Source organism: Oncorhynchus clarkii, chromosome 2 (genome assembly GCF_045791955.1).
Source record: "Oncorhynchus clarkii lewisi isolate Uvic-CL-2024 chromosome 2, UVic_Ocla_1.0, whole genome shotgun sequence".
NCBI lineage: Eukaryota > Metazoa > Chordata > Actinopteri > Salmoniformes > Salmonidae > Oncorhynchus > Oncorhynchus clarkii.
Window position 1 is genome coordinate 46,326,807 of NC_092148.1, and position 61,872 is coordinate 46,388,678.

At 42.5% G+C, this 61,872-nt stretch overlaps 1 protein-coding gene across 1 annotated transcript; it reads left to right on the top strand.

Annotated features, from left to right (window-relative positions):
• Positions 1-8,576: 8,576 nt before the first annotated feature.
• Positions 8,577-31,151, top strand: LOC139368385 (snurportin 1). Its single transcript, XM_071107188.1, has 9 exons — positions 8,577-8,687; positions 18,219-18,389; positions 23,708-23,885; positions 24,194-24,298; positions 28,481-28,577; positions 28,983-29,080; positions 29,253-29,330; positions 29,633-29,713; positions 30,105-31,151. The coding sequence occupies exons 2-9, from the start codon at positions 18,232-18,234 to the stop codon at positions 30,447-30,449; spliced, it is 1,140 nt and encodes a 379-aa protein (XP_070963289.1). The 5' UTR covers positions 8,577-8,687; positions 18,219-18,231; the 3' UTR covers positions 30,450-31,151.
• Positions 31,152-61,872: the final 30,721 nt, after the last annotated feature.

Sequence of the window (61,872 nt, forward strand, 5' to 3'; positions counted from 1 at the left end):
TATTAAAAGTCTCCCTATAAGTAAATTCAGTCATATCAGAAGAATATGCAGATCTGATGCTTCTTATCAGAAACAGACCACGGGCCTCACACAAAGATTTAAGGAAAGGGGGTACAAAGACAATTTGGTAAAACATGCCAATGATCGTTTTGAAGGACTAACACAGTTGGAAAGCCTTCAACCAAAATTCCAAGAAAAAGCAGAACATGTCCCATTATGCTTTACCCACTACTCACCATTGGGGAAGGCATTTAAGGACATTATCAGGAAGCACTGGTACATTATTGATACTGACCCACAATTGAAACCCATTTTTAAATATCCCCCGCATATGATTTTTAAAAGACCCCCAAACGTGTGTGATATTGTGGTTAAATCTGATTACCCACCAGAGAAAAGGGAAACTTTTTGGGACAAGGTTCCGGAGGGTAATTACAAATGTGGCCAATGTGCTCAATGCAGCTTTACGTACAAATGCAACTCATTTACCCAACCCCGTACATGACAAAGATTTAAGATCAAGGGCCTGATTACCTGCATGTCCACCAATGTTATTTGCATGTTAAAATGTCCTTGTGGTCTGTCTTACATAGGGAAAACCCGTAGAAGCCTTATGACATGGATCAGTGAGCACCGCAGCAATATACGGACAGGTGAGGCAAAAAATATAGTTGCTGCTCATTTTGTACAAGCTGGACATCCTATTAGTTCTCAGAGATACATTGGAATAGAAATGGTCAAGAGGTCATGCAGGGGAGGGGACATTGAGATGAAACTTCTTCAAAGGGAATCTTTCTAGATCCACAGTGTAACGTCTGCTTCCAGCTCACACTCTCAAACACGTAGATCCCCTGAACGCAGCTCACTTTCCAGCCCACACTCTCAAACACATAGATCCCCTGAATGCAGCTCACTCTCCAGATCCCAATCACCTGAATTCTGTTCACCTGTTCACACACCTGTACATCATTATCACACACTATTTAGTTCAGTTCTTTGCACCCATCATTATGAGGTATTTTTTTTGTGTGACATACTTCTATTCAGCGCGCTGGGTTTCCCTGCAATTTACATCTCCTGTGTATGAAAGTTTTTTTCTGCCTCACTAATGATGCATTTTGCCTATTCCTTGACTGTACTTTATCGGATTTCCTGTTGTCAACCTATTTCCTGATCTCCCGGATGATGTTACTAGCCTTTTCCCTGCCTGTATTGTTGCCTTTTTGGGCCCCCTGTGTATGACCTTCTGCCTGCCCCTGGACCCAGCTACCTGCCTCCTCCTGTTGTCCTTTACAATAAACACCTGCCGCTCCCTGCGCTTGAAACCAGCTCTCTGTCTCCCATTGTGTTCATTACACACACGCTCAAAACACTTTCTCCTCTTGGCCTTAAATGAGGAGTTTGGCTGGAAACTGTTTTTATAGTCTAAATGTCTAAATTGTTTTTTTTTCATCCTAATTGAATATTGTATGTGTATGTATATTACTGTAAATATTGATCACATTCCCTGTGTATAATCACGTATTTTGATACATTGAATGTTAATATTGGGAAATAATGTTATACATTTTTTACCTCCTGTTTCAGGAAGTGATGTCACTGAGTACTGCCCCTATATATAGGACCTTCCACCCCCACCTTGAATATGGATGCCTGATGAAGACCTAAGGGTTGAAACGTTGTTGTAAATAAATATAGCCTGGGAGCATGAGCAGCTGTGTGCAGCGGTTTCTTTTCTGTTTTCCTTGAGTTTGCCTACAACTCTAGCACCTGTGGAAAATACCTGGATGTGCGTATGTTCTTCAGCTTTTGAAAATGTACAGGATGATAATCATTCCAGCCAGGAATCATGTATTGGTTAATTTTGATTATGGTGTTAATCCTACACTGGAATGCCAGAAGTGTGATGGCTAATGGGCAAGAGCTCAAACAGTTTATTTAGGAGGTACCTCAATAAACCTGATGTTTTATGTCTCCAGGAGACATGGCTATAACCTAATCTAGATTTTGTATTACAAGTTTATGTTGCAGTCCGTAGAGATAGGGTGGCAGGGGGAGGAGGATAGCGTGCTACCTTTATATTGTGGGGGATCCCATATAGGTGTGTGGGAGAGGGAGTGGAACAGGAGTATGTAGTGGTAGAGGTGTGGTTGGGAGGGAAGGGGGAATATAGTATTAGTGAACTTTTACAACCCGTGTAAAAGACTGGAGTATCTGACCCTTGGGAATGTAGAAGATCAAGATAGGAGACGGGTAATGTGGTGTGGGGATTTTAATGCTCATAGTGCACTCAAGGGAGGGTTACGGACTGACGTAAACAGACAAGTGTTGGAGAAACTCCTGGATGAGAAATGATTTGCTCTGGATCTTACTTTGTTTTCAAATTCAATGGCAGGCAGATGTAGTTGGGATGTTTTGGAAGAATCTACAGTGGGTAGTGATCACTATCATGTCCTGTGTACTATAGGATTGAGGGAGGAAGAAGAATCAGTAGGAAATGGATTGAGCAGATGGATATTTGGGAAAGCGGAGTGGGGTCAGTTTCAGGAGTTGAGTGAACAGGAGCTGTCTCAGGTAGATCTTAATTCAGATATAGAAACAGTCAATGAGGGAATAAGAGGAGCAATAGTAGGGGCTACAAGGCAGATGATTCCCATGAGTACAGGGGGGAGAAAGAGTAACGCAGTCCCCAGGTGGAGTGAAGAGTGTAGAGAAGCAGCAAAGGAAAGAAAGTAGGGAAAAGCGCTTTCAGAATGTTGAAAAAGTCCCATAATTACCAGCACCTGATTCAGTATAAACAAGCACAAGCAGTAGTAAGGAGGATCATTAGGATAGCTAAGAGGGAGTATTGGCGCCGGTTTTGTGAAAACATCGGCAGGACCACTCCTGTGGGAGAGGTATGGGGGATGATTAAGAGGATGAGTGGGGTCAGAAGAGATTGGGATCTCCCTGTGCTGATAAGTGGGGAGATTGCTGCGGTGAGAGATATGGAGAAGGCAGAGAGATGTTAGCCCAGGCATTTGTGAAGGTGCACAGCTCCAATAATCTGACAGAAGAGGGGCAGCGTGGGAGAGTGAGGGTCAGAGGAGAACATCCAGGGGTTCTGGATCAGAGAGAGATGTTGGGGGATACAATGAATGGCCCTTTTACTTTGGCTGAGATGAAGAGAGCATTAGCTAAAGCTGGGGTAACATCTCCTGGGAAGGTATTTTGCTAATACACAGATCTCAGTGACACTGCAATGGGGAAAGTATTGGGCTTTTACAATAAGGTGTGGTAGGAAGGGAAACTGCCTGGAACCTGGAAGTAGGCGGTAGTGGTGCCAATAAGGACACCTGGGAAAGACACAACAAGTCCTTCAAGCTATAGGCCGATAGCGTTGGCATCTCATGTACCTAAACTTATGGAAAGGATGATAACGGAAAGGCTGACTTACTTTCTGGAGATTAAGGACTAATGTAACCAGATCAAAGTGGGTTCAGGAAAGGCAGGGGAACGACGGATCCTGTACTGTGCCTTGAGTCATTCATACGGAAGGGACAGACAAATAAGGAGGTGATGGTAGCCGTTTTCTTTGATGTAGAGAAGGCTTATGATATGATGTGGAAGGAAGGAAGCCCTACTTATCAAGCTGGATAACATGGGGGTTTGATGAAGGGTTTTTAACTGGATAAAGGATTTTCTTTTTGGGCAATCAATACAAGTGAGGGTGGGGAGCTCTATGTCAGAAAGCTATGAGGTGGATAATGGTACCCCCCAGGAAAGTGTCATTAGTTCTTTGTCGTTCTCCATTATGATTTGATGATGTATTCTCTAAGGTAAGACCTGATATTGGGAGGTTACTGTTTTCAGATGATGGAGCGCTATGGAAGAGAGGGAGAAATACTACCCATACAACCAGAAGAGTTCAAGAAGAGATTAGCAGTGGTCCCTGAGGTGGGGCTTCAAGTTTTCAGTTGAGAAAACACAGACTGTGTTTTTATGTAGAAGGAAGGATAGGGAGGAAATATACTTGAAGTTGGATGGAAGGAATCTGGAGAGGGTGGGGGTCTAGTTTGACACTCAAATGACATGGGTAGAGCATATTAACAGAGTAGTTGTCAAAGGAAAGAAAATAGTGGGGGGCAGATAGAATTATGTTGAAAATTATATAGATAAAATTGAAGACAGAAGTTTTTTTATATATTTTTTTTTACCCCTTTTTCTCCCTAATTTCGTGAACGTGATGCGTTGCTTTTCAGGCATTGAGTGGATAGAATAATATGATAGAATAGATAGAATGATGTTGAAAATTATATAGATAAAATTGAAGACAGAAGTGTTTTTTTACCACTTTTTCTCCCCAATTTCGTGGTATCCAATTGTTGTAGTAGCTACTATCTTGTCTCATCGCTACAACTCCCGTACGGGCTCGGGAGAGACGAAGGTTGGAAGTCATGCGTCCTCCGATACACAACCCAACCACCGCACTGCTTCTTAACACAGCGTGCATCCAACCCAGAAGCCAGCCGCAGCAATGTGTCGGAGGCTACACCGTGCACCCTTGGTTAGCGCGCACTGCGCCCGGCCCGCCACAGGCGTCGCTGGTGCGCGATGAGACAAGGACATCCCTACCGACCAAGCCATCCCTAACCCGGACAACGCTAGGCCAATTGTGCGTTGCCCCACGGACCGACCGGTCGCGGCCGGTTACGACAGAGCCTGGGCGCAAACCCAGGGACTCTGATGGCACAGCTGGCGCTGCAGCGCCCTTAACCACTGCGCCACCCGGGAGGCCGAAGACAGAAGTTTACATACACTTAGGTTGGAGTCATTAAAACTCGTTTTTCAACAACTCCACAAATGTATTGTTAAGAAACTATAGTTTTGGCAAGTTGGATAGGACATCAACTTTGTGCATGACACAAGAAGTAATTTTTCAAACAATTGTTTACAGATAGATTATTTCACTGATCACAATTCCAGTGGGTCAGAAGTTTACATACGTTATGTTGACTGTGCCTTTAAACAGCTTGGAAAATTCCATAAAATGATGTCATGGCTTTAGAAGCTTCTGATAGGCTACTTGACATAATTTGAGACAAATGGAGGTGTACCTGTGAATGTATTTCAAGGTCTACCTTCAAACTCAGTGCCTCTTTGCTTGACACCATGGGAAAATAAATAGAAATCAGCCAAGACCTCAGAATAAATATGTAGACCTCAACAAGTCTAGTTCATCCTTGGGAGCAATTTCCAAACACCTGAATGTACCATGTTCATCTGTACAAACAATAGTATGCAAGTTAAACACCACGGGACCACGCAGCAGTCATACCGCTCAGGAAGGAAACGCGTTCTGTCTCCTACAGATCAAATCAAATCAAATGTATTTATATAGCCCTTTGTACATCAGCTGATATCTCAAAGTGCTGTACAGAAACCCAGCCTAAAACCCCAAACAGCAAGCAATGCAGGTGTAGAAGCACGGTGGCTAGGAAAAACTCCCTAGAAAGGCCAAAACCTAGGAAGAAACCTAGAGAGGAACCAGGCTATGTGGGGTGGCCAGTCCTCTTCTTGCTGTGCCGGGTGGAGATTATAACAGAACATGGCCAAGATGTTCAAATGTTCATAAATGACCAGCATGGTCAAATAATAATAATCACAGGCAGAACAGTTGAAACTGGAGCAGCAGCACGGCCAGGTGGACTGGGGACAGCAAGGAGTCATCATGTCAGGTAGTCCTGAGGCATGGTCCTAGGGCTCAGGTCCTCCGAGAGAGAGAAAGAAAGAAAGAAAGAGGGAATTAGAGAGAGCATACTTAAATTCACACAGGACACCGGATAGGACAGGAGAAGTACTCCAGATATAACAAACTGACCCTAGCCCCCCGACACAAACTACTGCAGCATAAATACTGGAGGCTGAGACAGGAGGGGTCAGGAGACACTGTGGCCCCATCCGATGACACCCCCGGACAGGGCCAAACAGGAAGTATATAACCCCACCTACTTTGCCAAAGCACAGCCCCCACACCACTAGAGGGATATCTTCAACCACCAACTTACCATCCTGAGACAAGGCCGAGTAAAGCCCACAAAGATCTTCGCCACGGCACAACCCAAGGGGGGCGCCAACCCAGATGAACGTACTTTGGTGCGAAAAGGGAAAATCAATCCCAGAACAACAGCAAATTACCTTGTGAAGATGCTGGAGGAAACAGGTACAAAAGTATCTATATCCACAGTAAAACGAGTCCTATATCGACATAACCTGAAAGGTCGCTTAGCAAGGAAGAAGCCACTGCTCCAAAACCGCCATAAGCCATACTACGGTTTGCAACTGCACATGGGGACAAAGATCGTACTTTTTGGAGAAATGTCCTCTGGTCTGATGAAACATAAATAGAACTGTTTGGCCATAATGACCATCGTTATGTTTGGAGGAAAAAGGGTGAGGCTTGCAAGCCAAAGAACACCATCCCAACCGTGAAGCACGGGGGTGGCAGCATCATGTTGTAGGGGTGCTTTACTGCTGGAGGGACTGGTGCACTTCACAAAATAGATAGCTTCATGAGGTAGGAAAATGATGTGGATATATTGAAGCAAACTCTCTAGACATCAGTCAGGAAGTTAAAGCTTGGTCGCAAATGGGTCTTCCAAATGGACAATGACCCAAAGCATACTTCCAAAGTTGTGGCAAAATTGCTTAATAAGGACAACAAAGTCAAAGGTATAGGAGTGGCCATCACAAAGCCCTGACCTCAATCCTATAGAAAATGCATTGGCAGAACTGAAAAAGCGTGTGTGAGCAAGGAGGCCTACAAACCTGACTCAGTTACACCAGCTCTGTCAGGAGGAATGGGCCAAAATTCTCCCAACTTATATGGTGAAGCTTGTGGAAGGCTACCTGAAACGTTTGACCCAAGTTAAACTATTTAAAGGCAATGCTACCAAATACTAATTGAGTGTATGTAAACTTCTGACCCACTGGGAATGTGATGAAAGAAATAAAAGCTGAAATAAATCATTCTCTCTACTATTATTCTGACATTTCACATTCTTAAAATAACATAGTGATCCTAACTGGCCTAAAACAGGGAATTTTTACTAGGATTAAATGTCAGGAATTGTGAAAATTTTAGTTTAAATGTATATGGCTAATGTGCATGTAATCTTCTGACTTCAACTGTATATTTATAGAGCTGTTTAAGGTCAATGGATTATGGAAGTATAGCATATGGATCAGCAGCTCTTTAAAAAAGTTAGATGTAATCCAGGCCCAAGCCCTAAGAATATGTTGTGGAGCACTCAGGACCTCCGTGGTGGCAGCAATGCAGGTATTGGGAGAGTTGGGAGAGATGCCGCTAAATTTAAGAAGACAACAGCTATTCATGACATATTGGGTAAATCTACAAGGACATAAGTTTACACATCCTACAAAAATGGTGCTCCTAAAGTGCTGGGAACATGAACAAAATCTGAGTACAAGCTTTGGGTGGATAGACAATTGCATGGTGAGAGAGACAGGGTTGTTTGGGAGGGAGTTTATCCCCTCTGTGGTTCTTCCTGATATCCCACCTTGGTGTCTTCCTCAATTAGTGTTAGATCTAGGGTTGCTTGAGAGGTTAAGAGATGTTGAGGAAGTAGTAGATTCAGTTGTAAGTTAACATTTAAGGACACAATACTATGCTTTCTTGAATATATTCACAGATTGATCTAAGGACCCTAAAACTGTGAGGACAGGAGCAGCTTTTAGTGTTCCTGAGTTTAGGGTGGCAGTGACGAAAGGAGCAACGGATCATTTATCTGTTCACACAATGGAGTTGTTGGTCATACTATTGGCTCCAGAGTGGGTGGAGGAGGTTGAGGCCAGACAGGGTAGTCATCTGCTCAGACTCCTATGCAGCACTGATGAGCTTAAATTCATGTGTGTCTCAGAGCAGACAGGATGTTTTGTACAAGGTTTCGCAGTGTTTGTATATGGTGAAACAGATGGAGAATTTGTGATGTTCCCTCGGGATACCAGCTCATGTGGGAGTAGAGGGGAATGAGGAAATGGATATTACCAAGCAGGCTCTTAAACATCCTTATGTTGAGATGGATTGGTCGATCAGTAAAGCATAAACCAAGGGATTAATAAGAACAGTGGTTAAAAATAAGTGGCAAGAGTTGTGGAACAGGGAGCGTAGGTGGAAAAGGTGGGGACAGGAAGGTCCTCAGCCCGAGAGAGACGGGAGGAAAGTGGAGTCACAAGGCTGAGACTGGGACACACAAGGCTAAATAGTACATTGAAAGTGGTGGGGAAACATCCGACTGGGAGTTGTAATCATTGTCAGGAGAAGTTGGAGGCAATGTTCTATTTCAGTGCCAGAAATATGTGAGAGAAGGGGAGCAATTGTTATTAGATTTGAGGAGTAATGGGGTTGAAGAGACAGGATTAAGTGAACTGCAAGGGAAATCTTCAGGGGATGTTGCATTTATTATTGGGTAGGATTTAGACCTTCAATGTCTCTGGTCTACACTCCAGTCCAGTTGGTGGCGGTAATACACCTTAAAGTTGGTTGCCAACCGCTATATAAATCTCCCAGTAGAAGAAAGGACCTGGAACAATACCCGACTCCGGGAAGTATTTTGCTTGGCCAACAAAACAAGCTGCTGGCAGGAGAAACGTGACATCTCAGCCCGCCTGCCTCGTTCTTCGTCAAGGTAGTTTACAATCTGGCTAGCTAGCTAACCACTTAGCTAGTCGGTTTATTTATTTTAACAACAGATCGCACAAATGTGAAGAATTTAAATGCAAGGCAACCAGCCAGCTAAAAGTATTTGAATGAATGCTGCGGTGGATGTAGCTAGCTACAACAGCTAACGTTAGCTGCTAATGCGTATCCATTTGGTCCAGCTCGCTGTTTCTTGTCAAGTTGATACAATGTGACACTGACTGACACCCTCTCAGTTGTTACAATTTACATCACCCAGTCGTCGCGCACGAAATTATGACATGCAGTGAGCAACGTTACAGAACATAGAAGTAACGTTGGAAACAAACGTATCCAGGACATGAATTATTCCCATGGCAGCCCCAGGTCTGCAACCCGGGTCCTACGTCTAGCTATTTTATTTATTTTTTTATTTCACCTTTATTTAACTAGGTAGGCTAGTTGAGAACAAGTTCTCATTTGCAACTGCGACCTGGCCAAGATAAAGCATAGCAGTGTGAACAGACAACACAGAGTTGAGCTAGCTCAGCCACAAAGTCAAAATTGGCTATATCGTAATGGAAACAAATTACTTTTGGGCCTTTAATGAAAGTTTAGGGTTAGTCATAAAGTTAACGTTGTGGTTTGGTTTAACATGAGATTTTAAGATAAATTGTAGAAATAGGCAGGGTTTATTAATGGTTGAGCGCAGTGGCGTCAGTTCCGCTAAACCAGGAGAGCTAAGGCCCCTTTACATGTCACCTTGTCAACCCTGTTTTACGGGTAGTCAAATTCTCAAAAACCTCAATGCAGAGCAATGTGTGTTCTTAGCTTATTTTTGCATTTGCTTGTCTGCATTATTCTCCAGGGAAGGAACAGTGGTTAAAAATAAGTGTCAAGAGTTGTGGAACAGGGAGAGTAAGGGAAGACATCTGTATAACATCCAGGATAAGGTGGGGGCAGGAAGGTCCTCAGGCCGAGAGAGACGGGAGGAAAGTGTAGTCACACAAGGCTAAATAGTACATTGAAAGTGGTGGGGAAACGTCTGATTGGGCTCCAGAGTGGCACAGCATCTCACTGCAAGAGCGTCACTAGTACCTGGTTCAAATCCTTGCTGTATCACATCTGGCTGTGATTGGGAGTTCCATAGGGCGGTGCACAATTGGCCCAGCGTCGTCAGGGTTTAGCCGGAGTAGGCCGTCATTGTAATTTAGAATTTGTTCTTAACTGACTTGCCTTGTAAAATAAAGGTTAAATGTCTAAAAAGAGAAACATGCAAATATTGAAGCATTTATCAACAAAGTGGCTCTGAGAATATTGAAACATTGTATCAAGGAAACAAACAACAATAGTATCAATCAACAATATCATCGATAGTCTTTTATCCTTCTTTCCATATACCATAAGGGTCAGGCAACATGCACTGACCACTCCTGGGACTTTAGTAAAAAGGGACTCGTCATCTAGCTCTAACGACACTCCAGATATAACTCCTTTGGCAGGGTCCTGCTCCGAAGATGAATACAGGTTTCTTCCGACATGGGCAATTTTGCTAGATCCAGTGCATGCATCTATTCTTCATCTCCATAATTAACCAAAACAAGACCACTTCTAGTCACTTTGATTGAATCCACCTTTCCCACTGCTCTCTTCACGGTCCTTGATAGTACAAATGTACCTCCCAAATGAATCTTCTTGTCCAAAAAACGCAGTCCAACTGAAAAGGCTTTATTGGAACGATCTTTGTCTTACACTAACTTTTGCTAATTTTGTCCCATTCTTTGATTTCTCAATTTTCCTTTCATTGTCACGCACTTCACTTGCCGCACTTTCAGATTCAGGCAACATTTCCATGGATGCTGCCATTTTTGAACCTTCATCCATCCTCTCCTCAATCAGGCCACTGAGGTATATTAAGAGCAGCAGTTCAAATCTTCTTCTTTGGGATTGGGTCAGGGGATCGCATTCAACTTAAAGGTGCATACACCGCCTCCTATTGTACTAAATTGAGGCCAGTAATGGCCTACCTGTATTAAATTATCTTCATTATTCCTGTTCCTAAAATTGTACCACCAACTAACCCTACACCTATATACCACTATTTCATAAACGTATAAATTACCACCCCATAAACTCTTCAACAGTAAAATCTCATACACCCAGGTACTTCTCTGCAGTTTCCACCTAAACTCATTAACAACCCACTACTAACAGCCTGGGAGGTCAGCACACCACCCTTCAACACATCCTGTAACTCATCTGAAGTCAAATCTTGTGTACCCAAATACTTACCTGCAGCTGCCATCATAACATCTATTTCCTGTGATTTAGTTTCCACTTCTGCAGTACAGTTGATAACCATTGCAATGAACACTAAGAAGCCAACCTTACTGAAGCATAACTCACTCTGTACCCTATCCCTCGGAACTGGCACAAATCTACTATTCACTGGGATCCTCTCAGGATCCCTCATCCTTGACCCATCCTCCTGCACTTTCTTCACTGCCTCAGGATATGACACCCTCTGCACTACTCTGACCTTTGCCATTTCAATCTGCCTCAATTGCACCGGACATTTCTGATCTCCAGCAACATGAGCACCCCTAAAATTGACAACTTTATCCACCGAAACTTTACAATCCTCTGTCCCATGCCCTCCTGCACACTTCCCACATCTTTGAATTTCCCTCTTCACACTGCTGCAGCATGACCATAAACATTGCATCTGAAACAGCGCGGTGGATTCTCCACAAAAGCTTTAACAGGAGAACGGATGTATCCTAACATTACATGATTTTGTCTGGTAGAGACTGACTCAAAACTCATAAGAACTGACAATGACTCTTCTGGTTCAGCACGCTCCCCACTGGGTCTGTCGAACCAAACGGCGGGCATCGCAAACACCCAGATTTTTCAACTTCAATTGCTCCACCTCTGCACTTAACGCTACCCCAGAAATCACTCCTTTCAATGGTGCCCTATTCATAAGAGCAAAGCAAGAAACAGATCTTGACCCAAGTTGCTTGACACAAAGTGCCTTCTCCCGCTGGTCAGAAGTAACACAAACAAATATCACAATTCCACTACAGGTTACCTTCACTGATTCAACTACACCCAACTCCTTTCTTACCCACCCTGAAACCACAAATGGATCCACATAAAGGCAAGGCTCCACTTTCTGCAAAAATGTACTACTACTGGTCCAGATTCCTCTTTATCATGTCTTATGCCATTTTTCCTCAACACACATCTTCCCACTTCACTTGGCTGTTCTTCCTCACTGTCCATAACAATGTCTATCCATTCACCACGCTCTTTCCGCGCCTTCATCCGCCGCATTGCTTGCAAAGCACTCACTGATGCCATTTCTCCAAAACCCAACTTCTGTTCCTTAGCCTACTGGCTACCTCTCCATGCTTCCTCAGTCTCTTTCCGAGCACCTACACGTATGCTATCCGGTTTAAATATTACAATCAGAAACAACATTTATAGGAAACACGTGAGCAGAGTCCAGGTGCTTCTAATCAGTGTAATTGGTCCTCTGCATATCAGGGATTGCCTCTCGTCTACCTGTATGTGTTAAAATCACAAGAAGGAAATATAGATTTTTAATTGTATTATTTCACCTTTTATTTAATCAGGTAGCCTAGTTGAGAACAAGTTCTCATTTGCAACTGCGACCTGGCCAAGATAAAGCAAAGCAGTGTGAACAGACAACACAGTTACACATGGAGTAAACAATAAACAAGTCAATAACATAGTAGGGGGGAAAAAATCATCTATATACATTGTGTGCAAAAGGCATGAGGAGGTAGGCAATAAATAGGCCATAGGAGTGAATAATTACAATTTAGCAGATTAACACTGGAGTGATAAATGATCAGATGAACATGTTCAGGTAGAGATACTGGTGTGCAAAGAGCAGAAAAGTAAATAAATAAAAACAGTATGGGGATGAGGTAGGTAAATTGTGTGGTCTATTTACCGATGTACAGCTGCAGCGATCGGTTAGCTGCTCAGATAGCAGATGTTAAAAGTTGGTGAGGGAGATAAGTCTCCAACTTCAGATATTTTTGCAATTCGTTCCAGTCGTAGGCAGCAGAGAACTGGAAGGAAAGGCGGCCAAATGAGGTTTTGGCTTTAGGGATGATCAGTGAGATACACCTGCTGGAGCGCGTGCTACGGGTGGGTGTTGCCATCGTGACCAGTGAACTGAGATAAGGCAGAGCTTTACCTAGCATAGACTTGTAGATGACCTGGAGCCAGTGGGTCGGGCGACGAATATGTAGCCGAGGTTGGAGTAGCCAGGAGGAAGGCATGGCCAGCCGTTGAGAAATGCTTGTTGAAGTTTTCGATTATCATGGATTTATCGGTGGTGACCGTGTTACCTAGCCTCAGTGCAGTGGGCAGCTGGGAGGAGGTGCTCTTGTTCTCCATGGACTTTATAGTGTCCCAGAACTTTTTGGAGTTTGTGTTGCAGGAAGCAAATTTCTGCTTGAAAAAGCTGGCATTTGCTTTCCTCACTGACTGCGTGTATTGGTTCCTGACTTCCCTGAACAGTTGCATATCGCGGGGACTATTCGATGCTATTGCAGTCCGCCACTTGATGTTTTTGTGCTGGTCGAGGGCAGTCAGGTCTGGAGTGAACCAAGGGTTATATCTGTTCTTAGTTCTGCATTTTTTGAACAGAGCATGCTTATCTAAGATGGTGGGAAGTTACTTTTAAAGAATGACCAGGCATCCTCAATTTACAGGATGAGGTCAATATCCTTCCAGGATACCCGGTCCAGGTCGATTAGAAAGGCCTGCTCGCAGAAGTGTTTTAGGGAGCGTTTGACAGTGATGAGGGGTGGTCGTTTGACCGCGGACCCGTAGCGGATACAGGCAATGAGGCAGTGATCGCTGAGATCCTGATTGAAGACAGCAGAGGTGTATTTGGAGGGCAAGTTGGTCAGGATAATGTCAATTAGGGTGCCCATGTTTATGGATTTAGGGTTGTACCTGGTGGGTTCCTTGATGATTTGTGTGAGATTGAGGGCATCTAGCTTAGATTGTAGGAATGCTGGGGTGTTAAGCATATCCCAGTTTAGGTCACCTAACAGAACAAACTTAGAAACTAGATGGGGGGCGATCAATTCACAGATGGTGTCCAGGGCACAGCTGGGAGCTGAGGGGGTCGGTAGCAGGCGGCAACAGTGAGAGACTTATTTCTAGAGAGATACATTTTTACAATTGGAAGTTCCAACTGTTTGGGTATGGACCTGGAAAGTATGACATTACTTAGCCTGCAATCTCTGCAGTAGATTGCAACTCCTCCCCCTTTGGCAGGTCTATCTTGACGGAAAGTGTTATAGTTGGGTATGGAAATCTAAACCAGGATTCAGACACGGCAAGGACATCAGGGTTGGCAGAGTGTACTAAAGCAGTGAGTAAAACAAACTTAGGGAGGAGGCTTCTGATGTTGACATGCATGAAACCAAGGCTTTTTCGATCACAGAAGTCAACAAATGAGGGTGCCTGGGGACATGCAGGACCTGGGTTTACCTCCACATCACCCGAGGAACAGAGGAGGAGTAGGATGAGGGTGTGGCTAAAGGCTATCAAAACTGGTCACCTAGAGCGTTGGGTACAAGGAATAAAAGGAGCAGATTTATGGGCGTGGTAGAATATATTCAGGGCATAATGTGCAGATGGGTATGGTGGGGTGCGGGTACAGCGGAGGTAAGCCCAGGCACTGGGTGATGATAAAAGATGTTGTATCTCTGGACATGCTGGTTATAATGAGTGAGGTCACCGCATGTGTGGGAGGTGGGACAAAGGAGGTATCCGAGGTGTGAGGAGGGGAACTAGGGGCTCCATTGTAAACTAAAACAACGATAACTAACCTGAACAACAGTATACAAGGCATATTGATATTTGAGAGAGGCAAACAGCAAGGCATAAAGTAATCGCAGGTCTTGATTGGGAGAGTTTGCTAAAAAAAAACAGGTGAGACAACAACAGCTAGTCAGCTAACACAACAACAGCAGGTAAAATGGCGATGAGAGGGTCGGATTAACTACACACAGAGCCTGAGTTCGCGTCTGGGGCCGACAGATAAAACATAAATAAACAGAATGGAGTACCGTGATTAATGGCCAGTCCAGCAAGCATCAGCTATGTAGCCAAGTGATCCTAGTGTCCAGGGGGCAGCAGTAGATGGAACAGGGAAGCCGCCACTACGCTAGCATGCGGGCGACACAGCGTTTAAAGTTAGTAGCCCGGGGGTGGTAGGGTGGTCTGCTCAGACGGAGGCCGGTTGAAAGCACAGCGGATGGAGTATTCGTCGGCAGACCAGTCGTGGTGGTGCGGCGGGGGGCCGTGTCGACAGAGAATCCAAGCCAGATGGCGAAAGAGGTATTGTAGAATTTAGTTTATTAGCAGGGAGATGTGCCTGGCTCACGGCTAACTGGTGCTAGCTTCGTGTTAGTGGCGTTAGCCAAGGTCCAGAGTTTCCAGCAAGGATCCGGTGGAGTATTGGGCTCTAGCCGTGTATGAGTGGGGTTCGGGTGAACAGCTGAGTAGGCCAGGAGGTGGGCCTCAGGGATAGCTTCGGTGCTGGGTGCAAGCTAGCTGTGAAGATCAGAAGTAGTGGTCCAGGGATTACGGCAGGAATCCGGCGTGGTTGTGGAGAGACAGTTCGATACTGGTAGACTGGCGAGTATTATCCAGGCTAGAAACAGGGCTGGCTGTGCAGAACGTAAAAGCCGCTAGCAGTGGCTAACAATGACTAAACAGCTTGTAGCTAATTAGCTGGTTAGCTTCTGGAGGTTCTTGAATGTATTCTAAACTTAAAAATAATAGCGATTCCGTATCACATTGGGTGAGGCAGGTTACCGGAAGGTATAATCAAATAAAAAATTGAAAAGAGATTGAAAATAAATATGGGTCCAGTGAGTGAGTGGTTGGGCTGGCTGGGGACACGGCGATTCAGACAGTTAGCTTGTTAGCACAGGCCTGCTTACAGTTAGTAGGCCGGGGCTAAACAAGCTAGCAGTTAGCAGACCGGGGCTAAACAAGCTAGCAGTTAGTAGACCGGGGCTAAACAAGCTAGCAGTTAGTAGACCGGTGCAGGCTAGCAGTTAGCAGGCCGGGTTAGCAAGCAAACAGATAGGGGCTAGAAAGTTAGCCTTTGGGGGACGTTGCGATGGGGTTAAGTCTGTTTTTGCCTCTTCATGCGGTGACGTCGATAGACCAGTCGTGGAATAAGTAGTGTTCCAAGTAGCTCTAGGTAGCTAGCAGGCCTAGCTGGTTAGCATAATGGGCCTTCAGCGGGCGTCGCACCTGAGGGGCCTGTTGGAGTCCTCGGGCAGATTATGTCGGTATTCCAGTCGTAGGGGATCTGCGGGGTTCCATGCCCCGTACCGGCTGTAGAAGGGGTCCGGATATTGTAGCCCAGGACTATGCTTCGGTGGTAGCACAGGAGCTCTGGCCGGGCTAGCTTCAAGCTAAGTGGATGGAAACGCTAGCCAGGAGTAGTCATCCGGGGTTGCGAGTAGCTAGTTGTGAAAATCCAGATGAAAATGTTCAGTTTGTGGTGGGAATCGGGGGATAAAAATAATAGGTTCGTTATGCTCTGGTTAGAGTTACGTTGTTCGAACTGGCGAGAGCTATTCGAGCTGAAGGTTAGCTGATGACCGCTTGCAATGGTTTGCTGACTGATAGCTGGTAGTTAGCTGGCTAGCTTCAGTTGAGGGATTCCAGATCCGAAGTAAATATACATACTTTAGAAGAAAAAAAAGCAGATCCATGCTACATTGGATGAGGCGGGTTGCAGGAGAGTATTTAGATGTTGAGGTTTAGCAAAATATTTTAAAAGATATGCGAAGAAAAATATGTTTAAAAAACGATATATACAAGGGACACGACAGGACAAAGACGTCTGACTGCTACGCCATCTTGGATCACATAGAGCATAGTATAAGGGCAATTGGGAGTAATATCAGGCGTGAACGTTCATGAGTCAATTGCCTTGTGTCGACTCACTTGGGTACATAATATCAACAGGGCGGTTCAGGAATATTGATATTGCAACTAGTGATGCACCGATATGACATTTTTGACCGATATCCGATATTTTCCTTGCCAAAAGAAACGATACCGATAACCGATATGAAACAAATTGCGGCCGTTTTAAGCATTCTAGCACAGTTAAATTTCGTTGTTCAGTCGTTTCATTCTCTTTTTTTTTACCCCTTTTTCTCCCCAATTTCGTGGTATCCAATTGTTGTAGTAGCTACTATCTTGTCTCATCGCTACAACTCCCGTACGGGCTCGGGAAAGACGAAGGTTGAAAGTCATGCGTCCTCCGATACACAACCCAAACCGGCCGCACTGCTTCTTAACACAGCGCGCATCCAACCCGGAAGCCAGCCGCAAATAAATAAAAAAATGTTACTGTATATGTATGAATTTTCTTTTTAATCCTAAAAATTAACTATATCGCCAGACTGGGTAGAATGCTTATCTATACTGGCTGACCTTGGCTCTAGGCGAGGTGGGAAGGCTAGAGAACTATAGAGCCTTTCTACCAGTGTCAAGAAGAGACGGAACATTTAGAAAACGCTGACGTCATTTTCAGTTTATAACCTGTGGTAAAATGTGTAAGGAGCAGTACTCTCGTGAATAAAAGCTGCTGTTTGACTTTAAGACTGGGCTCTGTCCATTTCTATAAAATAAGGGTCATACAAATCCTTATGAATTGACAGTGTTTAATTTTAATTGGGTGTTAAAACATAGAGGAATTAAATGCAAATGAATTACTTAAATCATACAATGTGATTTTTCTGGATTTTTGTTTTAGATTCCGTCTCTCACAGTTGAAGTGTACCTATGATAAAAATGATAGACCTCTACATGCTTTGTAAGTAGGAAACACTGCCGATTTTGCAGGTTATCAAATACTTGTTCTCCCCACTGTAGGTATCGTTAAAGTGACTTTGCATATATGATGAACAGAGAGTAGCAGAAGTGTGAGAAGAGGGGTTGGCGGGTGGTGATTTTCCTAAAATGGCCATACATATGGTCTCTCATTTCTGCATAATCAAATGTTGCACTGGCAAAAGAGTAGGCATGAATTGCTCGTTTGGTGCAGCAGACTGCAGGGGTGTAGTGTTGCCAGGGCATCCTATCAGCCACGGTGTGTTTCATTGACCTCTTTACTACATCTATCCTTGTAAGGTTCCAAACATTGCACCCCCACTGACTTCATATAGCATATAATTGATTGACTTCCACAGAGAGCTTGTATTAGATGTGCAAATAGCTTGTGATGGGAAGAGGTACATGCCAAATTGCCTGGGGTGGTGACACTATATGCACTATAGCAAATTAGCTAACGATTTTGGCATATTGATCATTCAACTTGCATTAACGTCCTGTTTGAGTTGTGTAGCTCTGTCAGCTCCATATTGTGCTCTAGTAGAAGTGGCTCCTTGATATATCAAGAGTCAGCTGAGCTCACCATACACCTCCTAACTCATGCCTTTGTGTGTATTTCCAGGCTCACCATCACCATGGATGACCTCACCCAAGCTCTCTCGGCCAGCTTCGCCGTCTCGAAGGAGGCCAACAGCACAGCGGCCCCCCACCCACGGATGGCCCAGTACAAGACCAAGTTCAGCGTTTTGGAGCAAAGCGAACGACGACGGCGCTTTCTAGATCTGCAGAAAACGTTAGTTCCCTAACCAATTACAGGCTAAGTCCATACACAACTTGGCCTATTAGCCCCTAGGAACTTCATATGGATGTGGGCAGCTTCATCCTGCCCTCTAATAGGCTATGTGGTTTTCAACAGATGGCTTATTGCTAGCTGCTAATGAATATATCTGACTGAAGCGCTGTAGCTGTTAACAACTTCGTGACAGGGGGCAGTATTGTCACGTCCGGGTGAAATGCATGCCCAAATTCAACTGCCTGCTACTCATCCCCAGAAGATAAGGTGCATATTATTTGGATTTGGATAGAAAACACTCTGAACTTTCTAAAACTGTTTGAATCATGTCTGTGAGTATAACAGAACTTATTTAGCAGGCGAAACCCAGAGGACAAACCCAGAGGACAAACCATTCAGATTTTATTTTTTTTGAGGTCACTCTCTTTTCAATGGGTTTTCATTTGGAATCCAGATCCTTTCAGTTCCTATCGCTTCCACTGGATGTCAACGGTCTTTAGAAATTGGTTGAGGTTATTCATTTGTGTAATGCAGAAGTAAGGCCATCTTGAACGAGGGTCACTTGAAGTGTACTGTTAGATTTTTTTTTCTCAATTCGTCCCAGTAATTGGCAGCAGAAAACTGGAAGGAATGGTGGCCAAAGTATGTGTTGCCTTTGGGGATGACCAGTGAAATATACCTGCTGGAGCTACGGGTGGGTGTTGCTATGGTGACCAGTGAGCTGAGATAAGGCGGAGCTTTACCTAGCAAAGACTTATAGATGACCTGGAGCCAGTGGGTTTGGTGACGAATATCTATCGAGGACCAGCCAACGAGAGCTTACAGGTCGCAGTGGTGGGTAGTATATGGGGCTTTGGTGACAAAACTGATGGCACTGATAGACTGCATCCAATTTGCTGAGTAGTGTTGGAGGCTATTTTGTAAATGACATCTCTGAAGTCAAGGATCGGTAGGATAGTCAGTTTTACGAGGGTATGTTTGGCAGTATGAGTGCCATATTATGGTAAGATCAGCTCAAATAAGCAAAGAAAAACGACAGTCAATCCGGTAAATTTCAAAAACTTTGAAAGTTTCTTCAAGTGCAGTCGCAAAAACCATCAAGCGCTACTATTAAACTGGGTCTCATGAGGACCGCCACAGGAAAGGAAGACCCAGAGTTCTCTGTTGCAGAGGATAAATTCATTAGCGTTACCAGCATCTAAAATTTCAGCCCAAATAAATGCTTTACAGAGTTCAAGTAACGGACACATCTCAACATCAACTGTTCAGAGGAGACTGTGTGAATCAGGCTTTCATGGTTGAATTGCTGCAAAGAAACCACTACTAAAGGACACCAATAAGAAGAGACTTGCTTGGGCCAAGAAACACGAGCAATGGACATTAGACTGGTGGAAATATGTCCTTTGGTCTGAGATCAAATGTAACAGTTTTGGTTCCAACCACCGTGTCTTTGTGAGACACAGAGTAGGTGAACGGATGATCTTCGCATGTGTGGTTCCCCCTGTGAAGCATAGAGGAGGAGATGTGATGTTGTAGAGGTGCTTTGCTGGTGACACTGTCTGTGATTTATTTAGAATTCAAGGCACACTTAACCAGTATGGCAACAACAGCATTCTGCAGTGATACGCCATCCCATCTGGTTTACGCTTAGAGGGACTATAATTTTGTTTTTCAACAGGACAATAACCCAACATACTTCCAGGCTGTGTAAGGGCTATTTCACCAAGAAAGAGTGTGATGAAGTCCTGCATCAGATAAACTGTCCTCCACATTCCCCTGACCTCAACCCAATTGAGATGATTTGTAGTAGCATCTGAGGTTATTCATCAATAACACAGACCCCAAAGCAAATCAGGGGGAGAAATGTATTTGAGCAGGACAAATCATAGGTACTATGCTGAAAAGTAGATGTTCAGTCTTCCCTGTCCTTCAGTATTTCTCCACAGAACAAAGGTCAGGATGCCACTTAACCCCCCACCCTAGCCTGGGGTTGGCCATTCAGAAGTCATTGCAGGACAACTTGGCCAATGGCCAAATAAGTATCCCACTCCAGACTCAATGTACAGACCAATGAAAACGTGGCCCACGTAGCTCTGTCATGACTGACATCCCACAGATCCTTAACAGATGTTGAACTGAAAACCAACTCCTATTGCTTGTTAATCCTTGTCCTCTCATCCCCTGCGTTGTGTATTTATCTTCAAAATATTCTTATTTGGGTTGAGTTGGACCGCAGAGTGAAGGAAAAGCAGGTAACAAGTGCTCAGCATATGTGGGAACTCCTTCAATACTTTTGGAAAAGCATTCCAACCCTACCATATCACAACACAAATTGATTGGCTCAAAAGCATTAAGAAGGAAAGAAATCCCACAAATTAACTTTTAACAAGGTACACCTGTTATGGGAAATGCATTCCAGGTGACTACCTCATGAAGCTGGTTGAGAGAATGCCAAGAGTGTGCAAAGCTGTCAAGGCAAAGGATTGCTACTTTGAAGAATCTCAAACACTTTTTTTGCTTACCACATGATTCAATGTGTTATTTCATAGTTTTGATGTCTTCACTATTCTACAATGTAGAAAATAGTAAAAAATAAAAACCCTTGAATGAGTAGTTTTGTCAACTTTTGACCCGTACTGTATGTAACATTTCAGTTTTTATTTATTTATTTAAACATGTCTAAAAACCTGTTTTTGCTATGTCATTATGGGGGTGTTGTGTGTAGATTTGAGGAGGGGGTAACAATTTAATACATTTTTGAATAAGGCTGTAATGTAACAAAATGTTAAGTCAAGGGGTCTGAATATTTTCAGAATTCACTATCTGATTGACATTGCGGTTGCATAAGTGCTCGAAATTAAGGGGGTCCCGCAAACACAATCTGGGACGTTCAAATCAACTCTGGGACCTTTCTGGGATGATGGTTACAAAGTTCAACAACCACTGTCAATCCCAAAATGTTAAAACGTATGGGACTGATGGAAGAGATCTGAACACTTAGCTTAAAATGTTGATAAACTATTATTTCTTCACATTATAAGCACAAATGTACCAAAATGCAAGTAGCAGGAAAACACTGTTCCGATGCGCACTGCACATGCCAGTGGTTTCATATGACAGAGAATCATTTGGAGGGTAGCGCTAAAGATGCATCAACTAGCATGGGTTGCTAATATGGCTATTATTGTGACTTTGGCTGTTGAAAACGTTGACATCCTACATTATATTTGTGAAATCTGACTGGTGTTTAGCCCATGTAATTACAATGTAATTGAAAGTAAAGTTTGGATTCATTTTCTGCTGCCTCCCTCATGTCAGCATCGGTGTGCACATGAGACTATAGCCAATGCACATATCACCTTTACCATGTGGGACAATTATTTAAGCACATTTTAAAGCAACTATTTTCAAATATTATTCCAATGTTGGCCTTTTTAGAGGTGCATTTCTTTTTTTCTTTTTTTTGTATTTCTGGCTCAGTTGACAGACCCATTCATCTATTTCAGTAGGCCCTGTACTCTTATTTGCCTATTAAATCACTGTTATGCACAAAACAATGAACCATCATCATTGTGTGTTCTCTCCCAGCTTCATGGTTTGAAAGAGGTGCGTAATTCCAGTCCATATAATAGGCCTACAGTATGCTTAGCCGACTCACTGATACAATTCCTGCCTCAAGGCTCTGCCCCTTTCTTTGTGTGCTGTCGGGAGCACCATTCGGACTGATATAAATTGCTAGTTGGACCATAGGGTGGGGGCATTACAATGAGTTGGGTCCGGGGCTGTTGGAACCAAATCTGTTTTATATTTATAGCTAGCTTAACAAGTCACCTAATTAATACAGCGCCTTGTAAAAATATTCAGACACCATGGATTTGTTCAAATTTTGTTACGTGGGATAAAAATGGATTTGTCTTTTTTTGTTAACAATATACACAAAATACTCTAACATCGAAGTGGAAGAAATATTCTGTCCCGATACATACAGCATCTGTAACATCCCTTAGTCAAGTCAACTACAAAGACCAGGAAGCTTTTCAAAGCCTTTTTTTAAAAAAGGGCCGTGATTGGCAACAATAACAAATCAGACATTGACTATCCCTCTATGCATGGTCTAGTTAAAAAATTATGCTGTGCATTGTATTATATCACCCAGATACCTCAAAGATAGTCGTTCTTCTGAACTGAGCTGCATGGCAGGAATGAAACTGCTCAGGGATATTGACATGAGGCCATTGGTGAACTCCATGGTTGTGATGAGACAGAACTGAAGATGGATCAACAACATTGTAGTGACTCCATAATAATAACCTGAATGACAGAGTGAAAAGAAGACAAATCTAAAAAATTATTCCAATACATGCATCTTGTATGCAACAGCACTAAAGTAATACTGGGGGGAAAAAACATGGCAAAGGGATACATGTTTTGGCCTAAATACAAAGCCCTATGTTTGGAGCAAATCCAACACAACACATCGCTTAGTAACTGCCACCTTATTTTCAAGCTTGGTGGTGCCTGCACTAAGCTAAGGACCCTGGGACTCTGCTACTGGAGCCTGGACTTTCTAACGGGCAGCTCCGAGGTGGTAAGGGTAGGCAATACATCCGCCACGCTGATCCTCAACACGGAGGCCCCTCCCATGACTGCGTGGTTAAGCAGGGCTCCAACATAAAGTTTGCTGACGACACGACAGTGGTAGGCCTGATCACCGACAACGATAACACAGCCTATAGGGAGGAGGTCAGAGAACTGGCAGTGTGGTGGCATGACAACAACCTCTCCCTCAACGTGATCAAGACAAAGGACCTGGTCGTGTACTACAGGAAAAGGAGCACCGAACACACCCCCATTCACATTGACGGGGCTGTAGTGGAGTAGGTTGAGCGCTTCATGTTCCTTGGGGTCCACATCACCAACAAACTGTCATGGTCCAAACACACCAAGATAGTCACGAAGAGGAAACGACAATGCCTATTCCCCCTCAGGAGACTGGAAAGCTTTTGCTTGGGTCCTTAGATCCTCAAAGTTCTATAGCTGCAACATTTGAGATTGAGGGAGGCAGCAGATTTATGAATCTTTATTTTTTTAAATAGATTTTATTACCACTTTGACATTAGTGTAGATATTTTACAAAAAAATGACAAGTCCATTTTAATCCCATTTTGTAACACCAATCAATTGAAGAAATCCAAGGGGTCTGAATACCTTCGAATGGCACTATATGCAATTTGCCAACACCACCGGAGAGAAACGGACATCATTACTAATTACGTTTCCATTTCCCCTTGACTTCATGTGTGCTTTCTTGTCTTTAGGAAAAGGCTGAATTATGTGAACCATGCACGCCGTCTGGCTGATGGGGACTGGACAGGGGCAGATAGTGATGAGGAAGCAGTGGAAGTGGACAGAAAGGAGGAACAACAGGAGAAGGATGCAGAGGATGATGGGATGGAGATTGAGAGGAAGAAGTTGCCAAAGTACTATGCCAACCAGGTCAGAGCAATATTTCTGACAATGCATTATTTTACCAAGAAGAGAGCACATGACTTGCCAAGGTAGCATTTTCCTTCTGCCAGTATTTATACATCGTATTTGTTTCTGAAATATACACATCCCTTTAAATGAACTGGTTAAAGCAGTTAGGCTGGACAGAAACAGTTTTATGACATAGTACTGATTTTATGATTTGAAAAGGTATTTTACAGAAAATGTAATTGTGTACTAAACTCTGTAATTCAGTCAAAATAAATCACAGGAATCCTAGTAATGTAACTGGAAGTAAGGTTTCTCTTCCTGTCCAGCTCATGCTGTCAGAGTGGCTAGTGGACATCCCTCAGGAACTGGATACTGATTGGCTCATGGTGGTCTGTCCCGTGGGGAAGCGCTCTCTCATCGTCGCCTCCAAGGTAAGGACCAATCAGTGGTTCCCTTACATGTCACATTTGTATTTATTATGTATCTCCATTAGCTGCTGACAAAAGCTCCTCTTCATGGGGTCCAGCAAAATTTAAGGCAGTTATACATTTATTTATTTTCTCCCCAATTTCGATCGAAGGTCGAGTTATGTGTCCTCCAAAAACATGACCTGCCAACCCGCTCTTCATTAACGCCTGTCCCCTTAACCCGGAATCCAGCTGCACCAATGTGTCAGAGGAAACGCCTGTCAACTGACGAGGTCAGCTTGCAGGACCCCGGCCCGCCACAAGGATTCGCTAGAGCGCGATTAGCCAAGTAAAGCCTGCCCCTAACCCGGACGCCGCTGGGCCAATTGTGTGCCGCCCTATGGGTCAGCCGATCACGGCCGGTTGTGATACAGCCCGGGATCAAACCCGGGTCTGTAGTGAAGCCTCTAGCACTGCCAAGCAGTGGCCGCTGCGTCACTTGTTAAAAAAACATTACAGTACATTCACAACAGATTTCACAACATATTAAGTGTGTTCCGTAAGGTCCGTATTCTACTACCACATATCTACAAAACAAAATGAATGTGTATAGTGCGTATGTTATTGTGTGTTTGTATGCATGCGTCTGTGCCTATGTTTGTGTTGCTTCACAGTCACTGCTGTTCCATGTTTTTTAAATCTAATTTGACTGTTTGCGTGAGTTACTTGCTGTTGAATAGAGTTCAATGTAGTCATGGCTCTATGTAGTACTGAGCGCCTCAATAGTCTGTTCTGGACTTGGACTGTGAAGAGACCTCTGGTTGCATGTCTTGTGGAGTATGGATGGGTGTCCGAGCTGTGCGCCAGTAGTTCAAACAGACAGCTCGGTGCATTCAACATGTAAGTACCTCTCACAAAGTAGTGATGAAGTCAGTCTCTCCTCCACTTTGAGCCAGGAGATATTGACATGCATATTATTGTTAGCTCTCTGTGTACATGCAAGGGCCAGCCGTGCTGCCCTGTTCTGCGCCAATTGTAATTTTCCTAAGTCTCTCTTTGTGGCACCTGACCACACAGTTAAACATTAGTCCAGGGGCCACAAAACTGTAGGACTTGCCTTGACAGTGCAGCGCTTAATTATGGGTAGACTTCTCCCCATCCTTAGCTACTATTGTATCAATATGTTTTGACCATGACAGTTGTGCCGGGATTCATCCAATGGCATTGAGGAGTGTACCACCTCAGTCACCGGCTTTATCAATAAGTGCATCGACGACGTTGTCCCCACAGTGACTACATATATATCCCAACCTGAAGCCATGAATTACAGGCAACATCCGCACCGAGCTAAAGGCTAGAGCTGCCGCTTTAAAAGGAGCGGGACACTAATCCGGGCACTACAGAACCTCTTGTATTTCCTCTTATAGACTATATTAGGCCCAGCCTTTGGAACTTTTGTTTTCCTAGATATGGCTACTATATTGTGATCACTACATTTCGATGGATTTGGATACTGCTTTCAAATACATTTCTGTAGCATTAGTAAAGATGTGATCAATATATGTTGATGATTTTTATTCCTGTGCTATTTTTAACTACCCTGATTTGATAACCTGAAACCGGTTACAGTTTGAAGCTTTCTCTTGAGTGGGCAGCCTGATGCAAGCCAGTCAATATTTAAATCACCCCAAAAATATACCTCTGTTGATATCACATACATTATCAAGCATTTCACATATGTTATCCAGGTACTGACTGTTAACACTTAGTGGTCTATAGCAGCTTTGTTTTACTTTAAAAAGTCAAAGAAAAGCATGCGTCAATGGGCATGTGTGAAGGCAAGTCGAGACTGCCTAATTTACAAATCACCTTGCATCGGAAATAAATAGAAATCGAAGTTTGTTGGTCACAAACACAGATTTGCACGTTATTGCAGATGCCTGCAATGTGTTTCTAGTTCCCAAAAGTGCAGTAGAACCTAGCAAGAAAATAAAATGAACAATACACATATTATCCTGATGTATTTGGATATATTTTTTTATAGTTGTACGAGCAATGTCAGACCGGAATATATAGTGTGTGTACTAGAGGTCGACCGGTTATGATTTTTCAACGCCGATACCGATTTTATTGGAGGACCAAAAAAGCCAATACCGATTAATCAGAATATTTTTTTATATATTTTTTTGTAATAATGACAATTAGAACAATACTGAATTAACACTTATTTTAACTTAATATAAAACATCAATAAAATAAATGTAGCCTTAAATAAATAATGAAACATGTTCAATTTGGTTTAAATAATGCAAAAACAAAGTGTTGGAGAAGAAAGTAATATGTGCCATGTAAAAATGTGTGCCATGTAAGAAAGCTAACGTTTAAGTTCCTTGATCAGAACATGAGAACATATGAAAGTTGGTGGTTCCTTTTAACATGAGACTTCAATATTCCTTGGTAAGAGATTTTAGGTTGTAGTTAATATAGTATTTCTAGGACTATTTCTCTCTATACCATTTGTATTTCATATACCTTTGACTATTGGATGTTCTTATAGGCACTATAGTATTGCCAGTGTAACAGTATAGCTTCCGTCCCTCTCCTCGCCCCTACCTGGGCTCGAACCAGGAACACATCGACAACAGCCACACTCGAAGCATCGTTACCCATCGCTCCACAAAAGCCGCGGCCCTTGCAGCGCAAAGGGAATAACTACTCCAAATCTAAAAGCGACTGACGTTTGAAACAGAATTGGCAAACACCCAGCTAACTAGCTAGCCATTTCACATTGGTTACATAAACAACGCTGTGCTTGCGAAGAGCTGCCGGCAAAACGCAGGAAAGTGCTGTTTGAATGAATGATTACGGGCCTGCTGCTGCTCAGTCAGACTGCTCTATCAAATCAGCTATAATTCCGAAAACAAAACGTTTGTTTCGGTGAAATACGGAAACGTTCGGCATTTTATCTAACGGGTGGCATCCCTACGTCTAAAAGTGCCATTGGAAAGTCTAAAAAAAGTCTAAAAGTGCCATTGGAACACAGCAGTAATGGTTGCTGATAATGGGCCTCTGTACACCTATATAGATATTCCATAAAAAATCTGCCGTTTCCAGCTACAATAGTCATTTACAAAATTTAACAGTGTAGCGTCTACACTGTATTTCTGATCAATTTGATGTTATTTTAATGGACAAAAAAATGTGCGCTTCTTTTAAAAAACAAGGACATTTCTAAGTGACCCCACACTTTTGAACGGTAGTGTATGTAAGAATGCTGTTCATTGACTATAGCTCAGCATTCAACACCATAGTACCCTCCAAGCTCATCATTAAGCTCGAGGCCAAAGGTCTGAACACTGCCATGTGTGACTGGGTCCTGGACTTCCTGACGGGCCGCCCCCAGGTGGTGAAGGTAGGAAACAACACCTCCACTTCGCTGATCCTCAATGCTGGGGCCCCACAAGGATGCGTGCTCAGCCCCCTCCTTTACACCCTTCTCACTCATGACTGCGTGGCCACACACGCCTCCAACACAACAGTAGTAGGCCTGATCACCAACAATGACGAGACAGCCTACAGGGAGGAGGTGAGGGCCCCCTGGGAGTGTGGTGCCAGGAAAATAACCTCACCCAACGTCAACAAAACAAAGGAGCTGATCGTTGACTTCAGGAAACAGCAGAGGGAGCACCCCCCCATCCACATATAGATGGGACTGCAGTGAATGTGGAAAGCTTCAAGTTCCTCGGCATACACATCACTGACAAACTGAAATGGTTCACACACAAAGTTTGAGGAATGTGCAGCAGTGCCTCTTCAAACTCAGCAGGCTGAAGAAATTTGGCGTGGTACCTAAAACCCTCACAAATGTTTACAGATGCACAATTGAAAGCATCCTGTTGGGCTGTATCACTGTACAGTAACGACAATTACACCACCCGCAACAGCAGGGCTCTCCAGAGCCTGCATACTACTTCAAATGCAGCTATTTAGTCCTATAGTACATCTGTGATTCTACTTGTAGTCTGTAAAAGGGGCAGAACAGTCTGTGATTCTTCAGTAGAGTGAATCTCCTCTGTTTGCTTCTCGACACTCTTGGGAAAGAATGAAGTGTACTTCATAGAATGAACACACATTGCTAGTCTAGTTTGATTTGACTGAAATAACAATGAAAAAGTTCTCACGTCTCTGTTTCCCACCATTTTGAAGGGGTCCACTGCAGCATACACCAAAAGTGGCTACTGTGTGAACCGCTTCCCTTCTCTGTTGCCTGGAGGGAACAGACACAACTCAGCAATGGGAAAAGGTACGTGGGCCTGATCCCATTTCAATCTGTAGCTTCCAGTTCCTCCACCCCGTCAGGGTTCACAGATTTAACTGGACTGGGTGGGGGTTTGGTTTTGAACGTATTGGCTGGTGCAATCAAATTTTCCCTTTTGAAGATTATTAAAGTACTATCTTATCTTATCAATATAGTGATGGCTCCAATTAGACCAATGGGCAAAGCAGAGCATCCACCATTATTACTTAACCTATCCAATACTTTCAGATCTGTGAACACCCAGACGGTTTGGAGCTAGGAGGGGATAGGAATCAAAATGGAACCCAAAAAAGACCCATCCCATCTATTCTACCACTGTCCTTGCAAACTGCATCCATGCAAAAAATATATGACCACACATGGTAGTGCTAATGTTCGGTCTGTGTGCAGATTACACCATCCTGGACTGTATCTACAGTGAGGTGGAGCGGACCTACTTCATCCTGGATGTCATGTGTTGGAGGGGCCATCCAGTGTACGACTGTCCAGTAAGCACACACAGATTGATTAGCAAAGCATTGAAGTTCCAGTGGAATTACAGTGCTGTAGTACTAGTGTCTGGGATACAGATGTGCTCTTTTTGCCATGTTGACCAATTCATCAGTCATTTGGGGATTTTAGTGATAGCTTTGTTGATGGCGTTTGTTTTTCCATCAACAGACAGAGTTCCGGTTCTACTGGCTCCAGTCGAAAGTCCAGGAGACGGATGGCATGGCTGACATTGCCAAGAGGAACCCTGTAAGAGCAATACACAATAATAAATATATAAACCTTTTCAATTTAGTCCAAATGAGGATGATTAGAGGCACACAAAAAAAGTATAAATAAAAAAAGGACCAAAGAAGTCACATCCTTTTCCATGTTTATTTTGATTTGACCATGACCGCCAACACATGCAGTTTCTTTTGGTGTATTAAACTGAAAGAAAGTGTACTCGTGAGATTGTGGAAAGATAGTCATATTGTCATTAGATGATCAATTAACTGTGGCCTGTGTGCTGTCTGACAATATGGTTATTGCTGGGGGTTTTTTCTCCATAGTTCAAGTTTGTGAGTCTTCAAAGCACTGCCTGCTCAACGGAAGCCATTCAGCAAGCACTTGCAACAGAGTACAACTTCAATGTAAGAACAACTACAACTGCATACTACTTCAAATGCAGCTATTTAGTCCTATAGTACATCTGTGATTCTACTTGTAGTCTGTAAAAGGGGCAGAACAGTCTGTGATTCTTCAGTAGAGTGAATCTCCTCTGTTTGCTTCTCGACACTCTTGGGAAAGAATGAAGTCTACTTCATAGAATGAACACACATTGCTAGTCTGGGTTTCCCGGTTCAATGCGCCATCTCTCAACTTATAGCTCCCAATAGAACCTCTCTCAACCTCATTGACTTGTCTAGAGTCTGTTTTGCTGCTCAGCCCACCACCATTGAGGTTAAAGGTGAGACTGCTCTCTGGGGGCATGATGAGGCAGTTGTAACAAGCCCAAACTGAGTGGATTCTGTGTGTCCTCAGGTGGACGGACTTCTGTTTTACCACCGGCAGACCCACTACACCCCCGGCAGCACCCCTCTGGTGGGTTGGCTGCGGCCCTACATGGTCGTCGATATCCTGGGCATGGAGGTCCCGTTGGGGCCCCTCACCGCCAAGCCCGAGTATGCCGGCCACCAGCTGGCCCAGATCCGGGAGCACAAGAAGACCTCCGACCATGTCCGGCCAGGGGACCTGAACGGCCGCTACGAGCTGGAGCACCTATCCACCCCCGACCAGGAAAAGGGAGATGGCGACGCCGCCACCTCACCCCGCAGCAGACCGCTGAAGGAATCTCGCATGGAGACCTCAGAGAAGAGCACGAGTTAGCTAGCCACTGAAGGCCAACTCAGTTAGCTAGCCACTAAAGGCTAACTCAGTTGGCTAGCTGCTAAAGGCTAACTCTGTTCTGCTAACCAATAATATTGTAATGCTTTGCTGCTCGCCATGCCAGAAAGACAAATTACAAAAAACTTCAGACTACGTTGTGGGGAGTTTTTTTTGGACAGTTACATTGCGAGGTATTTAATGAGAGGGAGTTCAATGAAATAGCAAGTTAGTCACTGTGCTTCATTTGGAGCGCCCTGAGTTCAGGCATCGCTTGGTTCACCAGAGCTGTATCCACATTTTCATTACACTGTGCTAGTTAGTGTAATGCAGTGGTTTAGACTATGTAAAATGCAAGGGCCCTGTTAAAGAAGCCGGTTTCCAGGACCTAGATTAAACGCATTCCTAGATTAAAAAACACTTTGAATTATATTTTTCCATTGAGAGACCACTGGGGCTGGGCAACTTACTTTAGTGTTGCTGAAATGAACACTGTTCTTCTGCTCATTTTGCCAGGCCTTGTGAATGGACAACTATACGTCATTGCACTTTCAGAGGTTCAATAAATAACACAGTTGGTTACACAGGCCCTTTAGACCTAAATTGACAGCGTCTGTCATGGCCAGATGTGTAACAAATGCAAAAGTTGATTAATCTGATTATTTTAAGTGTATGTTTATTAAATTGTTTTAATTGACTTTTCAATTTTTGTTCTCAGACTTTTATTCAAGAGGTAAGAATGATTAGGCATTGACCATGGATAGATGGGAATCATTAAGCTAAATCAAGATGAATTCAGTTATTTTGATTGAAATCTAACATCAACTGCTTAAAAAGCTATAGAGCAGGGGTGTCAAACATACAGCCTGTGAATTTTTAGGGGGGGGGGGGTGAACTCAATATACTTTAAAATTACTAAAACCAAATCGAAACTGTGTAGAAATTATAATGGACCTACAGTTCCTTCAGAAAGTATTCACACCCCTTGACTTTTTCCAAATGTTGTACGCCTGAAATAAAAATGAATTAAATTGAGATTTATTTTGTCACTGACCTACACACAATACCCCATATTGTGTGTAGGCCAGCGTAATTATGTTTTTTGAATTTTTTTACAAATTAATTACAAATGAAAAGCTGACGTCTTGAGCCAATAAGTATTCATCCCCATTGTTATGGCAAGCCTAAATAAGTTCAGGAGTAAAATGTGCTTAACAAGTCACACGGACTCACTCTGTGTGCAATAATAGTGTTTAATATGATTTTGAATGACTACCTAATTTCTGTACCACACGCATATAATTATCTGTGAGGTCCCTCAGTCGAGCAGTGAATTTCAAACACAGATTCAACCACAAAGAACATGGAGGTTTTCCAATGCCTCGCAAATAAGGGCACTTATTGGTACATGAGTAAAAATGGATGTCATAGGAGAAAACTGAGGATGGATCAACAACATTGTAGTTACTCCACAAGACTAACCTAAATTACAGAGTAAGAAGAAGGAAGCCTGTACAGAATAAGAATATTGCAAAACATGCCACTCGCCATATTTTCAAGCATAGTGGTGGCTGCATCATGTTATGGGTATGCATGCAATCGTTAAGAACTGGGGAGTTTCTGGATAAAAAAGAAATGGAACAGAGCTAAAAACCTGGTCTGCTTTCCACCAAATACTGGGAGAAGAATTCACCTTTCAGCAGGACAATCTAAAACGCAAGGCCAAATCTAGACTAGTTGCTTACCAAGAAGATATTGAATGTTCCTGAGTGGCCGATTTACAGTTTTGACTTAAATTTGCTTGGAAATCTATAGTAAGACTTGAAAATGATTGTCTAGCAATGATCAACAACCAATTTGACAGCTCTTGAGGAATTTTGAAAATAATAATGTGCAAATATTGTATAATTCCGGTGTGCAAAGTGCTAAGAGAATTACCCAGAAAGACTCACGTCTGTATCGCTGCCAAATGTGATTCTGACATGTATTGACTCGTGGGTGTGAATACTGTAAAAGAGATTTCTGTATTTCATTTTCTATAATTTTGCAAAAATGTCTAAACATGTTTTCACTTTGTCATTATGCTGTATTGTGTAGCTTGGGTGAGACTTATTTTTTTATATTTTTTTATACATTTTGAATTAAGGCTGTAACAACAAAATGTGGAATAAGTCAGAGTATGAATACTTTCTGAAGGCACTGTATATTCATACAGTTTCTTGACTGTCCAGCTAGTAAATATTTTTTGCAAATTGACATCAAGGAAATATATAACCAATTTTCACTGTGGCCCTCTGCACCTCGTTGAAGACCACATTTTGTGTTGTGGAAAACAGTTATACAGACAGCTCTGGAATGTGACTAATTTCATTAAGACAAAATGGCTTAATTAGCATCTTCCCTCTGACGCCCCAGTATGCATGGTGACATTTGAGTAACTGTGGGGGACAGAGTTGAGTTGTGTGGAAAGAGCCTGTCAACAGGAAGGAGGTGTGTGCCTATCTACGTGTGGTGAGACTGGGAACACAACCTCTGCAGCCTTACTCAGACGCTCACTGCTGACAGTACGAAAGATGCATGCAACTCAATATTAGGAAGGTGTTCCTATTACATTCCACTCCTGTCTCGACTTTTAAGTCTTTACTGAAGACTCATCTCTTCAATAGGTCCTATGATTGAGTGTAGTCTGGCCCAGGGGTGCGAAGGTGAACGGCAAGGCACTGGAGTGACAAACCTCCCTGGCTGTCTGTGCCTGGCCGGCTACCCTCTCTCCACTGCGATTATCTGCCTCTAACCCTATTACAGGGGCTGGCTCACTAGTTCTCTCCCACTAGTTCTCTCCCTAGGAGGGGTGGGTCACGTCGTGTCAGGCTGCTTTTTGCTATACTTGATATGAGTGGGTTGAGTCACTGACGTGGTCTTCCTGTCCGGTTTTGCGCCCCCTCGAGCTCGTGCAGTCGGGGAGGTCTTCGTGGGCTATACTCAGCCTTCGCTCAGGGTAGTAAGTTGGTGGTCTGTTGACATCCCTCTAGTGGTGTGGGGCTGTGCTTTGGCAAAGTGGGCGTGGTTTATATCCTGCCTGGTTAACCCTGTACGGGGGGAATCGTCAGACGGGGCCCACAGTGTCCCCCGCTACCCCCCTGTCTCATTCTCCAGTATCTATACTGCAATAGTCTATGTACCGGTGCCTAGGGTCATTCTGTCCTATCTGGTGTAATTCTCTTGTCTTATCTGGTGTCCTGTGTGAACTTTAGTATGCTCCCTCTAATTCTCCCATCTCTCCCCTCCCGGAGGACCTGAGCCCTAGGACCATGCCTCAGGACTACCTGGCCTGACGACTCCTGGCTGTTTTTGACCCTCTCCCTCTCTCTCCTGCTCTACTGCACCTGCTGTCTCAACCTCTGAATGCTCGACTATGAAAAGCCAACTGACATTTATTCCTGAGGTGCTGACCTGTTGCACCCTCTACAACCACTGGGATTATTATTTGACCCTGCTGGTCATCTATGAACGTCTGAAGATCTTGAAGAATGATCTGGCCTTAATGGCCATGTACTCTTATAATCTCCACCCGGTACAGCCAGAAGAGGACTGGCCACCACTCAGAGTCTGGTTCCTCTCTAGGTTTCTTCCTAGGTTCCTGCCTTTCTAGGGAGTTTTTCCTAGCCACTGTGCTTCTACATCAGCATTGCTTGTTATTTTAGGTTTTAGGCTGGGTTTCAGTATAAGCACTTTGACATCTGCTGAAAAGGCTCTATAAATACATTTGATTGCCGAAAGGCAGTCTCTTTGGCAAATCAATCTTCAAATATGAACATTCTATTATTGAGCTCAAAGAGATCAGAGGATTTGATCCTGATTTATAAATACATTTGATTGCCGAAAGGCAGTCTCTTTGGCAAATCAATCTTCAAATATGAACATTCTATTATTGAGCTCAAAGAGATCAGAGGATTTGATCCTGATTGATAAACCTCACAGCTATCAGCCAATCACAATGTTTTATGCAAATTAGACTTGTGGGAAAATTGTATAACTTAATTCATACATTTGATTGCCTAATGTTAGAATGTTTCCATTATGACGTAATACATTTAATTGTAAACATAAACATTGGGTGCGGGAAGAACAGAGGATTCCCGTTTATTGAATGTTTTACCACCAGCCAATGTGATCACAGCAGAGAAGCTGTGGCCGGGGCTGTAGTGGAGCAGGTTGAGTGCTTCAAATTCCTTGGTGTCCACATCAACAACAAACTGTCATGGCCCAAACACACCAAGACAGTCTTGAAGAGGGCACGCCAATGCTTATTCCCCCTCAGGAGAATGAAAAGACTTGGCATGTGTCCCCAGATCCTCAAAAAGTTCTACAGCTGCACCATCGAGAGCATCCTGACTGATAGCATCACCGGCTGGTATGGCAACATCTCGGCCTCCGACCGCAAGGCACCACAGAGGGTAGTGCGTACGGCCCAGTATATCAATGGGGCCAAGCTTCCTGCCATCCAGGACCTCTATACCAGGTGTTGTCAGAGGAAGGCCTTAAATTGCCAAAGACTCCAGCTAACCAAGTCATCGACTGTTCTCTCTGCTACCACACGACAAGTGGTACCGGAGTGCCAAGTCTAGGCCCAAAAGGCTTCTTAACAGCTTCTGCCCCAAGCCAAAAGACTCCTGAACAGCTAACCAAATTGCTACTCTGTTTATTATTGATGCATAGTCACTTTACCTACATGTACATATTACCTCAATTGCCTCTTTGATTTAACTGGCTACTTGGGCTTTGTCTCACTTTTTCTTTCCTTGATTACTCACATCCTATCTCCTCACCTGTATTGTATCACAACTTTGTTGGAGCAGAAGGTACAAGGTTCCTCCCCACTGACCTTCTCCAATGGGTTTTGAGAAGGAGGCGATGAGAGGAATCGAGGAAGGATTCATTGAGGAAGAGTCTAGCACTCACCTGTCAACTAGCTCACGTGCTACAAACTCGCCTCTGCTACACTCACTGACCACCACCTCCTCCGCATCAACCTCAGCAGCCAGCAGAGCACACTGTGTGAACTGAGTTAATCTAGCACCCACAGAACACATTTTGTGGGTATTTCTTTCTGCTACATTGACTCTGATCATACAGCTGATTTATACTGTCGTAGCCATAGGAGGAAGTGAAAGGGGTGTGACTGTAGCAGAGGTGAATTCTAGTAGCCACTGTGATGTGATGTCATTTTAAAAATGTAACTATGTGATGTTGTCCCCTCTGAGACTTTAAGTAGTGTCTCCTGTCTATCATAAATGTATGATAGACCATCCCGGTCAGCCATACAGGTATGGAACTCACACATTACATGGCTACTTTGCAGCCCATGTAAAAGGGACCCTTCACTGTGGTCACTCTCCAGGGTATTTTTCTCTTGCCTCCACTATCCATGCTGTACCCTTTTGGTTCCATTGTTTGCAATGGATATGAGATTATTTATGGCATGCATTCCCAATACAGACATATGTTGGGATTAGTATTGGCCTCGTGGGAATGTCCAATACACTTGTACATGTGGCATGTCATTTCTTTACTGAAACGAGATTAGCAAATCCTCACACATTGTTTACAATCTGTTCAGATGTTTTCTCCATTTGAAATTATACTATTTGAAATATGAAAAGCACTCCTCGATCTGAATTTGTGAGTGGGAATAATTTTTCCAATCATTTGAAAGAACTAAAAGCTGACACTTTTTTTCATTAGACAATTAATGAAGTTGACCATTTTTAAGGATACCAAATTTGACTTTTACAGCTACTGTACATGCCGTCATGAAATGGATTAGTGCAAGCCCTACTAATGAAGGTAGGCCTTAAGGATGACATGCACAGGAGAGCGAGATCATTACCAAATACCACTATCATGAGGGTGTGCAGAAAGGAATATTTTAACATTCATTTGATTTTATTTAAAAATGTATGTTGCTTGAAATTAAGTTGCAATTCGTTCGCTTCATTTTCTGTGTCATCCTGGTGTAATTATATGCAGTTCAACATTATCACCACAAGGTGCCAGCGCTAGCATTTTTGTATTATAATCTAGTTTTACTGCATGGAAACAAACTTCTAGCTAGTTCTTGTAACGTGAGGTTGGAAATACATGCAAATAGCTAGTTCATTAATACTACAGTATGTTTCTTATTTGAAACTAAGCTGACAATACACCTGGTAAAATATACTTGCGTTTTGGAGAAAGCAGATGAAGAGCTAGGAGAGATTGGTGAGGGGGGAGAGAGGGATTGATAGCTAGCGGCAGAAATGACCTCACTAACTTTTGATATGAACAATGTGGCCATCAAACATTGGACTCATATGTTAGCTACGTTTAGTTATATTGTTGGCTGTTGTGAGAGATTCATCTATCTAGCTGGCTAACAAAGTCAATGTATCTTTCTCTACCTTCACAGTACTTCTGTGGTTATTTGCTGTGCTAGCCAAATGTAACTAACACCACCAGAGCAAACGGATAATTGTTGTCTGATTTTGTTTAGTGGATAAGGTACAGTACCAGTCAAAAGTTTGGACAACTACTCATTCAAGGGTTTAAAAAAAAAAAATGATGTTCTACATTGTAAAATAATACTAAAGACATCAAAACTATGAAATAACACATAAGGAATTGTGTAGTAACCAAAAAAGTGTTAAACAAATCTAAATAGATTTTAGATTCTTCAAAGTAGCCACCCTTCGCCATGATGACAGCTTTGCACGCTTATGGCATTATCTCAACCAGCTTCACCAGGAATGCTTTTCCAACAATCTTGAAGGAGTTACCACATATGCTGAGCACTTGTTGGCTGTTTTTCCTTCACTCTGCGGTCCATCTCATCCCAAACCATCTCAATTGGGTTGAGGTCGGGTGATTGTGGAGGCCAGGTCATCTGATCAAACACTCCCATCTCTCTCCTTCTTGATCAAATAGCCCTTATACAGCCTGTAGGTGTGTTGGGTTATTGTCCTGTTGAAAAACAAATGATAGACCCACTAAGCGTAAGCCAGATGGGATGGCGTATCGCTGCAGAATGTTGTGGTAGCCATGCTAGTTAAGTGTGCCTTGAACTCTAAATAAATCAAAGACAGTTTCACTAGCAAAGCACCCCCACACCATTACACCTCCTACTCCATGCTTCACAGTGGGAACCACACATGCGGAGATCATCCGTTCCCCTACTCTGCGCCTCACAAAGACAGTGGTTAGAACCAAAAATGTCAAATTTGGATTCATCAGACCAAAAGACAGATTTCCACTGGTCTAATGTCCATTGCTCGTGTTTCTTGGCCCAAGCAAGTATTTTCTTATTATTGGTGTCCTTTATGTATGGTTTCTTTGCAGCAATTCGACCATGAAGGCCTGATTCACCTCTGAACAGTCTCCGCTGAACAATTGATGTTGAGATGGGTCTGTTACTTGAACTCTGTGAAGCATTTATTTGTGCTGCAATTTTTGAGGCTGGTAACTCAAATGAACTTATCCTCTGCAGCAGAGGTAACTCTGGGTCTTCCTTTCCTGTGGCAGTCCTTGTGAGAGCCAGGTTCATCATAGCGCTTGATGGTTTTTAAAACTGCAATTGAACATTTCCACTGACTGACCATGTCTTAAAGTAATGATGTCTTAAAGTCTTTTCTCTTTGCTTATTAGAGCTGTTCTTGCCATAATAGGGACTTAGCCATATTTGGTAAAATACCATCTTCTGTATAACAACCCTACCTTGTCACAACACAACTGATTGGCTCAAACACATTAAGAAGGAAAGAAATACCACAAGTTAACTTTTAACAAGACACACCTGTTAATTGAAATGCATTCCAGGTGACTACCTCATGAAGCTGGTTGAGGGAATGTCAAGAGTGTGCAAAGCTGTCATCAAGGCACTTTGAAAAATCTCAAATTTAGATTTGTTTAACACTTTTTTGGTTACTACATTATTCCATATGTGTTATTTCATAGTTATGAAGTTTTCACTATAATTCTACAATGTAGAAAAAAGTGAAAATAAAGAAAAACCCTTGAACTTTTGACTGGTGCTGCATGTATGTTTGTTCTGTTTTTTGGTTGGATCAAGAAATACGAACTTGGCATTTTGTGCTAGCTAGCCAACTAACTACATTGGACAAAAATATAAATGTGACATGTAAAGTGTTGGTCCAACGTTTCATGAGCTGAAATAAAGATCTCTGAAATGTTCCATACGCACAAATGTTGTGTACAAATTTGTTTACATTCCTGTTAGTGAGCATTTCTAAATTGCCACAATAATCCATCCACCTGACAGGTGTGGCATATCAATAAGTTGTTAAAACAGCATGATCATTACACATGTGCACCTTGTGCTGGGGACAATAAAAGGCCACTCTAAAATGTGCAGTTTTGTCACAACACAATGCCACAGATGTCAAAAATTGAGGGAACGTGCAGTTTGCATGCTGACTGCAGGAATGTCCAACAGAGCTGTTGGCAGAGACTTTAATGTTCATTTCTCTAACATAAGCCGCCTCTGACGTAATTTTAGAGAATTTGACAATACGTCCAACCGGCCTCACACGGAGACCATGTGTATGGCGTTGTGTGTACGAGTGGTTTTCTGATGTCAACGTTGTGAAGAGAGTGCCCCATGGTGGCGGTGGGGTTATGGTATGGGCAAGCATAAGCTACGGACAACAAACACAATTGCATTTTATCGATGGCAATTTGAATGCTCAGAGATACCGTGACGAGATCCTGAGGACCATTGTGAGGCCCTTTTTTTAAAGGTATCTGTGGCCAACCAATTCATATCTGTATTCGCGGTAATGTGAAATCCATAGGTTAGGGCGTAATGAATTTATAATTATTGTTTTTTAAATCCTTATGAACTGTAACTCAGTAAAATCTTTGAAATTGTTTCATGTTGCGTTTATATTTTTGTTCAGTTGTGCAGGCTAGCATTTATGGAACTCTGCATGCAGCACTAGATATTTACTGCGGAATTGCTAGGTTGCACGTGCGTATACAGTGCATTCGGAAAGTATTCAGACCCCTTTACTTTTTTTGTTACGTTACAGCCTTAGTCTAAATTGGATTAAATACTTTTTTCTCTCATCAATCTACCCCATAATGACAAAGTGAAACAAGTTTTTAGAAATGTTTGCAAATGTATTAAAAATAAAACATGTAAAACATAAATACCTTAATTACATAAATATTCAGACCTTTTGCTATGAGACTCAATTGAGTCCAGGTGCATCCTGTTTCCATTGATCATACTTGAGATGTGTCTACAACTTGATTGGAGTCTACCTGTGGTAAATTCAATTGATTGGACATGATTTGGAAAGACACACACGTGTCTTTATAAGGTCCCACAGTTGACAGTGCATGTCAGAGCAAAAACCAAACCATGAGGTTGAAGGAATTGTCACCTCCCTGACCAAGACTCTTCATAGAGCTGGCCGCCCAGCCAAATTGAGCAATCAGGGGAGAAGGGCCTCAATCAGGGAGGTGACCAAGAACCCAATGGTCACTCTGACAGAGCTCCAGAGTTCCTAAAGGGTCTGATTACTTTATGTAATAAATATGTTTCAGTTTGTTATGATTTTTTTTTATTACAGGAAAGTTCCCTCACTAACCCAGCTTGCAGTGAGAGACCTTGGACTGTCAATGATCTCTTTCAAGGCCATCTATACTGCTTTGGTGATTTTCTGTCCCCCTACTTGTCTTACTAGTGTTGTTACATTTCCCATTGTGTGTTGTGCTTTGGTTCTATGAAAGCCAATAAAATATTAAAAGTGCTGAAGCACCATTTTAATGTGTCTTAGAAATTAAGGTCATATTTCATTAAAAAAATAATGAAACATCTGCATATTACTCATTAGTACAAAAGATATTAAATCTCAGAATATTTCCTAGGTTGTTTTGCTATTCTAGAGTGCCTCACTTTTGGTTAAAAAAATAATATATATATACTTGTGCAAGTGTTTTCAATGTTTTGAAAGGTCAAAAGCTTATGCATGAATTCCGCTCATGTGGCCAACGTATTTGAAGAGTCAAGTGTTCTCAGAAGAGGGTAGTTAGCTAACGGAACAACAGATAACTTTTTTTCTCAGTCAGACAGTCGCGTCACAGTGAAAATACGACTGAAGAGAGCTGAGGCATTGTGGTTAGAGTGGTGTTAATGCATTAGTCATCCTGATACAGCTTTCCAGGAACAATGTGTACCTGTCAGCTCACAACCACACTTTTCAAACCTTTTGTTCTCGCTCTCATGCTCATTTTAATTGACACACAGACACTTTTAGAAACTAGAGTTCAGGGTCAAACTTCAGTGCATGACCTATCATCACAACACTTCCAAGAAAATAGCTCTTTCCCTCTTCCACAGCATAGTTTGAAACAGCCTTAGTTTCCATTTAGTGTGTACTTGTATGGTTACAGTCTATTAGAACTAAGTTGGATATGTATGCTTAATTCTCAGGTGAAAACATGTCTTGTAGAAGTTTTAATCTCAAAACAAACTGTGAAAGGGACACAGGTGACGTTTACAGATGGTGGTTTACCTTCAATTGTACTACTGGTCTGTCCAAATCCGCAACATGCTAACATGGATCACAAACAGACAAGAGTCAACATGGATTCAGATAGAAGCCCAATCCTGTGGTTCATTGCGCCTAAACTCAATTATATTCATGAATAACTTTAGTGAAGTGGGCAACATAGCCAAAACCTTTGTGATTTACAGCACCCTACTAGCGTGGAGAGACGGTAAGAAATACCTGGGCATTTCCTCCCAAATATGTTCTCACTCGCCTTTGGCATACTCTAGGAATCAGGACCTTTTCAGACCTATTTCATCAGAAAACCACTACACTGAAATCCTTTCAAGAGCTCTGCAGTGAATTCAATGAGCCAAGATCCCTTTTTTTATGTATATCTTCAAATTAGACATGTCATTTCCTCATTTACTTCCAAGAGGAGGTTTAGAGCTCAGCTGAATAAAGTTGAAACACTTCTTGCTACAGCACAATCCATCAGGCAAAATCTCCTATATCTATAGACTCCTTTCTGAGAAAGGAGGCTCCTCCTTTACTCCTTTGAAAATAATCTGGGAAAAGGACCTTGGTCTGACTATCAGTGATGAGTTATGGGTGGAGTTTTGCGACAGGGTATACTGCTCCTCTACTAATGTAAAAAATGAAAGAATCTAATTCCAAATGTTTGTACAAATTTTATTACACTCCAATGAGACTCCATAGAATGAAAACATACATTTCTCCTAAGTGTAAAATATGTACATCTGAAAGTGGAACCTATATGCATGTATTTTGGAGCTGTGGAAAGATTGACAGATTTTGGTAATCTATACATACTGCTGCACAGGAAATACTAGATGTACAGTTTGATATGACCCAGTGTATCTATCTATCTTAATGTCCAGCAGGACTTTGTTCTTGATCCTGACAGAGAAAATGTGTTTATGACTATTACATACTTTGCTAAGAAATGTATTCTTCTATTGTGGGCCTCTAATACTTCTCCTACATTTAAAATGTGGATTGACCAGATTGTTGACTTTCTCCCTCTTGAAAAGCTCACTTATGACTTCTGCAAGAGACAGCCCAAGTTTGATAGACCTTGATAGTGATAGTGATTTTTTAATAATGATTTTTTTATTGTATTCTTTTCATTTTTATTATTATTGTTAGTTTTTTTTTTTTAAAGTCTGTCACATCTCTGAATGTGGAATGTGTTTTGTTGGTTGATTGAAAAACTTGAAAACTTAATAAAACTTTAAATTGAAAAAAAAAAGATGATAGCTAATGTGGTAGTCCACATGTTAGCAAGTTGTCTCTATATATTTCTGTACACTGAAACAGGATTTTATTTTATTAACTACAATCATAATGGTAGCGCTTTACAGATAAAAATAGTGGTTATAACATGGTAGTTGTATGGTAACAAGTATAGTTATCCATTGCGTTACGAAACCAATTAACTAGCTTGTTATATTAATTAACCAATTAACTAGCTAGCTATATTGTTGTCTAGGGTTCTTTGGCCTAGTTAACTGGTTGTTTTGGCTGTGTGCTTAAGGTTGTTGTCCTGTTGGAATGTGAACCTGAGGTCCTGAGCGCCCTGGAGCAGGTTTTCATCAAGGATCTCTCTGTACTTTGCTCCGTTCGTCTTTCCCTTCATCCTGACTAGTCTCCCTGTCCCTGCTGCTGAAAAACATCCCCACAGCATGATGCTGCCACCACCATACGTCATTGTACGGATGGTGCCACGTTTCAAGGAGCTCTTTTTGTCAGTGCTGACATGGAAGGTAGGTGATTTGAGGGCCTGTCAATCAAGTTGTCCAAATGACAAATCTATTGTTGTTACCTTGGTTTCCAACATTGACTTTCTCACACTTCATTATTTACAGATTTTCTGAGGTTTCTTCATTTAAACCATGAATAATGTGTAAAATCATTATTGTACCTTCCAATATACACATTGGCAGTAGTAGTAGTCATGGTAAATATACAGGTGCTCACACAAGCCATTGCAAGTCAGTCCAGTTAACCTGAACACAGATTTTATCAGCTATTATTAAAAGGGCAACTTCACCACTTTTCAAGCTCATTTTCATTATCTCCAGCACATGACCAATGTCTACACATGTGAAAAGTGATCATTTCTACGTTTTGTAGAACAACAATTAAGTTCCCACACAAAAATACTACATCTTATTATAGAATACTATATGACTTATTATAGAATGCTGTAGAAAACTGTAGAATACTATAATACTACACACTGTACTATCCGTTGATCATGTGTAGTACTTTCAAATGTTTTAGTATACTGGAGAAGTCTATACTACACACTGTAATATCCCTCGGTCGAGTAGTGCACTGTTTACTTTAGAAGTTTGTAGTTGATGGGTTCTGACTTCTAAACTTGAAAATATGAAATATCCTTATTCATGTCACTGAGGGAGAAAGGGGAATTGTTAGATATCGGGGATCCTATGGGAAGGAGAAGGGCCACAGTCTGGTACAAGTCTACAGGACAGCCATGAGTTGGGGAGGAGTGAGGAATTTGGGCTGAGGTCAGGTCAGATGAAGTGAGGAAGAACAAATATCACTAAAGTTCTATCTAGCAACAAAGATGTATTGGCTATCCAGATGTTTAAGGTGGAAACTCAGTATAGGAGGAAGGGTTAAATACCAATGCTTTTGTGAATGTCTTTGTCTGTTCGGCTGTCTGACCAAGTGGGTGAATAAACTTGTTTTGAGCTTTACTAATCGTCTGTGTGTTTTTACTCTTTATTTAGAACCTATATTGGAGAATTCAATACTATGCACTGTAGTTTCGTATCCCTCAATCGTGTAGCCGTGCTTACTATAGAATTGTGTAGTATACTGGAGAATTATATAGTGAAGTATCCCTCGATCATGTAGTGCTTACTTTTAGATTTTTTTGCTCAATTTGACTGCTAGCTGCTAGTTTAGTCGATGCTGTTTTGATTTGAACTTGCTGTCCTTGGGGAGCACAGGCCAGGGATTTCCTTTGAGGTTCCCCCTCGATCATGTAGTGCGTTCTATAGAATTGTGTAGTATACTGTAGAATACTACTCCACACTGTCGACTCCCTTGATTGATTTTATTTGACTATTTAAAAACACAATACAACCATAATACAAAAATACGGGTCGAGCGTGCAAGTTGTTGGGCGGCCGGACCTCACTAGTCACAGGATTTCATCTGAAGAGAAAGGGGAGAAAGAGTTCAAAGGCGTAGGGTAGTTCTGTGTGAGTGGGACCAGTGGACTCAATAGGCTGAGTGAATGAGGAGTGGATGTCATCAACCATCCGCAGAGAGGAAGGGAGGGAGGGAGGGAGGGGGTGGAGGATTAAGGAGGGAGCAGAAGGTGTAAAAGAGTTTCCTAGGGTTAGAGGCAGAAGCTTGACATTTAGAATGATAGAAGGTGGCTGTAGCAGCAGATACAGAGGAAGAGAAGTTAGAGATGAGGGAGTGCAAGGTCCCTGGAAGTTTAGTTTTCCTCCATTTTCACTCAGCTGCCTGCAGCACTGTTCTGTAAGCTGCAATGAGTCACTTAGCCACACAGCAGGAGGGGAGGGCCAAGCCGGCCAGGAGGAAAGGGGACAGTGTGAGTCATAAGATGCAAAAAGGGAAGAGAGTAGGGTCAAAGAGGCAGAATCAGGAGACAGGCGTGAGAAATATTTAGCAGAAGGGAGAGATGATAGGATAGAAGAGGAGAGAGTAGTAGGAGAGAAAGAGCAAAGATTTTGACCACGCATGACCATCTGGGTAGGGGCTGAGTGACTAGGGTTAGAGGAGAGGGAGACAGAAAAGGAAACAAAGTAGTGATCTGGAGGGGGTTGAGACCTGGAGGGGGTTGCAGTGAGATTAGTAGGCCTCTAGTAAAGATTAAGTCAAGCATTTTGCCTGCCTTGTGAGTGGGGGTGGGGGGAGAGACTGGGAAAGAGTGGTGTCAAAAAAGGCAAGGTGAGGAAATAAATGTATCGAAAGACGTCGGCACGTTGAAGTCGCGAAGTACGAAGAGCGGTGAGCCATCAGGAAATGAGCTTATCAAGGTGTCAAGCTCATCGAGGAACTCTCTAAAAGGGTCTACACAAAGTATGCAAAAAGGGCCAACATTTTTCGTCACACGGCTCCTTGTAATATGCTCCGTCGTTCAACAGTTTTTTTTCTATCTGGAAATTGATGCACAACGTATCATTCCATGTGAAGACTGAGGGCTAAGTATTGATTGAGTCCCGCCCCTGTGTCTACATCACATATTTTCCGGAATCCCTTGTGATATAAACACGAAAGATGGATATTCTGCTACTTCGCTTCTACTTCTCGCAAGCTTCCTTTTTTGTGCTTTTATTTCGAGATTTGCTATCTGCAATTATGTCCGACTCTGTCCAGTTTTGAGGAGCGTCTGTGTGAGCTGGTGAGACAATACAAGAACCTTTACAACCCTTCAATGCGGTTGTATTCAGACAAGCATCTGATCCTATGTTTATAGACTTAGTTAGAACATGCGAAATCAGCTCCTTTCTGGATGGGAGAAATTGTGTGGGAAATAGTCCGTGCTTGTGATATCAGGGCTAGTTAAAACATCTAAAAACAGACACTGTGGTGGGTCAAAAAAAATGTATTTGTCACATGTGCAGAATACAACAAGTGTAGACTTTACCGTGACATGCTTACTTATGAACACATTCTCAACAAAGTAAGAAAATTAACAAATAGATCAAGAAAAAAGTAACACAATAAAATAACACAAAATAACAATAACGAGGCTATATACAAGGAGTTCTGGTTCCAAGTCAATGTACAAAGTAGTTGGAGTGATTGATTGAGGTAATACTTAGGTTTGATTAGGTGAGTGATTGAACACTTTGTACATGTAGGTAGGGGTGAAAAGCATAAAGACCGGGTAGTCATTTGATTAACTGTTCAGCAGTCTTATGGCTTTGGGGTAGAAGCTATTCAGAAGCCGTTGTCGTGCCCTCTTCACGACTGTGTTGGTGTGTTTGGACCATGATAGGTACTTATTGATGTGGACACCGAGGAAGCTCTTGACCGTTTCAACTACAGCCCTGTCGATGTGAATGGGGGTGTGCTCGGCCCTCCATTTCCTGTAGTCCACGATCAGCTCATTTTGGCTGCACACAGCCAGGTTGCTGACCTCCTCCCTGTAGGCTGTCTCTTCATCATCGGTAATCAGGTTTACCATCGTCGTGTCGTCAACAAACTTAATGATGGTGTTGGAGTTGTGTGGGTGGGTGAGTAAACAGGGAGTACAGGAGAGGGCTAAGCATGCACCCCTGAGGGGCCCCCGTGTTGTTGCCTACCCTTACCTGTCAGAAAGTCCAGTATCTAATTGCAGAGGGAGGTGTTTAATCCCAGAGTCCGTAGTTTAGTAATGAGCTTAGATGGGCATTATGTTGTTGAACGCTGAGTTGTAGTCACGAAGGTGTGTGGCGAAATCCTGCACGGAGCCTTCACCGTGCCCTGCCACTTTTAGAGCACATCAGCAGTCAGGAAGGAGAAAATAAAGATAGCTCTTCCGGCTCTGTGTAAGAGCTCTCGGTTGGCGTGGCAGTTTGATAGTGTGCGCAACACTGCAGAAGTCTTGTTAATTTTCAGCGTGCTCAGTTTGTAAAGTGTTTAACTCAATCGCTGGTGTTACCGCTCTAGGTCGTGGTTGTATCTTTTTGGACTGCACCGGTCATTGATCGCATGGATTAGTAGCAACATTGTTGCGAAGCTTTGACATACAAACCATCAGACGGACGGACAGTGCAACTGCAAGCCTGAAGTCAACAGCTAAGACCCCCTCTGTCTCTCTTACTGTCATTTCCCCTCTATCGCTCCAGTGCTTTACACTGCAGCAGACATTCATTTTTTCCCCCAATGTGCTCCCTTTGATGTTTAGTGTCTTTGGACTATTAGTGTCCTGCCAGCTGTATTTGATGGGACATTTTAGTTGAGGGAATTTGCGTGAGAGTTATTGTTTATTGTTATTTGAACTGTATTGATTTTGTGTGGGACTGTTTACATTTGGCCAAGGAGATTTTTGGACATTTTAAGGCCTTCTTTGTTTTATCTATGAACACACACCCCACACACCCAGTGTGGAGTGCAATAGAGATTGTCTTCTGTGGATCTGTTGGGGCGGTATGTGAATTGGAGTGGGTCCGGGGTATCTGGGATGATGGTGTTATGAGCCATGACCAGCCTTTCAAAGCATTTCATGGCTACAGATGTGAGTGCTACGGGGCGATAATCATTTAGACAGGTTACCTTGGCATTCTGGGGCACGGGGACTATGGTGTTCTGCTTGAAACGTGGGTATTACAGACTGGGTCAGGGAGAGGTTGATAATGTCAGTGAAGACACTTGCTAGCTGTCCTGGTAATCTGTCTAGCCCAGTGACCTTGTGAATGTTAACCTGTTTAAAAGGTCTACGGAGAGCGTGATCACACAGTCGTCCAGAACAGCTGGTGCTCTTATGCATGGTTCAGCTCGCCTGGTAGGCCCGCGTCACTGGGAAGCTCACAGCTGGGTTTCCATTAGTAATCCATGATAGTTTGCACATTCCTGCCACATCCGATGAGCATCAGAGCCGGTGTAGTAGGATGCAATCTTAGGAGTTATGGTCAGATTTGCCTAACGGCGGGCGAGGGAGAACTTTGTATGCGTCTGTCTGTAGAGTAGAGGTGATCTATAGGTTGTTTTTGCCTCTAGTTGCACAGGAGACATGAAGTAAAATGGGTTTCAGTTTCCCTGCATTAAATTCCCGAGCCACTAGGTGAGTATTTTCTTGTTTGCTTATGGCCATATACAGCTCGTTGAGCGCGGTCTTAGTGCCAGCATCTGTGTGTGGTAGTAAATAGATGGCTACGAAAAATAGATAAACTCTCTTGGTAAATAGTGTGGTCTACAGCTTATCAGGAGGTATTCTAGCTCAGGTGAACAAGAGCTCGAGACTTCCTTATTATTAGAGATTGCGCACCAACTCTCGATGACAGAGATACACACCACCTCCACTCAACTTACTGGACGCAGCTGTTCTGTACTGCCGATATATAGAAAACTCAGCTAGATTTATATGTTCCATGTACTTGTTCAGCTTGGTGAAACATAGGATATTATAGTTCATGTTGATAGGATTACGCCAATAGAACGGGAGGTAATGGCGACTTATCCACTCTCCATCGCAGTCTTGTGCACGGTGACTTCTATAGCTCCACCTCCTCCGAGGTTCAGGGATTTGGGCCTGCTCTGGGATGAGCATTATGTCCTTTGCTTCCAATTTGTTGAAATAGAAGTCCTCATCCAAATCGAGGTTATTAATCTCTGTTTTGATGTCCAGAAGATATTTCATTATGAAACAATGTCTGAAACCTTATGTAAAAACAAAAGTTAGGATCTGCACAAAAACACACAAAATAGCACAATTGGTCAAGATCCAGTAAAACGGAGGCCATCCCCTCTGGCGCGTGTGTGCTAAATAGATTGAGATGTTTAGGAAATCTGTTCTTTTGAGTAAGCATTTTAACTCAAAAGGAGCCCATGGAGATGTTTTGAGATTGCTTGCAATGTATTCATCTACTTTGTGTTGGAGGGGGATGGTGTTTTGGACTGCCTAGAGACAAAGCTGAGTCCATAGGGTCCATCTACAGGTGATTAATCGCCCTTTGGTTCATCATCTACACGGCAAGGATACTCACCTCCCAGGCCCTTCGCACCAACACTCAACGTACCGTCCAGGTGCTCTCTGCCCTGCAGCTCCATCAACATCGGCCCCATCGCCTTGACCCAGCTCCATTGGCCGTAAGAGGAAGACGGCTAAGGATCCTTTGGACACTGACATTATGCAGCGGGTGGATGAAACAAAGAAAAGTCAGCAGGAGTTACAGAAACATCAGCAGTCATGTATGGTGTATTTTGCTGTTGATCAATGTGTCCCGTTAGTCAGGGACATGACAATGTACTTTCACAGAACCATCGATCAGTGCCCTCCGTCTCACCCCAAAAAACGACGTTGTGTGCTTTTCTTATTCACACATTAGGGTGATGAGTAATTTACTGTTTTTTTTATGTTTCTTTTTTACTTATTTCCTCATTCACATGCTAGTGGGGTTTTCATTTGTGTTTTTTCTCTTATTGCCCCTTTCATCACACTTTTCACCTGTGTATTACGTTGTTTTACATTGCACTATTTTCCTAAATAAATATTTCAAAAGTCTATAAATGTATTTGTCTGTTTTTTTTGTAAAATGTTACTGTTCTGAATCAGTCACTTGGTAAATTTGAACTGCTTTGTACATGAGCTATGTAGATGAGGTTAATGTCTTGGGGGTCTGTCCTTATTGTCTACAGCTGGACACTCACCCATGTACCAAAGCAGGAAGGTCTCCATTGAAAAGCCACTACACATGACCATGTACAACCTTGTGTTATGTTGATTAGGTAAATGTCTCAAGGGTCTACCCTCATTATCTACAGCTGGACAGCCATTCTCACCCATGTACCTACCATAGCAGAAAAGTCCTCAGTGAAAGGCTACACAACACAAGGTTAGGTAAAAGTCTTGATGGTCTAGCCTCCAAAGACTATATGACAAACTAAAACAAGAAGGATAAAGTGACTGTCATTACGGTAAAGTGTGAATAAGAAAAACAGCAAAACCAACTATGTAGCTCACAACATGATATATAAACAGTCCACAACTACTATACAGTGCATTCTGAAAGTATTAAGACCCCTTAACTTTTTACACATTTTGTTATGTTACAGCCTTATTCTAAAATGGATTAAGTTTTTAAAAAATCCATCTACACCACATACCACATAATGACAAAGTTTAAAACAGGTTTTTAGAAATGTTTGCAAATTTATTAAAAATAGAAAACAGAAATACCTTATATAAATAGGTACTCAGACCCTTTGCTATGAGACTCGAAATTGAGCTCAGGTGCATCCTGTTTCCATTGATCATCCTTGATGTTTCACAACTTGATTGGAGTCCACCTGTAGTAAATTCAATTGATTGGACATGATTTGGAAAGGCACACACTTGTCTTTATAAGGTCTTATAGTTGCCAGTGAATGTCATAGCAAAAACCCAGCCATTCTTATTCATATTTTTTTTTAAATTTTTATCTGCATTGTAGGTTATGGGCTCATAAGTAAGCATTTCACTGTAAGGTCTACACCTGTTGTATTCGGCGTATGTGACTAATACAATTTGATTTGAGGTCAAAGGAATTGTCCGTAGAGCTCAGAGACAGGATTGTGTCGAGGCACAGATCTGGTAAAGGGTATCAAAAAATGTCTGCAGCATTGACGGTTCCAAAGAACACAGTGGCCTCCATCAATCTTAAATGGAAGAAGTTTGGAACCACCAAGACTCTTCCTACAGCTGGATGTCCGGCCAAACTGAGCAATCGGGGGAGAAGGGCCTTGATCAAGGAGGAGACCAAGAAACCAATAGTAACTCTGACAGAGCTCCAGAGTTCCTCTATGGAGATGGGAGAAACTTCCAGAAGGACAACCATCTCTGCAGCGATCCACCAATCAGGCCTTTACGGTAGAGTGGTCAGACGGAAGACACTCTTCAGTAAATGGTAGCCCGCTTGGAGTTTTCCAAAAAGCACCTAAAGGACTCTCAGATCATGAGAAACTCGATTCTCTGGTCGGCCTGAAGGCCAAGCGTCACATCTGGGTGAAACCCTGCACCATCCTTACGGTGTAGCGTGGTGGTGAAAGCATCATGCTGTGGGGATGTTTCTCAGCGGTAGGTACTGGGAGACTAGTAAGGATGAAGGGAAAGATGAATGGAGCAAAGTACAGAGAGATCCTTGATGAAAACCTGCTATAGAGCACTCAGGACCTCAGACTGGGGGCAAAGATTCACCTTCCAACAGGACAATGACCCTAAGACCCTAAGCACACAGCCAAGACAATGCTGGAGTGGCTTCGGGACAAGTTTCTGAATGTCCTTGAGTGGCCCAGCCAGAGCCCGAACTTGAACCAGATCGAACATCTCTTGAGAGACCTGAAAATAGCTGTGCAGCGACGCTCCCCATCCAACCTGAGAGAGCTTGAGAAGATCTTCAGAGAAGAATGGGAGAAACTCCTCAAATACAGGTGTGCCAAGCATCGTTTGTTTACATGCTTTTTCAAACCGTGTGTTGCAAAATGCGAGATGCCACTGATTTCGCCATGGTTCCGGTGCTTTCTTTGATTCTAAACTGCTTTCAAACACAGACCTCTACTGGACACCGTACTTACAAATGTAGTTAGACTTTTGTTCAGTAGTTTCACCTGGCAGGTAGCTTAGAAGGTAGAGTAGGGAACATTCAGGGAAATTAGGGTAAGAGGTCGAATACAGTTAGACACACAATTTACACATTTAAAAATAAATGTGAAACCACACTTTCTGCACTGTTGTTCAAATAAATAGTTGTATTTAGTATAGTATAAGTTTGTCTTAAGCATGCAAAATAATGCCATAGATTCTGTTTTTATTAAAATAGTCAACTTATTGTAAAATGCAAACCTGGTATTCAAAATTATCATAGGCTACTAAAGCCAACAAGTTACTGTTGTGACACAGAATTTTTTATGAAAACAGTGGAGAGGAAAAAAACGTCTCTGATAATCACACACGGCTATTTATTGCTAACCAGCAGATGTCACGAATGTGCATTGTGAACAGGTAATGAACCAATTTACGGCACAATTTGGTGAAAGCACTGAAGCTTTCAGAAAGCTTCGGTTTCCCATCCCTACCATTTACAGCCAATGAATGATGTACATTAATTGCTGTTATTGCCGCTATTATTTGCAACTTTCCGTGTCGCCTTTTGGATAAACCATACTATATACCAAGACAACCAAGTTTGAATTCAAATAGAGTCTCCAGTCAACAACTGTCAATCATTCCCTGCCATGTATCTCCATTACCTGAATCTATAAAGACTCTTAAACTGAACTGCATCTCTGCCTGCTCTTAATTTTTATTTATTTAACCAGGCAAGTCAGTTAAGAACAAATTCTTATTTACAATGACGGCCTAGGAACGGTGGGTTAACGGCCTTGTTCAGGGGCAGAATGCCAGATATTTACCTTGTCAGCTCGGGGATTCAGTCTAGCAACCTTTCATTCACTGGCCCAACACTCTAACCACTAGGCTACCTGTGGAGTCCCACAGTAGATGGGCATCACCATAACCTCACCTAAACATCAATCAGTTACAATCATGTAACTGAACAATATTGTGTGACAGGCTAGAAACCAAAGTTTTGGTCAGTGTTTCCCATGGGCACCCTTGTTAGGGGAGGACATACAGGAAATGTAATAAAGCACCCCGTGGCCATGTTCAGGTGAAAGTGTAGTACCTGAAAGGTCCTTTGGGTGTATAGGCTGTATGGCAGTGGTGCTGTTGCTGTTGCTTTATTTCTGTGAGCAACCATTTTGTGACCATGCTTTCTTGAAGAGATGTTTGGGGTGTGGTTGATTGTTCTTAATGGTATGTGTTCAGTTTGTGAGATCATTCATGTGGGACAACATTCAAGATGTTCATTATGTAAAGCCACTGCAATAATGTCCGTTTGTTTGTAGAGGTTTTGCTGGTTTGAGGCTCAGGAAGTTTATTGGCAGCGCCCTCCAATACAATGTTTATATTTTTGCTAAGGTTTTGTCTGGTCCGTTGGATTGCTCAAAACTGCTGACCCAACTCAATAACTGGACTGTCACAAACCTTTGTCTTGTGTTCTGGTTGAAGTGTTCCCCTCATTAAACAGTAACTGGAGTAGTCTGGTAGTTATGCCATTTTAGCTCACACTAGTTGGCTGGTGTTACCATCATGTCCGCAAAAACACTACAGTGAATACTATAGCATACTAGTGATGGCCGCAAAAACACTACAGTGAATACTATAGTGTAACAGTCATGTCTGCGTAAACACTACAGTATACGACAGTCATGTCCGCAAAAACGCTACGGTGAATACTATAGTATACTAGTTACATCTGCAAAAACACTAGTACAGTAAATACTACAGTATACTACAGTCATGTCTGCAAGAAACAACAGTGAATACTACAGTAAATAGTATACTAGTAATGTCCGCAAAAACTCTACAGTGAAAACAACAGTATACTACAGTCATGTCTGCCAAAACATTACAGTGAATACTATAGTATACTACAGTCATGTCTGCAAAAACACTAGTCAGTGAATACTATAGTATACTACAGACATGTCCGCAAAAACACTACAGTAAATACTATACTACAGTAAAGTCCACAAAAACTCTACAGGGAATACTATAGTATACTAGTCATGTCTGTGTAAAAACTACAGTATACTACAGTCATGTCCACAAAAACACTACAGTGAATACTATAATATATTAGTCGTGTCCACAAAAACACTACAGTGAATACCAGAGAAAAGTCTGCAAAAACAATATGAATCCTATAGTATATAAACATAGGACTACTATGGTATTTAGACCATAGTGTACTATAGTATTTTTCATGTGGGTTCTACCCGATGACATCACCAAAAGTTCAAACATTTTTAAAGGTGATTTTCAAACACTATGAGATTTGAGGTGATGTTGGGAGTACACAAATATCCTCTATCTGGCTAGAAACTTGTTGCAGGTTCTTTTTAACTACAGATCATAGAAACGTGCCATTTTCACACAGTACAAGGCAAAAGATTGGAGACCTACTCATTCCAAGGTTTTTCTTTATTTCTTTCTTTTGACTATTTTCTACATTGTAGACTGTAAACTCTCCTTCCAGACTCACATTAAGCATCTCCAATCAAAAATTAAATCTAGAATCGGCTTCCTATTTCGCAACAAAGCATCCTTCACTCATGCTGCCAAACATACCCTCGTAAAACTGACTATCCTACCGATCCTTAACTTCGGCGATGTCATTTACAAAATAACCTCCAACACTCTACCCACCAAATTGGATACAGTCTATCACAGTGCAATCCGTTTTGTCACTAAAGCCCCATATACTACCCACCACTGCGACCTGTATGCTCTCGTTGGCTGGCCCTCGCTTCATTTCATCGCCCACTGGCTCCAGGTCATCTACAAGTCTTTGCTAGCCCCGCCTTATCTCAACTCACTGGTCACCATAGCAGCACCAACCCGTAGCATGCGCTCCAGCAGGTATATTTCACTCGTCACCCCCAAAGCCAATTCCTCCTTTGGCCGCCTTTCCTTCCAGTTCTCTGCTGCCAATGACTGGAACGAACTGCAAAAATCACTGAAGCTGGAGACTCATATCTCCCTCACTAACTTTAAAGCAAAAGCTGTCAGACCAGCTCACAGATCACTGCACCTTTACATAGCCCATCTGTAAATAGCCCATCCAACTACCTCATCCCTATACTGTTATTTATTTATTTTTGCTCCTTTGCGCCCTAGTATCTCTACTTGCACATTCATCTTCTGCACATCTATTATTTCGCCACTATGGCCTGTTTATTGCCTCCCTTATCCTACCTCATTTGCACACACTGTATATAGACTTTTTCGATTGTATTATTGACCGAGTGTTTGTTTATTCCATGTGTAACTCTGTGTTGTTGTTTGTGTTGCACTGCTTTGCTTTATCTTGGCCAGGTCGCAGTTGTAAATGAGAACTTGTTCTCAACTAGCCTACCTAGTTAAATAAAATAAATAACAATACGTGAAGACTTAAACTATGAAATAACACATATGGAATCATGTAGTAACCAAAAAAGTGTAAAACAAATCCAAATATTTTATTGAAGGTGAGTAATGAAGTGCTGCATCAGATGACCTCCACAATCACCCAACCTCAACCCGTTTGGGATGAGTTGGACCGCAGAATAAGGGAAAAGCAGACAACAAGTGTTCAGCATATGTGGAAACACCTTCAAGAACGTTGGAAAAGCATTCCAGTGTGAAGCTGGTTGAGAGAATGCCAAGAGTGTGCAAAGATGTCATCAAGGCAAAGGGTAGATACTTTGAAGAATCTCAAATATAAAATATATTTTGATTTGTTTAACACTTTTTTTGGTTACAACATGATTCCATATGTGTTATTTCATAGTTCTGATGTCTTCACTACTATTGTACAATGTAGAAAATAGTTTTTATTTTAAAGAAAAAAAATGGAATGAGTAGGTGTGTGTCGACATTTGACTGGTACTGTATGCAGACACTGGTTTTGTGTTGGAAATAATAAATATGAGGTTGAAAAGTCGCAGAACTGCCCTTTAAGGCTTCCATGTGTTCTATCTGACAATTTGAGATCCTTCATTGCAGTTTCCCAAAATGCATTGCTTTCCACTACATGGGAGAACGTGGGGCCTGTCTCTTGACTTCTAAATGCAATGGATCGCTCAATTCAAGCATATTGGCCTAGGCCTACATGTAGACATCTTCCTACTGACTGGTAGTGATGGTCACAAAGAAAATGTGTACCTAAATGCTCTTTAATCCAATTGTATAGGTAGGCTATCTTCTGATTAGAATGTTAAAGTTTCCAATATCTTTTTAATTCTAGGAGTTTAGACAGAGCGGAAAATAACTCATTGCAAAGTTTGAATCATTATCAGCTGGTTTCATCTAATTGGTTTATTCGGATCCCCATTAGCTTTTGACGATGCAGCAGCTATTCTTCCTGGGGACCACACAAAACACAAATCATGACTAGTAACTGATACACTGATAGACAAGGACAGTCACACAAATGTCAAATTCAACGATAAACAATACAACAACAAAATAATAATACAAACAAAACAACTAAAAGTATAAAGTGAGTGTTAGTGTGCGTGTTTGTGTGTGTGTCCCCTCACAGTCCCTGCTGTTCCATGAACTAAATTGTTGGTCAAACTGTAATTCATTATGCATTGAATTCACATCAAGGTGTGTGCAAGAAACAAAATTGTGATTTTCCTATTCAATTTTTATTAATGAAAGAAGGCAAGTTTAACTGTCCTTCCTTGTGGCCACATGAGGGTTGAGTTGTTATATCTAAGAGTCTGTGCCTCACCAGGCGACATTACCGTTCTCTTGGCAGCAGGATATTCCGATAAATACACAATAACGACACCTGCTCGTCGAACAACTCATTCCAAAATCATGGGAATTAATAAGGAGTTGGTCCCCCCTTCGCTGCTATAACAGCCTCCACTCTCCTGGGAAGGATTTTCACTAAATGTTGGAACATAGCTGTGGGGACTTGCTTCCATCCAGCCACGAGCATTAGTGAGGTCGGGCACTGATGTTGGGCGATTAAGCTTGCAGTTGGATCCAGTTCATCCCAAATGTGTTCCATGGGGTTGAGGTCAAAGCTCTGTGCAGCCAGTCAAGTTCTTCCACACCGATCTCGACAAATCACTTCTGTGTGGACCTTGTTTGTGCACGTAAGGCATTGTCATGCTGAAACATAACTGTTGCCACAAAGTTGGAGGCACAGAATCATCTAGAATGTCATTGTATGCTGTAGCGTTAAGATTTCCCTTCACTGAAACTAAGGGGCCTAGCCCGAACCGTGAAAAACAGCCCCAGACCATTATTCCTCCACCAAATTTAACGTTTGGCACTATGCATTCGGGCAGGTAGTGTTCTCCTGGCATCCGCCAAACCCAGATTTGTCTGTCGGAATGCCAGAAGTGTGATTCAGAGAACGCGTTTCGACTGCTCCAGAGTCCAATGGCGGCGAGCTTTACACCACTCCAGCTTACGCTTGGCATTGCGCATGGTGATCTTAGGCTTGTGTGCAGCTGCTCGACCAACAGTTCTTGTGCTGACGTTGTTTCCAGAGGCAGTTTGGAACTCGGTAGTGAGTGTTGTAACCGAGGACAAATGATTTTTACACTCTATGCGCTTCAGCACTCGGCGGTCCCGTTTCTATGAGCTTGTGTGGCTTACCACTTCAGCCATTGTTGCTCCTAGAGGTTTCCACTTCACAATAACAGCCCTTACAGTTGACCAGAGCAGCTCTAGAAGGGCAGACATTTGACAAACTGACATGTTGGAAAGGTGGCATCCTATTACAGTGCCACATATACAAATATATGTCATTGGAATTACTCAATACTGTCTACAAAACTTAAATTGCTCTAATGTGCTGGGCAACAGGTTTAATACAGAATGCTAATGACTCCTTACTCCACCCACTGGAATTGAATGCACTGCATATAAATTACATATTGGCTTATTGAGAGAACTACTCTATGTGCCAATGTAAATGTGGGGTTAGGATTACTCAGTAGGGCCTGTGGAATCTATATATGTTGTATTTATTGGGGGACTTAGGTCTACATACCCAGCAGCACATTTTACTCCACCCATTCCAGTGGTCCCAACGCAATACACTGTAAGCCTATAAATGACATATTTGCTTATAGAAAGTTTTAAAAACTCTTTCCCAAAGTAAAAGTGGGGTTGGGAGTAGAATCTACACTAAGTATACAAAACATTAGAAACACCTGCTCTTTCCATGACAGACTGACCGATATTAGAAAGGTGTTCCTAATGTTTGGTACACTCAGTGTTTGTATGGTGTCATTTCATGGGGCACTGAATAGTACAGTGTGTCGCTGGCCACATGACAAATGACTGTATTACTGCTAACGGCTTTCAATAGTCAAGCTCTAATGTCAGCCCTAATGTCATCCATGCTCCTATTACATTACTTGTGAAGGTAGACAGGCCAGAAGAGAGTTACACAGTCGGTTTTGTGACAGCAAAGCAGTTATGCCAAATGTGCCTAGAACATCCCACAACTGGTGGGGTTTTAAGCATGTTATAGGGCCAATGAACTTAGTCACATTGGAAAGTTATAGCCATAGATATGCAACATGTAGTAGTAATTGCATTACTTTAGATCTTATGATGGATTCCTGAAGCCAGTATGAAAGAGTGGATACACTACTTCCAATTCAGAAATACCTGGCATTAGTCTCTGGCAATGCATGGATTTGTGGTAAATGTGACACTAAACTATGATTTTTTTGCCATCGGTGCCCCCATTTTAGAAAACTGTCAGACGGTAGTCGTTGTGGTGTAAATGTGTGATTGTTCTCTAAAGACAGAGTGCAATGTGAATACACTATCACAATGGCATGAGACATTATTATTATTATTATTTTATGAGTTAGAGTGGAAATTAGTTGAAAACTTTTATGCATTTTAAAACTGTACAGAAAATAACATCATTGACCTTGATAATCACCACAATATAACTGGTACATACTCTTGTTTTTGAAAAAAGTTTAATAGGCCTATGACTTTACTGTATACTGCTAACTATATATATATATATATATATATATATATACAGTGCCTTGCGAAAGTATTCGGCCCCCTTGAACTTTGCGACCTTTTGCCACATTTCAGGCTTCAAACATAAAGATATAAAACTGTATTTTTTTGTGAAAAATCAACAACAAGTGGGACACAATCATGAAGTGGAACGACATTTATTGGATATTTCAAACTTTTTTAACAAATCAAAAACTGAAAAATTGGGCGTGCAAAATTATTCAGCCCCCTTAAGTTAATACTTTGTAGCGCCACCTTTTGCTGCGATTACAGCTGTAAGTCGCTTGGGGTATGTCTCTATCAGTTTTGCACATCGAGAGACTGAAAATTTTTCCCCATTCCTCCTTGCAAAACAGCTCGAGCTCAGTGAGGTTGGATGGAGAGCATTTGTGAACAGCAGTTTTCAGTTCTTTCCACAGATTCTCGATTGGATTCAGGTCTGGACTTTGACTTGGCCATTCTAACACCTGGATATGTTTATTTTTTTAAATCTAAATTTTTTTTCAGAATGGCACAAATCTAAAAAAAAAATCAGAATGGCACAAATTCCCCGATATCAGGGTACTCATGTCAACATGTTTGCTATCAGACCAAAGAAATGCCACCCCACACCATAACTGACCCTCCGCCAAACCGGTCATGCTGGAGAATGTTGCAGGCAGCAGAACATTCTCCACGGCGTCTCCAGACTGTCACGTCTGTCACGTGCTCAGTGTGAATCTGCTTTCATCTGTGAAGAGCACAGGGCGCCAGTGGCGAATTTGCCAATCTTGGTGTTCCCTGGCAAATTAAAAACGTCCTGCACGGTGTTGGGCTGTAAGCACAACCCCCACCTGTGGACGTCGGGCCCTCATACCACCCTCATGGAGTCTGTTTCTGACCGTTTGAGCAGACACATACACATTTGTGGCCTGCTGGAGGTCATTTTGCAGTGCTCTGGCAGTGCTCCTCCTGCTACTCCTTGCACAAAGGCGGAGGTAGCGGTCCTGCTGCTGGGTTGTTGCCCTCCTACGGCCTCCTCCACGTCTCCTGATGTACTGGCCTGTCTCCTGGTAGCGCCTCCATGCTCTGGACACTACGCTGACAGACACAGCAAACCTTCTTGCCACAGCTCGCATTGATGTGCCATCCTGGATGAGCTGCACTACCTGAGCCACTTGTGTGGGTTGTAGACTCCGTCTCATGCTACCACTAGAGTGAAAGCACCGCCAGCATTCAAAAGTGACCAAAACATCAGCCAGGAAGCATAGGAACTGTGAAGTGGTCTGTGGTCACCACCTGCAGAACCACTCCTTTATTGGGGGTGTCTTGCTAATTGCCTATAATTTCCACCTGTTGTCTATTCCATTTGCACAACAGCATGTGCAATTTATTGTCAATCAGTGTTGCTTCCTAAGTGGACAGTTTGATTTCACAGAAGTGTGATTGACTTGGAGTTACATTGTGTTGTTTAAGTGTTCCCTTTATTTTTTTGAGCAGTATATCTATATATATATATGCAACACAGTGCCGTCGGAAAGTACTCAGACCTTGACTTTTTCCAAATTTTGTTACAGCCTTAATTCTAAAATTGATTAAATTGCCCCCGCATGGTTTAGAAATTCTTGCTAATTTATTAAACATAAAATACCACATTTACACAAGTTCAGACTCTTTACTCAGTACTTTGTTGAAGCACCTTTGCAGCGATTACAGCATCAAATCTTATTGGGTATGATGCTACAAGCTTGGCACACCTGTATTTGGGGAGTTTCTCCCATCCATCTCTGCAGATCCTCTCGCTCTGTCAGGTTGGATGGGGAGTGTTGCTGCACAGCCATTTACAGGCCTCTCCAGAGATGTTCGATTCAAGTCCTGGCTCTGGCTGGGCCACTCAAGGACTTTCAGAGACCAAAGCCTCTACTGCGCTGTCCTGGCTGTGTGCTTAAGGTCATTGTTCTGTTGGAAGGTGAACCTTCTCCCCAGTCTGAGGTCCTGAGCGCTCTGGAGCAGGTTTTCATCAAGGATCTCTGTGCTTTGCTCTGTTCGTCTTTTTCCTCAATCCTGACTAGTCTCCCAATAGTGGAGTTTGGAGTGTGACTGTTTGAGGTTGTGGACAGGTGTCTTTTATACTGATAACAAGTTCAAACAGGTGCCATTAATACAGGTAACGAGTGGAAGACAGAGGAGCCTCTTAAAGAAGAAGTTACAGGTCTGTGAGAGCCAGAAATCTTGCTTGTTTGTAGGTGACCAAATACTTATTTTCCACCATAATTTGAAAATAAATTCATAAAAAATCCTACAATGTGATTTTCTGGATTTTTTCTTTCTCATTTTGTCTGTCATAGTTGAAGTGTACCTATGATGAAAATTACAGGCCTCTCTCATCTTTTTAAGTGGGAGAAACTTGCACAATTGGTGGCTGACTAACTACTTTTTTGCCCCACTGTATGTGTTGATTATGCTTTACTGGTAATGGGGACATATCTTAAATGCCAACAAACTAACTTTTTGGTGTTTATGTGTTTGTGTGTGTGTGTGTTTTCCAACCATTTAACTATACTAGAATGCTTAAAAGGCCGCAAAAATGTTAAATATCGGTTATCGGTATCAGGTTTTTTGGCAAGGAAAATATTGGAAATTGGGTATTGGACAAAAATGTAATATCTGTGCTTCCCTATTTATTACTTGTAAATAATTGCTGTTCTGAAAGCGTCATTATGTTATGTACTAATATCCTGGATGATATTCATTCATTTTTTTGAGAATTGAGTGTGTATTGTGCTGCTATGTATTTAGACCTCAGTGGCCCATCAAATAAACCATTTATAGATTCTACAGACCCTACTGAGTACTCCCAACCCCACTTGGAGGGCTATGGTCAGTCTGTCCTATCTGTCCTTCTTGTCTGCATCGAAGTAGCTGTCTTTGTGTGCTCCCTCTAATTCTCCCCTCTCTCTCTCTTTCTTTCCTCCCGGAGGACCTGAGCCCTAGGGCCATGCCTCAGGTCTACCTGGCCTGATGCCTCCTGGCTGTCCCCGTCCCCAGTCCACCTGGTCGTGCTGCTGATCAAGAATGTGCTATGGAACCCTGACCTGTTCAACGGACGTGCTACCTTGTCCCAGACCTGCTGTTTTTGACCTTCTCTGTCTCCCTCTCTACTCTCTACTGCACCTGCTGTCTCGACCTCTGAATACTTGGCTATGAAAAGCCAACTGACATTTACACCTGTGGTGCTGACCTGTTGCACCCTCTACAACCATTATTTGACCCTGCTGGTCATCTATGATCGTTTGAACATCTTGAAGAACTTATTGGCCGTGTACTCTTATAATCTCCACCTGGCACAGCCAGAAGAGGACTGGACACCCCTCAGAGCCTGCTTCATCTGTTTATTTTTAAGTTCCTGCCTTTTATAGGGAATTTTTCTTGACACCATACTTCTACATCTGCATTGCTTGCTGTTTGGGGTTTTAAGCTGGGTTTCTGGATAAGCACTTTGTGACATCTGCTGATGTAAAAAGGGCGTTATAATACATTTTATTGTAAAATTCAATCAACGCAATCA

Excerpts from the sequence above, each read along its gene's own strand:
- LOC139368385 (XM_071107188.1), top strand. The coding sequence starts at position 18,232 with ATGGATGACCTCACCCAAGCTCTCTCGGCCAGCTTCGCCGTCTCGAAG. Across the intron at positions 18,390-23,707 it reads TTTCTAGATCTGCAGAAAAC|GAAAAGGCTGAATTATGTGA; the intron begins GTTAGTTCCCTA and ends TCTTGTCTTTAG. Across the intron at positions 29,081-29,252 it reads ATCCAGTGTACGACTGTCCA|ACAGAGTTCCGGTTCTACTG; the intron begins GTAAGCACACAC and ends TTCCATCAACAG.